The following is a 72,089-nucleotide window of genomic DNA, read 5'->3' as shown; positions in this document are numbered from 1 at the left end:
TGTCTGGGTCCACCATTGGTCAGCCAATTGACAGTACACAGCTGTCAACCCCTTCAATGCACACAGTCATCCTGCCGTTACATCCTTTGTCACCATTGTCCTTAGGTGATGGACAGTATGCATTGGGCATAGATCAGGGTAATGTGGTACCTGTGGTACATGCATCCCCACAAAGCAGCCATGAGCAGGGTCCTCCAATGGCACCATGCAAACAGTCACCCATGGGTTCTCGTGGGGGCATCCGTGGCCGTAATGCCTCTGGCCGACGTGCCCAAGGAGGTATGTCAAACTCCACTATGTTTCGGACTGTTATGCAGGCACAGGCACGTATGGAAAGGTTCACCAGACAGGGTCTGAGGGAGCTGAGAGCATGTCGCACAGCCATGACAGACGGCATGCATGACATTGCGAATGCTATTCGTAACTTCACAGATGTCGTTGACAGACGTTGTGGGGACATACAACAGCTGCTCCACAACCAGATGTCCATGGGCCAGGGCGATGGTGTGCATTTGCGACGTCGACGTGGCCGTATGCCAGCAACAGCACCAGCTGGCAGGGGCCGCGGATGACAAAAGGCCCACTCACGCACCTCAAGTGCCAGCACCAGCCCCAGCAATGCTGGGTCTGTGCTGTCATCAGGACGCTCCAGGAGACCATGTGCACGTGGCTCTGGACAGTCCCAACAGGGAACTGTGTCCAGTCAACACACCCCCACTTCCAATGACAGTACCCAGTCTGGGTTAGTACCGGATACGGTCCGTAGCACCCCTGCCAGGCACAGGTACCATGTCCATGCCCACAGACACTGATCTGGATGACCTGACAGGTGCAGTCTGTGGCTGTCCACAAAACCCTGTACATGGCAGCCATTATGTGGGACTGTGTGCGTGCTTACACACATGCAGAAATGTAACACCTAGAGCAAACACATACACACACACACACACACACACACACACACACTGCACCAACACTGGTCCACCCTGTACTGCTGCCCCTCACAAACAAACATACACACATATGTCAATTGGTGGTACTAGTGGCTGGCTTGGGCATACCTAACCCACACCCTGTGCATATGATGACACTGTGCCACCTCCTGCATACTACAACATCAGCACAGGAAAAGGTAAACACGTTGCTGATGCACAGGGTGACTACATAGATGTGTATAAGTAGTAACATGTTGGTAACTGTTCACTGTTCCACTATGATTGTGTGTATATCCCAGCATTCCTGCTGCAGTAACTGTATGAATGTCCTGAATTGTTATCTGCACCCATACTACTTACCAAAGTATACCAGCTGCACACCATCACATGCTACCATTGACTATGGGAATGTGCATCATGTGCTATGTAGATTCAGCTATATGTATCTGTTCTGTCACACATGCATTTACACACACCCTACTACCCCCACACATGCACACACTCACCTGCCATTCCCATTATATATTACCCTACATGAGTAGCTGTCGATACATGACAGGTACACATTTGAAAAGTGCACTATGTGGATTACTACCGATTTCCTCCTCTCTACCTGTACTCACAGGGTGCAGGCAACCTCATTAGTTTAAAAGTGTAATGTGCATCAGGTACAGTGGTACCCTGATTGCCACATCAAACATGTTTTCCATATGGAAATGCACACACAGAAACATCCCACATCCACACACTTGCCACATTCAGGCTTCAAAACACTATCTAGGTATATCCTGGTACATGTGCGTGTTACAGTAGCATGTAGCACTATACTGAGTACTGCCAGTTGTCTGTTGTCATGTTGTTTGTATAGGGTAAAAGGATTGTTCGTTTATCCTACTTCGTTTTGTGGACATTACTTGAAGAAGTGTTACCTTACATGCGTTATTGATACCAACACCTTCTCTTTTGTTGTTTTGTTTGTATAGGGTGCTGTCAACATCACTGTTTGTTAAGGGAAATGTGCACCCTGCAGTGCATAGCCCCATTTGGCAAAAGCCACATCCCACCCCCAGCATTGTGCACACACACTAACCCCACCCACACTAAAACACATACTTTCCATTTGCAAGATTCAAACCCCTACCTAACTGTGTTATGACACTAGAGACAGACACATTAGCAGAGTGTGCTATTTGCATTAGTAGGAGAAATCCTTTCTAATGCTGTACTTAGAAGGTGCTGACATCATCTGTGTTTAGGAAGAGGGATGTGCACCCTGTAGTGTGTTCTCCCAGTTGGCAAAAGGCACTTTTCTCTCACAGCATTATGCACACACACAAACTCCACTCATACTAACACACATACTTTCCCTTTGCAGGATTCAAACCCCTACCTAACTATATTATGACACTGGAGAAAGACACATTAGCAGAGAGCGCTATACAAATTACTGGAGAGCTTAAATTCAGGTAATATAGTTATAGAGTGCTGACATCATCAGTGTTTCAAAAAGGGAATCTGCATCCTGTAGTGTACTGTCACAGTTGCTAATAGGGGCATTTCCCACACACACATCGATGTGTTTGAGGTTTGCATATGTGGGGGATCCAGTACTCCAGTGTAATTAGTATATGGTTCGATTGCAACAATGAGGGATATACTTCAAGTGGTGAGCATTTGTACTCATGTTTGTGATGATCAGGTCTAGTATATTTGCCCCTCTTGTGGGAATGCTGACTACCTGTTCCATAGCTAAAGAGTTTCTGAACTATGGGAACCCTAGAGCTTGGGTATTGTGGCTTGAGTAATGTTCACAGTCTATGTTTGGGTAGTTGATGTCACCCAGTGTGATGGTGTTTGCAGAGAAATCTATACTCTCCTGTGTCATCATGAAGGCTGTGTGGGATTCCTGAGTTTGAGAGGGTGCTGTAAGAGCTCCTCTGTGTCTCTTTCCATGTGGTCCAGGGAGGTACGTCTCAGGTTGTTCACACCAGCGTGGACAATGACTGCCTCATACTTGTACTTGCTGTGGAGTGACCTGAGTGCTTGTGTTATGTGGCACATTCTATCACCCGACAGGTAGCTAAATGTGACCCTCACCTTGCTCAGTCTGGAGGGCGGGACGTCAGTCAACAGCTCATGTCAAGCATGTTCACACTCCTCATAAATGATGTGGAAACCTTCAAAGCCCCAGGCCTGTTGAAAATATGGACCAGACTGCAGATACCTGTATAAAGGCATGCTATGGACACATTCAGGAATGCATGGATCATGCAATCCCAAATGAAAGCAAGACCCAATCCTCCAAAGGCAGACGTCCTGTGTGCTGGACACCAGCCATAAACAAACTATACAATAGAAGGATGAAGCTACTACATGATACAACAAACTCCCAAAATGTGAAGGCATCACTGATGAGTATTAGAAGACAACTACAGGCACTCATAAGATTGTCTAAGGCCATCTTTGAGAGAAGATTCCACAAGACACTGAGGATAATCACAAGGCTTTCTGTAGTTATGTTAGGAACCTGGGTGGTAATACCCAGATATGCTCAGAGGTAGTCCAAGATGTCACATGAAATACCAAACACACACAGACATTGCCATCATCCTAGTGGACAGGTTCACTGCTACCTTCTCCCCCCCCTTCCACACCAAAAGGGCAAATATTTCTCCCAGCAGAGTGCTGCCCCCCCTGATATCTCAGATGCTCAGGTAAGAGCTGCCCTCTCCAAAGCAATAAACACTGCATCAATGGGACCAGACAGTGTCCCAGGCTGTGTCCTACATGAACCCCAAGAAGAGCTACACCCAGACATAACACTACTGTTCAATCCCAGCCTTACTACACGATATGTGGCCAAAGAGTGGCGTACAGCAACAGTGGTCCCCCTACATTCAGGTGGTGCCTTAATGGATCCTGGACACTATTCGCTCCATACGTCTGAATAGCTTGGTCTGCAAAGCTATGGCAAGGATCATCTTGAACCTCATAAACATAGATATTGGGGACCTACAGACATGTCACCATACACAGTTTGGCTTTGTTAATGGCAGATCCTGCCTCTCAAACCTGTTTGATTCCTTTGAAACAGTCACCAAGGCCACTGTCAAGGGGAAGGTGGTCTACACAGCCTACCTGGACCTTGCATAAGCCTTTGATACAATACCCCACTTGTGCATTCTAGGGAAGCTCACCAGTGTACATATTAACCCCTATGTCACTACAGATATTGCACAGTGGCTCAAGGGCAGAACACACATGGTTAAAATTGCTGGAGCCATGTCAGCCTCAAAACCAGTTACAAGTGGTGTCCCACAAGGCTCAGCCCTGGGATCTGTCATGTTCAGTATATATTTATCAGAGGTGCAGGCCAACATGGAAGTACTGTGGCTGAGCAAGTCGCAGATGACTGCAAACCGGGCGCCATAATCAACTCTCCAGCTAACACACGCATCCTCCAAAAGGGCCTCTTGGAAACACACGACTTGTGCCACAGCCATGGCCTCAAGCTGAATGCCAAAAAGTGTATAGTCATCCCCTTTGTCAAAAACAAAGTGACCACAAAGTACCACATATGTGTTAATCCATTAAGTGCAGACGAAGGAATTATGGACCTTGGGGTATACAGGTTGATAGCATTCTCTCATTTGACAACAACATGGCCAAAGTGGTTAGGAAAACATTTTATATGGGCCACATCATCATGAAGGGATTCACATGTAGATCAGGGGAGGACATTGTGCCTCTTTACTCATCCCTCATCATGCCCATAATTGACTACAATGCCCCTGTCGGCATGCACCTTACCAGACACCTGCAGCAACTGGAAAGACCACATACGTACCTCAACAAGAGGATCAAAGGGCTCAAACAGATGCCCGATGCCACATACTGACTGGTTAAAGAAACAGCAGCTCTACTCAGTGGCATACTGCCTCTTCATAGGCAATCTGTGCCTGACATATAAAGCCATGTCAAACCCTGGCTTAATGGCCATGCTGCACCTCAGAATATCCAGATCCCATCAGGCTACACGCTGGAAAGACTTGAACCTCAGGAGTGATATACATAGGACATGCTGGAGGGACACATTCATAACTCAGAGGCTCCCTTCATTCTGGGATATTATCCCAATAGAGGATAGGCAGAGTCACTCAGTGACTATCTTCCAGAGGGATATTAATGACTGGATGTGACATTGTAGGTTTACCCTGGGTATCACTTATGTGTCACTGTTAGACAGAGGCACAGTATACTAACCTTGGAAAAGGGCATAGCAAGATAGATTTACAATGCATGGTGAAAGCCACACACATTCTGGCTAGGTGTATAAATGCCCTAGGGCAGATATCCTTGTATGAACCTATGGACCTATGTATCTTGTTCACCATTGGCCTTATGTGCTGTTAATCACCAATGCAATCTCAATACTATGGTAGCATGTGCAAAGGTCAGTTGTCAGTCACCTCTATGGTACAGTTGTGGAATATGTGAGTCATGTAGTAATGTCACAGCTGCCACATGTACACAGTCAACCCTATCCCCTACCCATGGATGTACAACACATGTATGAGATGGAAACACATGGACAAACTGTGGACTAAGCACTCTGAACCCAGTATTGGCATAACCTGTCAGGTGGCATGAAATACTACAGTGACTGCAATACCAGTCTGATGTGGACCTACACTGACAGCAATATAAGCACGGAAACACACCGGGCCATTCATGGAGCCTAAGGATAGCATCCTGCCTGAGTGGCAGACACCTCTGCAGCTGGCACACAGGCATACGTTAGGCCTGAACACAGCACGCATAACACATAGCACACAAATCCTGTGTGCCAAACAAGCACAGTCTGTACTACAACACTACTGCTGTGGTTGTGTTAGGTACTTTTATTGTCCAGTACAGTGAGGTCATGCTCACCAGGCTGGACAAGGTGAAGGTCACAGTGATATGCTCATGGGGCACTATGGTCCACCACATAACACAAGCATACAGGTCAGTCAGATGCACGGACACATATGACTCAGTCATTGTCCATGCCACTACAGCTGATGTGTGATGTCCCTCACTGGGATACATGATAGGGAACATGGAAGGGCTCACTGAGCAAGTGACACAGGCTGGTAGAACCCTGACCTTGGTTGGCATCAGACCCTCACCAGGAATGCTGACATATTACTGAATGCTAATGAATTACTGTAGCTACAACACCCTAGCTGAACGGTTCTTAGCATGCGGTCACTGCATTGCTATGGAACAACGTCTTACCACTCCCACAACAGGTGAAAACATGCAGCACCTGTTCATCAACAACATGTAGACTATATGCCCCAGACCAGGTGTGTATCCCTCACTACTAGGTTGATAGCATCTACATCTCACACTGTATATACACATCCCACATGCAGCACCTGCACAGAAGACCACAGTCATAATGTTACCATGTGCAAATACCATGTATTCACATGTGGCAGGCATCACACATGGTAACTATTGAAGGTCACAGGTACATATGTGTATTTGGCACACACATACATCATGTGTGCATTGCCATAACTGGTTTAATCGATGTCATGCATTATTGTGAGAAACAACCCGCACACATGGGCATTCTGTGTGGGCAAAACACACGTGACATGTCTGGAATCAAAAGCCATAAATAATTGTGATATTGTTTAGAAAGGGGTATGTGCATCCTGTAGTGTGTTTTCCCAGTTACCAAAAGGGATGTTTCTTTCATACACACTTACCCCCCTTCACACACACTTGCCGGATTCAAACCCCTACCTAACTATGTTATGACACCAGAGACGGACGCATTAGCAGAGCACGCTATTCGCATTACTGGGAGATTTTTTTTCCCCTGATATACTTATAGGGTGCTGACATCATCGGTGTTTAGAAAGGGGAATGGGCATCCTGTGGTGCGTTTTCACAGTTGCCAAAAGGGATGTTCCTTTCACACACACTTGCTGGATTCAAACCCCTATTTCACTACGTTATGATACCAGAGATGGACGCATTAGCGGAGTGCGCTATTCGCATTACTGGGAGATTTTTTTTCCCCTGATATACTTATAGGGTGCTGACATCATCGGTGTTTAGAAAGGGGAATGGGCATCCTGTGGTGTGTTTTCACAGTTGCCAAAAGGGATGTTCTTTTCATACACACTTGCTGGATTTAAACCCCTACCTAACTATGTTATGACATTAGAGACAGATGCATTAGCAGAGCGCACTATTCGCATTACTGGGAGATTTCTTTTCCCCTGATATACTTATAGGGTGCTGACATCATCAGTGTTTAGAAAGGGGAATGAGCATCCTGTGGTGTGTTTTCACAGTTGCCAAAAGGAATGTTCCTTTCATATATACTTACCCCCCTTCATACACACTTGCTGGATTCAAACCCCTACCTAACTATGTTATGACACTAGAGACAGACGCATTAGCAGAGCACGCTATTCACATTACTGGGAGATTTCTTTTCTCCTGATATACTTATAGGGTGCTGACATCATCAGTGTTTAGAAAGGGGAATGAGCATCCTGTGGTGTGTTTTCACAGTTGCCAAAAGGGATGCTCCTTTCACACACACTTGCCACTTCCTGGATTCAAATCCCTATCTAACTATGTTATGACACTAGTGACAAACACATTAGCAGAGCACGCTATTCGGATTGCTGGAGGAATCTTTTTCTCCTGATATACTTATAGGGTGCTGACATCATCAGTGTTTAGAAAGGGGAATGAGCATCCTGTGGTGTGTTTTCACAGTTGCCAAAAGGGATGTTCCTTTCATACACACTTACCCCCCTTCACACACACTTGCTGGATTCAAACCCCTACCTAACTATGTTATGACACTAAAGACAGACGCATTAGCAGAGCACACTATTCAGATTACTGGGAGATTTATTTTCTCCTGATATACTTATAGGGTGCTGACATCATCAGTGTTTAGAAATGGGAATGAGCATCCTCTGGTGTGTTTTCACAGCTGCTAAGTGGAACATTTGGACTAAGTGTGTGAGTATGCCCAGTTCAGCCTTCCCATGGCATGTTGTGTGAAAGATGTCTCATTTATCAAAGTGTGTGAGCATGCCCAGTGCGAGCTTTCCATATGTTGAACTCTGCAGCCCATCAAATTTGTGGATGAGTGTGACCTTCAGCAAATATCTCCAGTTTATGGTTGTGTGTTCTGTGCCATGTTGTGTAGTTACTGTCCAAATGCTTTTTGTGTGAACACAACAGGGATTATACTGTGCCTGCAGGTTTTGCATGGGATACTTAGCATACAATTGTCAACATCCGTTCATACTGACCTAACACTGTAGTACTGTATAGTGTAGTGGTTCAGTACTTTCACTGTGGTGGACAGTATCCTGGGCTTTAGTCCTATCACTGCTTTACATTTCCATAGTGTGCACAACAGCCTGGTTAGGGTCCAGTTGTGCACATCTGCACAAAGGCGGTGCCTCTACGGACCCTGGTAATTACCACCCCATAAGCTTAACAAGTCTAGTCTGCAAAGCTATGGAGAGGATCATAATGGAGCTCATAAACAAAGATATAGGGGACATGCAGACATTGGACCCGTCCCAATTTGGCTTGGTCAAGGGCAGATCATGCCTTTTGAACTTGGTCGACTTCTTCAAAACAGTCACTAAGGCCATTGATGAGGGAAGGACAGTCCATACAGCCTACCTTGACCTTGCAAAGGCTTTCGACACAATACCCCACTCGGGTATTGTAGAAAAACCTACCAACCTAAATGTAAACCCATATGTCACAAGATGGGTTGCAAACTGGCTTAAGGACAGGACCCACAGGGTTAGAGTTGCTGGCGCTATGTCAGACTCCAAGCCGGTCACAAGTGGTGTCCCACAGGGCTCAGTCCTTGGCCCCCTATTGTTCGTCATCTACTTCTCAGAAGTACAGGCCAACATGGGAGGACTTTGGCTGACAAAGTTTGCAGATGATTGCAAACTGGGCGCCATAGTGGACAGTGCATCAGACACGGATATCCTTCAGAAGGGACTCACGGAAACTGATAGCTGGTGCTAGAGCCATGGCCTGACGTTATATGCCAAAACATGTATAGTCATACCCTTCGGGAAAAGCAAGGTAACCCCAAGCTACCATATAGGTGGCAATCCTCTAAGCACAGAGGAGGTTATCATGGACCTGGGGACCCAGGTTGACAGTGGCCTTTCTTCTGACACTCACGTTGCTAACGTGGCTAGAAAGACCTTCTACATTGCCCACCTGATCAGGAAGGGATTCACATCCAGATCTAGTGAGGTCATTGTTCCCCTGTACTCTTCACTTATCAGACCAATGATCAAGTACAATGCCCCATTCTGGATGTATCTCACCCGACATCTGCAGGAATTGGAGAGACCCCAAAAGTCCCCCACCAAAAGGATAAAGGGACTCCAACATCTGTCATATGCTGCCAGATTGAAGACACTCCAGCTCTATTCAGTCACATACCGTCTGCTCAGAGGTGACATGTGCCTGACATGCAAGGCCATGTCCAACCAGGAAGTAATGGACATGCTCCACCTCAAAACCGCCAAATCCACCAGAACCACTAGGGCAAGTAACTTAAACCTTAGCAGGGATATAAGTAGGACATATTGGAGGGATAGATTTATCACTCAGAGACTCCCTATGCTGTGGAATACAATCCCAGTCCATGTGAGGCAGAGCACCTCGCTGGCTCTGTTCAAGGGGAATCTTGACCTGTGGATGAGAGATCATAGGTTTACCCCGGGGATCGTCTCTGTGTCACTGCTGGACAGAGGCATGACAAACTAATGGGCACAGTATTGTTTCCATATAAGGGGTGGCGTACGCCACAAAACTCTGGGCTAGACTTATAACTGCCTTAGGGCAGATAGCCTAGTATAAACCTATGAACCTATGAACCTATCTGACCATGTTGCATTATGTTCAGATATGAACTACTTACAACAGCCTCATCCAACATCAGTAGTGTATTCCACAACATAGGTGTACATTGGCAAACACTACCGATGTGCTCTAGGCTATTTCTAATGCTAGTCAGAGAGTGTGTTTGTCCTTCGACACATTGTAAGTGTAGTTTGCCATGACATATGTCTTGTTTAGTATACTGAGCCTCTGTCTACCTGTGACATAACATTGATACCCAGGGTAAACCTACCATCTCCCATCCACTCATTAAGATTCCTGTTGAGGAGAATCAACGAGTGACTCTATGGATAACCTGTACTGGTAGTTTACTCATGCGTGGGGTGGCTTCTGTGTTATGGATAATGCAGTACAGCTTGTCCTATGTATGTCAGTGCTGGGGTTCAGGTCCCTCATGTGCATAGCTCACTGCCATTCAGATTGTACAAGGTGCAGCATGTTCATTGATTCCAGCTTGGACATGGCTTTCTACATCAGACACAGCTTGCGTCTGGGTGGCCAGCATGGCAGTGTGTGGAGTTGCACTCTGTTTAATCAGGCAACACATTACATGTGTTCAAGCTCTTTGATACTCCTGGTGAGGTACTGTTGTGGACTTTACAGTTGATGGAGGTGTCTGCTGAGGTACACCCCACAGGGGCTGTTGTGGTCATTTGTAATGCTGATGAAAGATAACTGCAGAACCACAATGACCTCCCCTTATCTAGATGTCATAACCTTCATGATTAGGTTGGTATATGGATTGTTTCTGTTAACACTACAGCCACATGTTTGTCCAATGCAGGATATCTATCACCTTGTGTACCCAGGTCTGTCATTACATGTTAAGTATGTAATGGGTTAACACCTATGTGGTAATTGGTGGTCACTTACTGTATATCCACAGAGGTTGACTATACAGTTTTCTCCATTTAACATGCTGACATGGCTATGGCACCGGTTGTCTGTTTCTATGTGGCCCTTTTGTGGGATGCTTGTGTCAGCTGAAGTGTCAGATATGTTAGGCGGTTTGTAGTCCTCTGCAAACATGTTCAGGCACAGTCCTTACATGTTGGCCTGTACCTATGGGGCATATATACCAGACGGGGAAGGTCCCAGGACCAAACTTTGTGGGATACCTGTTATATGTGGTTTGTAGTCTGACATGGCTGCAGCATGTCTGACCATGCCAGTTCTGTCATTGGTCTGGTTTGCAACCCCACTAGTGACATTGGGGTGTATATATAAGCTGGTGAGCATATCTATATTGAACACGTAGGGTATTGTATGCAAGGCTTTGCAAGGTCCAGCTACACTGTGTGGACCACATTGCCCTCATCAGTGACCTCAATCACTGTTTCAACTGAGTCACACATGTTTAGGGGCGGGGTCTGCACTTCATAAACCCACACTGGGTAGGGTCGGGTGTCAATAGATCCCCATTATCGTTATGTCTGCGGTACATGCTGATCCTTTCCATAGCTGTGCAGACCAAGCTGCTCAGGATTCTGTGGTGGTTGTTTTTAGTATCCATTCAGGCGACACCTTTCTTGAGAACAACCACTGTTGCTGTACACTGCTCTTTGGGTACATATCCTGTGGTAAGGCTGACATAATGTCAGGGAGGCAGCAGTCTGCTGGGAAAGATATTTGGCATTATGGGGGGGGGGGGGGGTTTGCACTGCACCTGTCAGGATGTATGTTGGCAATACGTGTGTGTGTTTGGTATGTTATTTGTAATATTTGTGTGATCCAGAGCATATCCAGGAATTCACAACACGCTTACTACCATCAGTTGCAGCAGCCTTGGGGTTATCCTTAGTGTCCTGTACAATTTGTGTCATAATAGGTTCATAGGTTCATACTAGGCTATCCACCCTAGGGCATTTGTAAGCCTAGCCACAGTGTGTGTGGCTTTTGCCACCCCTTGCTATGTGAATATTATGGCCATTTATGATTTACTTACCTGTGCCTCTGTCTGGACATGACACAGTAAAGACCCCCAGTGTACATCTACAATTATCCATCCATTTTGCTAACTTCCTGTTGAAGAGTGTCAGTGAGGGGCTCTGCCTAACATGTAGTGGTATTCTGTTCCAGGGTGTGGAGAGACTCAGGGTTAGGTATCTGACCCTCCAGCACATCCTATTTGATTAGGTGTTAAGGTTGACATCTCTGACTCACACAGCTCCGATGGCTTTGAGTTTTCTGGGGTGGAGCATGTCCATTACTTCTGTGTTGGACATGGACTTGTACAACAGACATACAATGCCTCTGTGTAGGCAGTATGTGACTGCATTCAGCTGTGGTGTCTACAGCCAGGCAGCATATGAGATATATTTGAGACCCTTTCTGACTCTTGCTGAGGTACCTTTGAGGTCTTTCTAACTGCTGCAGGTGCCAGGTAATGTACATCCCAAATGAGGCATTGTATTACAATATGGTCTGATAGGGGAACAGTATAGGGGCACAATGACCTTTGTTGACGTAGATGTGAATCCTTTCATGATACAGTGTCCAATATAGACAGTCTTCCTAGACAAATTGGCGATGTGACTGTCACAAAACAGATGACTGTCCACTTGTGTCACTAGGTCCCTGATTACTCCTTCCACACATAATGGTTTACCACCTATGTGGTAATTTGTGTGTACCTTGTTTTGTATTTGGTGGTACATTCATACTGTACACTGTCTTCAGGACGGTGGGGTGGGGTTCCTGTGTGTGAGAGTGTGGTCTGTAGCATGCTACAGACTGTACAGCAGTCTTGCCTACAGTTAGTTGCACATGGGTGGACTGCAATGACATAAGCATTGTCAGTTAACTGGACGTATGGCTGTCTGTGCTAAATATGGATACTCACCCTCCTTTTATGTTTTGTTACAGGTTTTGTGGCCATAACACATGATATGTGGTATTACCTGGTAGTGCTGGTGTGCTGTCATGAGGCTTGCAGCAGGTTTCTATCACTGGACAGACATCAATGTTCTCCATACTGGGGAGGGCCTCAGGAGCATGCATATTGAGGTTTACACATCTGGCATTGATCAGCATTACCCTTCTGTTTCTTTCCAGTTTTGTTTTCTATGGTGGTGGGTTGGTCTTTGCGGCCTTGCCTACGGAAGGATCTCTGTAGGTTGCAAAAGCCTTAGGCAATATCCAGATACTCATGGGAAACAGGTGTAAGCCATCCCTGGGACAGCAGCATGTCTCACTATGGAGTCACCTATTACAACTGTATCAGGCATGTTGTTTCTCCTTCTGTCCTGTGACTGTTTGGCACACCAGCTTTGTGTACTATGTGTTACATGTGCTATGTCCGGAGGTTATTTTATTGGGTGTCTGCTTTGGAGGCTTGTGTTGGTGTTGTGTGTTTGTAATTAAGGCCTCTGGGAATGTTTTTGTGTTTATGTGTTTGGTTCACAGTCGTTGTAGGTTATGTGGGACTGGGTTTGTGGTGTATGTGGTTACCTTGTCCTCCTGACTAGTTTTGACAGTACTGATTTGGGGGTGCTCAGGCTCCGGTTTGGCTACCTGGTTGCGTCTATCACATACATTTGTATTTATTGGGGTGAGTTGTTGTTGTGTGTGTACTTGGGACAGGTGTCACATTGCCACTGGATTCACAGATTCTACTTGTTTTGCCTGGCCTTAGTGGATTGTATGTGTGGACACATTTTATTGCCATACTACTGATCACTGATTACTTCACTTTTCATGTTTGATCTATCATGTGGTAGCTTCCTCATTCTCTTCAATGGTTTAGTAATTGCTGGAGTCCAGCATGACAGATGCCTGGGTGTATGGCATTGTGTCTTGTTGTTTGTGATTGCAGACTCCAAGCACTCTTGGCTGTGTTCATGGTATGCCTGTATAACATGTTCTGCAGTGTGTCCCATATTCTGGACCTGCACAGGGCTTTTCATAGATTCCACATTGGTTTGTAGGGGTGCAAGCTATGCTTTATACATGTGTTTCACTGTGGTAATCTGGCCAGGGACTGGGGTCGGGATGTGTAACTACAGTGTGATTACTCTATGGTCTGGTCTTACCAGTGAGGGATACACTTCTCATCTTGACATCCAGTATACATATTTCTGATTATCACATCCAGTATGCTTACCCCTCTTGTGGAAGTGTTACATTTTGCATGTCCATTTTGTTTGATGGATTCTGGGAAATTGTCTACACTTGTGTCAGTGCTAGTATAATACAAAGAGTATAGTGACAAACACCTCAAAAGCTGACTTCACACTTCTTCGGACTGAGATGGTATCCGTTAAGCCCACTGGGCCAGTGGAAACCACAACACACAATGGTGACTCCTTCACAGACGCTTTCTATGGACATCTCCGAGATAGCATAGACCATGCAATCACAAATAAAAACAAGACCCTCTCCACCAAGGGAAAGTGGCCTGTCTGGTGGACTCCAGCCATAAACAAACTGTATAACAGATGAAGGATACTAATGCAAGACAGAGCTACATCTCCTAAAGGGAAGGCAGCTGTGATCAGCACTAGTAAAAAGCTACATTCTCTCATAAAGACATCCAAGGTCAACTTTGTGACATAAATCACCAAAGACAATAAAGATAACCACACTGCCTTCTTCAGATATGTCAGAAACCTGGGTGGGAACCCTCAGATATGCTCTGAGTTGGTACACAACAACATATATTTCAGTGACCTGACAGATATTAGCAACATTCTGGCAGACAGGTTCAGTGCAATTTTCCCCCTCCCTCACCCCCAAAAGAAGATAGTTATCACAGCTGAATGTAACCTCACTGTCATCTCAGATGTCCATGTGAGAGCCGCACTCAGCAAAGACAAGAACACAGCATCAATGGGACCTGATGAGAACACAGCATCAATGGGACCTGATGGTATCCCCAGTTGCGTGCTATGTGAACTCCAGAAGGAGCTAAACCCGTATATACAAATGCTATTTAACCTTAGCTTTGCTACAGGATATGTACCTGAACACTGGTGTACAGCAACAGTGGTCCCACTCCACAAAGGAGATGCCTCCACAGACCCTGGGAACTACCACCACACAAGCTTAACCAGCCTTGTCTGCAAAGCTATGGAAAGAGTCATTATGGAGCTCTTAAACAGAGACATTGGTGGCCTATAGACCCTTGATCCCACCCAGTTCAGCTTTGTACAGGGCAGATCCTGCCTTTTGCACCTAGTTGACTATTTTGAAACTGTCAGTAGGGCCATTGATGAGGGCTACACAGTCCACACAGCCTACCTGCACTTGGCTAAGGCCTGTGACACAATACCCCACTCAGGCATCATAGACAAGCTCAACAGCTGACATATAACACCATATGTCACAGGATAGGTTGCAAAATGGCTAGGAAACAGAACCCATAAAGTCAACATTGCAGGTGCCTTGTCAGATTCAAAGCCAGTCACAAGTGGTGTCCCACAAGGATCTGTCCTGGGACCCCTGTTATTTGGCATTTACTTTTCAGATTAGGAGGGTTGTGGCTGACAAAGTTTGCAGATGACTGCAACCTAGGCACCATAGTGAATACATCAGCCGGCACACACATCCTACAGCATGCCATCACAAAGACAGATAGCTGGTGCCGGAATCATGGCCTGAAACTGAATGCAACTGATGTGTAGTCATCCCCTTTGGGAGGAACAAAGTACCCACAAATCAATACATAGACAGCAACCCACTGAGCACAGAAAACAAATCAGACACCTGGGGACACATGTAGATAGTGACATCTCGTTTGACACCCATGTTGCCAAAGTGGTTATAAAGACTTTCTATCTTGCCCACCTTATCATGAAGGGTTTTCCATCCAGATCAAAGGAGGTCATTGTACCACTATACTTCTCCCTTATCAGGCCCATGATTGAATACAAAGCCCTATTTGGTATGTACCTCACCCAGCACTTGCAACAGCTGGAGAGACCCCAAAAGTACCTTACCAAGAAGATCAGGGGTCTACAACACATGTCATATGCTTCCAGACTAAAGGAAATCCAGCTTTATTCAGTGGCATACCGCATACTTACAGGTGACCTATGCCTGACATACAAGACCATGTCCAATCAGGATTTGGTGGACATGCTCCACTGCAAGCAATCCAAATCCACCAGAACCATGGGAGCTGAAGATTTGAACCTCAGCACATACATGTATAGGACATGCTGGAGGGACAGAGTCATAACTCAGAGGCTTCTCACACTCTAGCAGAGTATCCCAGTTCATGTTAGACAGAGTCCCTCACTGACTCTCTTCAAGAGAAATCTGGACAACTGGATGTGAGATTGTAGGTTTACCCCAGGGTCCTCCCTGTGTCACTACTAGACAGAGGCACAGTCAAGTTATTCAATTACGTAAGGGGTCATAATGTGTCACTACTAAGTGAGAGGCACAATATTCGAATCTATTCTGTACACTTATTACCACTATAAGGGGTGGCAATAGCCACATCACTATGGCTAGGCTTATAAATGCACTAGGGCAGATAGCCTAGTAGTAAACTATGAAACTATGAAACTATGGTGTATGTGTAGGTATTGTCAGTCAAGCAATATAATGTGGTTTGGGGGCTTGATATCTTCCTGTATTCCAACATTTTTTGTCTATTCCTTCTAGCATGTCAAGGGATCAGTTGCTAGTGTCCTCTCCTGCTCAGCTGGTGAACCTGGGAATATTGAGGCAATGTTACAATTGCCCCATGTACACAGACAACCCTCTCCTTCTCCATAAAACACAAATACATGCAAGAGATGCAACTATATAGCCAAACTGGAGGCTGAGCTCTCTCAACATAGGACTGGCAAGACCAGAGAGGAGGAGAAGGTAACCACACACACCACAAACCCAGTCTCACATAGCACTATCACAACTTCAAATCATACACATAAACACACAAAGACATACTCAGAGGCTCTGATCAGAAATCTACCATAACAGCAGAGGCCACCAAAGCAGACACCCAAACAACTGCCTCCACAGGGCACAGCACATGCAACACATAGACCACAGAGTCAGTGTGCCAAACATTCACAGCCCTTAAGGCCAAACACAATGCCAGACACACTCGTCATAGGTGACTCCATAGTCAGACACACTGACATCCCGCTCACCAGATTGAGTAAGGAGAAGGTCACAGTAAGCTGCCTATCGGGCTCTGGAATCCACCACATAATGTAAGCACTCAGGTCACTCAACTGCAAGTACAAGTATGACTCAGTCATTGTCCATGCTGGTGTAAACGACCTGAGATGTACCTCCCTGGACTACATGAAAAGAGACATAGAGGAGCTCTCTGATTATGTAGCCCAGGCAGGTATGACCCTGACCTTGAGCAGTATCCTACCTTCACCAAGAATGATGCCACAATACAGAGACAAGATGATCAGCTGTAATAATTGGCTTAAACTATGGTGTCATTCAAAGGGGATCCAATGTCTGTCTTCCTGGGATGACATGCTGGACAAGCCATGCTGATTCACAAGGGATGGCTTGCACCTGTCACCCCTGGGCTTCCGGATTTTGGCTAAGGCTCTTGCCACCCCCATTGTGCCTTTTTTAGGCAAGGCTCAAATTCTAAATCTACCACCCTAGAACACAAACAAGGAAATAAACTAAGGGTAATGCTGCTCAATGCCAGAAGTCTCAACCTCAAGATGCATGCACTCAAAGCCCTTCTCATTATGGAGAACATCGATGTCTGTGCTGTGACTGAAACCTGGTTCAAGGCTCCTGACAGCACCCCGGCACTATCAGGTGTTACCTCATATCATGCATTCAAGCCCCAAAATCCGGACAACACCAAGAAAGGAGGGTGGGTGTCTATATTCATCAAGGACACCCTCACCTCAAGGTTGGTGGCAACACACAATGCATCGGAGACCATCCAGGTGCAATTAACCGTAGGCAAGACTGCTCTGCAGTTTGTGGCATGTTGCAGGCCACCCTCTCAAACTCAGGAACCTCACACAGCTTTCCTGAAAACACTGGAGGGGATAAATGTATCTCCAAACACCATCATACTGGGTGATTTCAACTATCCAAATATAGACTGGGATCACTACTCAAGCCCCAACACTCTAGCCCAAAGGTTCCTAGAGTTCATAAACTCAAATGCCATGGAACAACTAGTCACCATCCCCACAAGAGGAGACAACATACTAGATCACATCATCACAAACATGGGGTCACAATGTTCAACACCAGAAGTATACCCATCATTGGTGAGATCAGATCATAAACTAATCTCACTGGAAGTCCACATCCCGCCCCACCCCAGATAAAAAAGACCACAGTGAAGAACTTCTCAAAAGCCGACTTCACACTTCTAAAGACTGGTGTGGTCTCTTTCAAGGCCCCCAAGCCAGCGGAAACCATTACCCAAGCCGCTGAATCACTTACAAATGCCTTCTACCAGCACCTCCAGGACTGCATGGATCAGGCAATCCCAAACAAAACAAAGACTCTTTGTACCAAAGGCAAGCGTCCAGTCTGGTGGACCCCAGCCATAAACAAGCTCTACAACAGAAGGAAGGAGCTACTACAAGATAGAGCAAATTCCATAGAAGGGAAGACACCCTGCTCATTATAAGTAAAAAACTGAGATCTCCCATAAAATCATCCAAGGCAAATTTTGAGAGAAAACTCGCTAAGGACTCAAAAGACAATCATAAGGCCTTTTTTAGCTATGTTAGAAACCTGGGAGGAGACTCCCAGATATGCCCAGAATTAGTTCAAAATGATGTAAAAATCACTGAACCTACAGACATTGCCAACATACTGGCTGACAGGTTCAGTGCAGATTTCTCCCCCCCAAAGGGAGAGATATCTATACCAGAGGATTGTAGCCCCCCAAACATCTCAAATGCACAGGTGAGAACTGCTCTATCCAAGGCGAGAAACACAGCATCCATGGGACCAGATGGTGTCCCCGGTTGTGTGCTCCACGAACTCAATGAGGAATTAAACCCGCAGTTAGGGCAGCTGTTTAATCTTAGCCTCACCTCAGGATACGTACACAAGGAGTGGCGTATGGCAACGGTGGTCCCACTTCACAAAGGAGGTGCCTCCACCGACCCCGGAAACTACCGTCCCATCAGCTTGACAAGCCTGGTCTGCAAAGCTATGGAGAGGATCATAATGGAACTCGTAAATGAAGACATAGGGGACTTGCAGACTTTGAATCCAACCCAGTTTGGCTTTGTCAAGTGCAGATCATGCCTTTTAAACTTGGTTGACTTTTTCAAAACAGTCACCAAGGCCATTGATGAGGGCAAGGCAGTCCACACAGCCTACCTTGACCTGGCAAAGGCTTTCGATACAATACCCCACTCAGGTATCATTGACAAACTCACCAGCTTAAATGTAAACCCATACGTCACAAGATGGGTTGCAAACTGGCTAAGTGACAGAACCCACAGGGTCAGAGTTGCTGGCGCCATGTCACACTCCAAGCCTGTCACAAGTGGTGTCCCGCAGGGCTCAGTCCTGGGCCCTCTTTTGTTCGGCATCTACTTTTCAGACGTACAAGCAAACACAGGAGGATTATGGCTGACAAAGTTTGCAGATGACTGCTAACTGGGAACCATAGTTGAAAACCCATCTGACACAGACATCCTTCAGAAGGGTCTCATAGAAATGGATAACTGGTGCCAGAGCCATGGCCTAAAGTTAAACGCTAAACAATGCATAGTCATACCCTTCGGGAAAAACAAGGTTACCCCTAGTTCCCATATAGGTGGCAATCCTCTAAGCACAGAAGAGGTTATCAGGGATCTGGGCACCCAGGTTGACAGTAACCTTTTGTTTGACACTCACATTGCCAAAGTAGTTAGGAAGACCTTCTACATTGCCCACCTGATCATGCAGGGATTCACATCTAGATCAAGGGAGGTCATTGTTCCCCTGTACTCATCTCTCATCAGACCAATGATTGAGTACAATGCCCCATTCGGAATGTATCTGACCTGACACCTGCAGCAATTGGAAAGGCCTCAAACATTCCTCACCAGAAGGATAAAGGGTCTCAAAAATATGTCTTATGCTGCCCGACTGAAGGAACTCCAGCTCTATTCAGTCGCTTACCGTCTGCTCAGAGGTGGCCTGTGCCTCTGTGCCTGCATACAAGGCCATGTCCAACCCGGAATTAATGAACATGCTTCACCTCAAAACCTCTAAATCCATCATAACTACAAGGGCAAGAGACTTAAACCTCAACACGGCTATTAATAGGGCATGCTGGAGGGACAGATTCATCAACCAGAGACTCCCTATGCTGTGGAACAACATCCTGGTACATGTGAGGCTGAGCACCTCGCTGGCTTTGTTCAAGAGGAATCTTGACCAATGGATGGGAGATCGCAGGTATACCCCAGGGATAACCTCAGTGTCACTGCTTGACAGAGGCACAGCAAAATAATGGGCATATTATCCTTCAAACTGAAGGGGTGGCGGAAGCCACAAAACTCTGGGCTAGGCTTATAAATGCCCTAGGGCAGATAGCCTAGTATGAACATATGAACCTATGAACATAGGCCTGGTGCGGTTCCTGCTATTAGGACAGTGGTCTGCAGCAAGCTATATAGTAGTAGGCAGTTTTAGCAATTGGTATTTGACCATGGCTAATCCATGTTGCTTCTTGTTGTGGTACCAACATGGGGGTGTGGTTATCCATGACATTTATTGCTAGTCACCCTCGTTTTGTAGCTTGTTCCATGTTTTTGCACATGTACATCACTGTATGAGGTGTGACCTGGTAGTGTTAGGGTGCTGATGTGGGTTTTGACCCAGTTTTCTATTACAGCACTGATATCTACATTCTCTATACTGTGTGCGTTTACACTGCACGCATCTTGATGTTTATACTTCTGGCATTGGGTAGCATTACATCTAGGTTCCAATCCCTTGTCATACCTATGAAGGTGGGTTTGTGTTTTTGTGGTTTATGATTGGTGAGGGTGGATGTTAGTCAGGGTCCTCAGGTGTGCATATGGTACATGGTGTTACATTACTTAACACATGGCATTCATGCCTCAGGTGGTGCTGCAGGGCTGCCTCTGTCGGATGCACATACTACACTCCCTGTACATGTTTGGAAGCAGGTTGTGTCATGTTAGGCATCCCTGTTACTATATGAGTGAGTTAGAGCGGGTATCAGTCCCAGTGTTCCTACTGACCAAGTGTATGTGCTATGCGTTGCCTCTTTGCCAAGGCCAGGGCATACTGGGCATACCTCCTTCTGCCTACTGGGGCAAGGTCAGGTTGTTCCTCCTCCGAGTCACCCTCTGCCTGTGGTGGCCTTGGCAATGGTGGGGGTATGTTTGGCCCAGCCCTATGCTGGTCCTGCTGCAGCTGTTTCCGCAGGGTCATATTATGTAGCATAGCACATATCATGATCATTTGGGTACATGTAGTTGGTGTGTACTGCAAGGCTTCACCAGATGTGTCCAGACACCGGAACCATGACTTGAGCAGCCCAAACACATGCTCTATGACATTACGTGTTTGTGCGTGTGCCTCATTATGGTGTTCCTGTTCAGGTGTGTGTGCATTTCTGATGGGTGTCATCAGCCACGGCTCAAGTGCATAACCTGCATCCCCCACTAGGTGTCCGTGTGGGAAGTCCCCACTGGCAAATGATTGGTACAGCTGCGTCAGATGCCAGATGTGGGAATCGTGGTAGCTCCCAGGGCAGCCAGCACACACATTCATTATTATGCCCTGGGCATCACACATGACCTGGCAGTTGATGGAGGGGAATCCCTTGCGGTTAATGTAGGCTCTACCCCGCTCAACGGCTGGTGCTTTGATGCATATGTGCGTGCAGTCTAGTGCACCCAGTACCTCAGGGTATCCCGCTATTTGCTGGAAGAGACGCATATTGCTGGCCAATACCTCACAGGCATTGGGGAAATATACATGATCACCGACATGTGCTGACATGGCATCCAGGAACTGGTGCAGTACCCTGGAGGCTGATGCCTGTGATATCCCCATCATATCACCAGTTGGTCTCTGGAAGGTACCTGTTGCTAGTATTCTTAGGCCAACACATACCTTGGTTTCCACTGGGATGGTTCCCCTCTGTTGGTTCTGTGTGTGAGGCATGGCCTGCACAGCTCAACAATTTGCTGCAGAAGGTCTCTGTCCACTCTGTAGCGCTCTACTATCTCCAGCTCATGTAACCCATGGTAGGTGACCCTGGGCCTGTATACTCTTCTCCTTCTCCTCACTCTGGGTTGTCTGTCAGCATCTGCATTGTCACCACCCTCAGCAATTCGCCTATGCCTGATTATAACAGCTATGGCAGCCCCTAGCATTTCTGCTCTGAGTTCAGCTTTTTTCATTTTTCAATTCTGATAGCTTACTTTCTTGCAGTATCTCTTGTGAGAAACACCCTGCACTGCTGTTTGCAGTGTTTTAAGTGCTGGGTTGGGCTTCTAGTCTGCCTGTATAATTGCCTGCTTCCAATTGTTTCCACCAATTAACTCCAGCAGTATCCTCTGGCAGCTTCCTTGTATTCTGGTTGTTTCCTGTTTCCTCTCTGTTTCCTCAGGGGGAGCAATGTGCACACTAGCTTAAGCATGCTCACAGTTACTTAAACACGCGCACACATCTTTACACGTGCGCACATATCCTTACACGGTGTGAACTTGGCTGATTCATGTTAAAACGCGCGCACACAGCCTTACACACATGCACGCCCGCGCAAACCGTTGCAAATGGTTTGCAACGCGCTCCCACATGTTGAACCTGCCTTACACGTGCGCATGCACGTATATCAAGAAAGTTTGAGTGTAGGGATAGTGTGCACCCTCTATTTCTTGACTTTCCTAGTGTTCTGTTGGGACACACCTCTCTCCCTGATGTCTGTCCGTCATCTGTCACCTTACATTGCCCTCCAATCTGATACATTTATTTCTATCATCCCCCCCCGTGATGTCACCTACCTCTTACTCTGTTCCTCCCCCTTCTGTAACTCTTGCACTACTCAGAAAGTGCTCATTACCTATGTGGCAGTGTGATTCAGTATTGTAACCCTCATTTACATAGGATTGCCTAGTAATGCTTAGTTACATGTCTTACACGGAGCTTCCCCCCCTTGACAACCACTACACGGAGGCCATATTGTTTTTGGTCTGCTAGTCCCTCCATTGTCATTCCATGTAATACATAAATCCCACAATTGTGGGCTTATAAGCTTCGGTTTTCAGTTTTAGGCAGCGCACCCGTTTGCGGTGTGCTGCAGTTAAACATCAAAATCCCACGTAAAAAAAAAAGTTATTTAAAATACTTTTGCAACACTTTTTATTGCCAATGGCCACATATTTTGCCATTGGCAGGCTAAATGAAACATATGCACCCTTTATTTGGAGCTGACATAGCTCCGTTGTCAATTTTGCAGAAATGTACTCAGTTGTCAGCTGAGTACATTTCTGCAGCTAACACGTCCATTACACAGACTGGTTTAGGCTTCTTGGATCGCTCAAATACCTCATTTGCATATCTTTGAACTGCAAATGAGGTATTGAGCATTTCCACGCCCAGTCCATGTAAGAGACGTGTTAGCTGTCTCTTACGCGGAGGTTTGGGCTGTTCCTGGATCGGGAGGCTTACACAGAGGCTTACACTACTCTTAAACTCCGTGTAAGCCTTCCTGAATCCTGCCCAATGTCTGAAAGTCAGTTGAAAGATCAACAGATCCAGGTACAAAGATTAAATTGGGTGACTTGGGCACGACCAAGTGTGCACCTCAGGGATGACAAAACAGAAATGGCATGACAAATCTTCCTAACTCGAGGAAGATAGTGCGTTAAGTGCCTTACCTGTAGATTTATGGTCAAAAGGTAAAGGAGATGTAGGATTAATGAAAACAGCAGGTGAAGTTTGTATAACTGCAAAGTCAGGTTTTAGACCTCGTAAGCACCAATATCCACTAAGTAAGCAAGCGAAGGAGGGAATTAAACCAGTTATTGAACAGCTAAAACAGGTAGGAATTCTTGTTGAATGCCCAGATTCACCCTGCAATACTCCGTTGTTTCCTGTAAAGAAACCGGATGGCTCATGGCGGTTGGTTCAGGATTTACAAACAGTTAATTCAGCTGTGATCCCAAGAGCACCAGTGGTCCCTGACCCCTATACATTACTTAATGATTTACTACCTCAGCACAGATATTTTTCTGTCATAGATATAAGCAATGTCTTTTTCTCCATACAACTACACAAGGACAGTAGATTTTGGTTTGCATTCACTTTCCAAGGTAAAAGATACACACACCAGATTGCCACAGGGTTATTGTGAGAGTCTGACAATATTCGCACAAGAAATGGCTGCGAATTTAGCTCAGTTTGTTCCCCCAGAGGGAAGCCAGGTTCTGTTGCATGTAGATGATATTTTATTGGCCTCACCCTAGCAAGGAAAGTTGCAAAAAGGATACCCTAGCCCTTCTTAGTTTTTTAGCTGAGCAAGGACATAAAGTAAATAAAGAAAAGTTACAATTGTGGAAAGCACAAGTAAAGTACTTGGGTTATTTAATCTCACAGGAAGGTAGACAATTGGAAAATAAAAGAAAACAAGCAATTCTTGAAGCACCTATGCCTACGACTAAGCGGGAGATGATGTTGTTTTAGGTGTGACTAATTTTTGTAGAAGTTGGATTCCTAATTATGCTGAAGAAGTAGGGCCATTGACCGCACTGATCTATGACACTCCCATGGCAGCTAAAAGTAATATACAGTGGACAGATAAGGCAATACAAACATTTAACAGAATTAAGCAATTGATAGCAGGATCCTCTGTTTTGGGTTTTCCGAACTATTCTAAGCAGTTTGTACAAATGGTTGATTGTAAGGGAGGATATATGACTTCGGTTCTGGTACAAGTACATGGGGATAAACAGAGACTGACAGCTTTTTATTCCTCCAGATTAGATCCTGTTGCAAGGGCATTGCCGCATTGTGTTCAAGCTGTAGTGGCAGCCGCCATGGCAGTGCAAGCCTTAGCATCATTAGTTTTGTTCCACCCATTAAAATTCCGAGTTCCACATTCAGTAGCTACTATACTTTTGCAAGATAAGATAATCTTTTTATCTCCTAGTCGACATTTGTCATGTATGACAGTGCTGCTGACACAGCCACATATGACCATAGAAAGATGTACTACTCTTAATCCGGCGACACTCTTGCCGACTCCAGAAGAAGGTACTCCACATGTTTGTTTAGAGAGCATTCATAACAAAGTACTTCCCCGACCAGATTTAACGGATATTCCATTGGTAGATTCTGATCTTGTTTTTTTTTGTAGCTGGATCATCAAAGAAGGACACTGTAGGAAAAACACTAGTAGGGTATGCTGTCACCACAGAAACTGAAGTTTTGGAAGCAAAAGGATTGTCAAACATTTATTCTGCCCAAGCAGCTGAGTTAGTGGCTTTGACTCGAGCTTGTACCTTAGGGGAGGGTAAAAAAGTGACAATTTATACAGATAGTCAATATGCTTTCTCCACTGTGCATGTTTTCGCCCAACAATGGAAAAATAGGGGAATGGTTACTGCAACAGGCAAACGAATAAATCACAGAGATTTAATTTTACAGTTGTTAGATGCAGTGCAATTACCACTTCAGACAGCGATATGTAAATGTTCCGCACATACTAACAAAAAAGATCCTGTCTCCAGGGGAAATGCTTTTGCTGATATGGCTGCAAAAAAGGCAGCTCAAGAAAATGATTTGCTTTTACATGACAATGATTTAGAGCCCGGACACCTCTTAGACTTAGAGACACTAAAAGTAATGCAAACATTGACAACACAGAAAGAAAAATGTCGTTGGGTGAAATATGGTATCACTCAACAGGATGGGTTGTATAGGGCATCAGATGGCAAAATGGTATTACCCTCAAACCTTTTTAGGTATGCTGTATTGGTTAGCCATGGACCTGCCCATGTAGGAGTACAGACAATGGTTCAAATAGTGTCTAAGGTGTTTTGGTGTAAAGGATTTTCAACTTATGCAAAGCAATTCTGTTTATCTTGTTTATTATGTGCAAAGTATCATGCTCAGGGGGGGTTAAAAAATCTCAGCAGGCATTCCCCACCCCTCCATATCCATTCCACACACTCTGTATGGACTTTATTGAGTTGACACCTTCAGAGGGAAAAAGGTTCTGTCTAGTTATAATTGATGCTTTTTCTAAGTGGGTAGAAGCTTTTCCAGTAAAGCATCCTGATGCACACACAGTAGCAAAGCTTTTGACAGCAGAAATAATTCCCCGATTTGGCCTTCCAAGGCGGATTTATAGTGATAATGGGTCTCATTTTGTAAACCAGATTGTGCAGAAGTTGGATCAAGTGTTTCAAATTGATCTCAAGTACCATTGTGCTTACCATCCAACCAACCAGATTGTGCAGAAGTTGGATCAAGTGTTTCAAATTGATCTCAAGTACCATTGTGCTTACCATCCGCAGTCAGCTGGACTGGTGGAGAGACACAATGGTGTCCTGAAGAGTAAGCTCCACAAACTGATGGCAGAAACGCATAGATCCTGGACTGCGTGCTTTCCATTGGCACTCCTGTACATGTGAATCTCACCCTCCTACAAAGGACTTACACCATTTGAACTTTTGTTTTGGAGACCATATTACTTCCCGCAGTGGCAAGGACTGTTGCCAGCGGAACGTGAGGAGGGTGAGGATCTGGCAGATTATATGAAGAAGCTGCTAAATGTCAAGTCTCTTGTAACCAATGACTCCTTTGCAGATTCCAGAAGTGAAACCTTGTTAAGCGTGGCACCCGGGGACTGGGTGTGGATCCGAATTGTGAAGAGAAAGAATTGGTCATCCCCCAGGTGGGAAGGCCCATATCAAGTACTTATCTCGACACCTACGGCTGTGAAGATCACAGAGAGGACTTCATGGATTCATATCACCCACTGTAAAAAACTTAAGACTTTTCCTTCTACCATTGATGTTGATCAGACTCCACCGGACCCCTGAACGCAAAGTCTGACTACAAAGGAAGGATGGCCATGTTCAACTGATACTTGAACTATTACGTGATGATGATTTTGGTGGCGAAAGTAAATATGTCCATACGAGAAGGAACAGTTGTGAGAGAAAAAGGAATGGTGGTGCTGCAAGCGCAAACAGGTGTTACTACTATGTTCAAGGTAAAACTTTGTGAAGGAATTTTGGACTGTGCTAAATGGAACAGTAATGATTTCCTGACTCTTGCAAAATACTTGTGCAATAGAGACTGTGCGCCCTGGTCAAATGATTGGTGGTCAACAAATGTGAACGGATGGGAAACAAGTGATGCAGTGATACCGGAGAAAGATAAGAGCAGGCAACAAAGAATAAAAATTGCGCATTTCCAAGGTACTGAAGTGATTACTATAATCATCATGTCACCACAAGAAAGTGATTCAGGAGTTTATGGAATCAGAGTGTCTCTTCCAACTGGAACTGATCCTTTGGGGACCCTCCAACTTAAAGTGCAAAGCCTTAAAAATGCTACAAGTAAAGCAGATTTTGCCTTCACAGAGGACGAACAGTTGTTACTCGAGACAGGATTCGTACACCATAATGAATGGCTATCTTGGGTTAGATATAGTACCCGAGATGCACATCGTGAGAACTGTGTTTCTTGTGCTGAAGGTAAACAGCAACTAGCGACAGTCCCATTGATGCAAGCTGAAGGTAATCTGATGTGTCTGTTAAAGTTATTCTTCAACAAAACTGAAGATAAATGCAAAGATGAAATCCAGCGTTTTCCAGTCATAAGCAAAGCTGAGAAACCGCCTACAGCAATCTCTTATCCAGGTTCGTATATGTGCATTTCCAGAGATGGCACAGGAAAGAATTATGGCAATATGGGACAGAACTATTGCAATGTTACTGTGAATGGCAATGGGAATCCATTTCTGGAGAACCAAACTCATTGTTTGGCAGACGTATGGTGGTTATGTGGAGACAACAAACTCAGATCAAGGCTTACGATTCCCTGGAAGGGAACTTGTGCACTTGCAAAGTTAATTCTACCATTCTACATTTTCCCAGTTCCAGCAAGCAATTTCGTAAGAGAACCTGAAATAAAGCCGAGGTGGTTGAATAAGAGAAAAAGAGAGGCACCGAAGCAATCCTTCGACAGCGGTGTCTACATCAATAGCATTGGCATACCAAGAGGTGTGCCTGATGAATACAAAGCGATAAACCAAATAGCAGCTGGTTTTGCATCCATCTTTGTCTGGATTCAACCCAATAAGAATGTGGACTGGATCAACTACATTTACTATAACCAGCAGCGTTTTGTGAACTATACCAAAGATGCATTGAAAGGTATTGCTGAACAACTGGAGGCCACTTTGCAGGTGGCATGGCAGAATCTAATTGCATTGGATATGCTCCTGGCCAAAGAAGGAGGAGTTTGCAGGATGTTTGGGACTTTCTGTTGTACATATATTCCAAATAACACTGCCCCTGATGGGAGCATCACTCGAGCTTTGAAAGGTTTGGAGATGTTATCCGAAGAATTGGCAGAGAACTCTGGGGTAAGTAATCCCTTTGCAGACTTTCTGCAAGTGTGGTTTGGAAAATGGAGTCATCTCATCAGCAGTTTCCTGGTGTCAGTCAGAGTCGCTGTGGCTATTGTGGTGGTATGTGTTTGCTGTTATATACCCTGTATCAGAGGTCTTCTACAAAGACTGGTTGATACTGCTGTTACGAAGACGATGTACCAGCAGTTGCAACAGACTGGTGAAAGTGAATACATTGAAATGTGACTTTTGCAAATGTTTTGAAGTTTAAAAGTTTGTCTTGCCTATGAAGTAATGTATGCAAAGAAAAGCTTAAGTTTTTACCATATATTGCTGAAATAAAAAGACAAATAAAAGTGTTTTGAGGGGGGAAATGTTAAGAGAAAATTTTTAAAACATACTGTTATTTGTCTCTTTCTCCCATCTAGCAAGATGAATATGCTATTTGCTGAAGTGTTGGTAAGAAAAGGTCATTGAACCATGTTTATTAAAGATGGGCTTTATCCATGATAGATGTAGTTTGCTTATTAACTTGAATAACACCTGTTTTCTATACTTCTGAATAAGAGTTAATTTACTGAGGCAGGCTCTGGAAAATTCCAGCTACCACTGTGGTTTTGAGGTAAACGTTCTACACTAACTGTGGTTTTGAGGTAAACATTCTACACTAGCTGTGGTTTTGAGGTAAAACATTCTTTTCTGAGGTAAATTGTGATCCTAGATGTTTTTCATAGCCAACTGTCAACTGTTAGAAATGTAACAAAAGCTATTTTGGCTAGTAACAGGAAAGTATAAAAGTTGATGTCAGTAACCAAGCTGATCAGATTGAGATCAACTTGGCCAACATGTTGCTGTAATCTGGTTAGCAGTTAATAAAGGAAATTTTCATCACCTGAGGCAGATGTGACTCGCTTGAATTTTTCTTCTGACAAAAACTAAACCCAAAACTTACTTTTTTTGCTTTCCACAGAAGGCTGCTTCCAATACTCTGCTCCCTCTTCATGACAGAAGGCTCACCTGCTCTGCTTGCCTTCCTCAGACCACTCAGTCCCTTTGAAGTTGCCCTAAAAAGGACAGTTTGTCAGACCTTTTCAGAAGTTGCCCTTAAAAGAACAGTTTAAAAAGAGTATAATCCAAAAACCACGACTACTGCAAAGGCTTGATCCACCGCTGATTCGTTCCTGCTGTCCGTCCTCACACTGGTCCAAACCCCGCTCAATCACTCTGCTGCTGCTAAGGAACACTCCTCTGTTGAAAAACAAGAGAAGTGATCCTTATTAGCTGCAGGTGCCTTTTTAAAGGCAGCTTGTGCAGGAAGTGATTTGCAAGGACCAATCAATTCCTTGCTTCATCACTTCCTACTGAAAAAAAAAAAAACAAGGACTTAGTTCGCAGGCTGCTGCAGCCAATCAGATCCCTTGTTTCAGCGAGTGGACCTGATTGAGTGCAAGTTGCCAGCAAATCAAAAAAAAAAAAAAACGGAAACGCAGTTTGAATTTTCGCGATGACGTAGCAGCTAGACGTCCACGAGGAGCCAAGCCGAAGCAAAGTAAACGCCGGTAGGACCATCGGAGTAACCTGCAGATGCTGAATGGGGGCCCTTATTTGCGGGTAAGTAATCGGGGGCTCCCTGCGGCCGCGGGTTTTGCCGGTGCCTAACGCCGGCTATGATGACAACAATCCTCTGACATACATCCAGACTACTGCAAAGCTAGATGCTACTGGCCACAGATGAATGGCAGCTCTATGCAACTATAATTTCAGTTTGAAAGATCGCCCAAGACAATACCTCTCAACCTGGAAACATCAAAAATCTGGAAAAGGCCCATGAAAAATAGGTACAAATCTGTACGCTGATTAATGTAAAATGTGCATACATAATTAAACAACCCCGCCCACTCCAATGGGATTGTGGGATACCAACTTTGAAACACAAACTGAAGAACAGAACCAAAATATAGCACCAGAGCCCCCTTGCAGCCATTCCAATAGGTTCATAGGTTGGTTCTAGGCTATCGGCCCTAAGGCCTATGCAAGCCTAGCCATAACAATTCCCTGGAAATTTCTTCCTACAATATTTACTTCTCCTGGCCCCTGTCTTGCAGGTAATGTCCCATTACCTTGCTATTTCACCCCATTTACCATAAACACTAATGTGTGCATACTGCTTTACTTCTACAATGATTATTTGGATTTTAGCTTTTTACATTTTATAGCACAATGCGCAAATACTAATAAATATCTGCTAAACAAAGCAATACTGTCTAACAATGAAAATAAACTTGGCATTAAAACTGCTCTGCCATTGAAACTCACATTAATTGAAACAGCATTGAAACCCACACCACATCCAAAGAAAGTGCATCTGGCCAGTGGTGGATAAAGATTACCTTTGGGATGTTTTCAAATCAGAGGCCCCTTACACACAAAACAGGAAACATACATATGTTCTTTGATACACCTTCCTGACTTTATTAAAGTATATTCCTTGTATAATACAGCACACTTGTTAGACTTAAGTTAGAGAGCATTTTAAATTTATTGTTTAAACATTTTTTCAGTACGCAATGAAACAAAAATGCATGAAACAATGACAAAACTGCCCTATTCAGAACATCTCTATGATAACAGTCTACTTCCACACACAACTGCATTTAAAATTTATTGTTTGAACATTTTTCCAGTAGGCAATGAAGCAAAACGCATGCACCAATAATGACAAAACTGCCCTATTCAGAACATTTCCATATAAGTCTACTTCTACACACAATATATATTATATATATATATATATATATATATATATATATATATATATATATATATATATATATATATATATATATATATATATATATATATATATATATATATATATATATATATATATATATATATATATATATATATATATATATATATATATACATATATATATATATATATATATATATATATATATATATATATATATATATATATATATATATATATATATATATATATATATATATATATATATATATATATATATATATATATATATATATATATATATATATATATATACATATATATATATATATATATATATATATATATATATACATATATATACATATATATATATATAAATATACATATAAATATATATATATATACATATACATATATATATATATATATATACATAAACATATATATATATATATATATATATATATATATATATATATATATATATATATATATATATATATATATATATATATATATATATATATATATATATATATATATATATACATATATATATATATATATATATATATATATATATACATATATATATATACATATACATATATATACATATATATATATATATATACATATACATATATATATATATATATATATATATATATATATATATATATATATATATGTACATATATATATATATATATATATATATATACATATATATATATATATATATATATATACATATATATATATATATATATATATATATATACATATATATATATATATATATATATATATATATATATATATATATATATATACATATATATATATATATATATATATATATATATATACATGTATATATATATATATACATATATATATACATATATATATATATATATATATATATACATATATATATATATATATATATATATATATATACATATATATATATATATATATATACATATATATATATATATATATATATATATATATACATATATATATATATATATATATATATATATATATATATATATATATATATATATATATATATATATATATATATATATATATATACATATATATATATATATATATATATATATATATATATATATATATATATATATATATATATATATATATATATATATATATATATATATATATATATATATATATATATATATATATATATATATATATATATATATATATATATATATATATATATATATATATGTATATGTATATATATATATATATATATATATATATATATATATATATATATATATATAAATACAGATTCACAGTAGTGTAAGCCATAGGCGTGTTGCACAGCTTCTTGCACTTATTTTCAATTGGGGGAGGGGGCAAAAGGCCAAAAACCAGGGACACATTTTAAACATTGCTTTTATAAGTTTAGAAAGTTGCTTCCATAAAATGTTATGTTACCACCATGGATTTCACTGCCAAGTCTTGAACCCAGAACCTTATACACTCCAGTCATAGTAACATACCACTAAGCAAAATCAACAGTTGCCTGAAAGACAGGAAGACAAACTTAAATGGCTATCATTTAGTGAATTCAGCTCTCACTTCTCACCATAGTTCTCAACCTCTTAGCACAAAAATACAGAACAAAGTCAATAATGGGGGAATACAGCCTCAAACTAGGGACACATTTCAAATACTGATCTTATAAACTTAGAAAATTGCTAGAATAAAACGTTTTGTTTTACTACTCATGAAAACCAGAGATTTAATGAGGAACAGAACAAAAATGTGAGGCATAAATTCAGAAGTGACTGTGGCTAGGGAGTAGGCTCTTTCTACTTGTAACCAAGGTACAATTACACACACACACACACACACACACACACACACACACACACACACACCGGCTAAAGTGCATTTGCTATGCCCGAACGGCAGAAAGAAAGTAAAACTCCTGTGCTGTATGCCTGAACGGCAGAAAGAAAGTAAAACTCCTGTGTTGTGCTGCCCGAATGGCAGAAATGTTCTGGTAAAGTGCATTTGGTTCTGCAGTAAATACAAAGTAAACACACACCCTACCTAAATGTTCTGCTAAAGTGCATTTGGCTCTGCAGTAAATATGACACAAACACACACCCTACCCGAAAAGAAATATTCAAGTGCATTTGGCTCGGTAGTAAATACGAAGGAAACACACATCCTACCTAAATGTCCTGCTAAAGTGCATTTGACTGGCTCTGCAGTAAATACAAAGTAAAACACACACCCTACCTTAAAAGACTGGCAGAAAGTAAAAATCATCCTGTGTTCTGCCTTACCTTAAAATGCTGACGAATGGAAAGTAAAGTGTTCAAAAGTATCGCGTTTGGCTCTGCAGTAAATACGAAGTAAATACACACTCTACCTGAAAAGAAATGTTCTGCTAAAGTGCATTTGGCTCTGCAGAAAATACGAAGGAAACACACACCCTACCTAAATGTTCTGCTAAAGTGCATTTGAACGGCTCTGCAGTAAATACGAAGTAAAACACACACCCTACCTTAAAAGACCGGCAGAAAGTAAAAATCATCCTGTGCTCTGCCTTACCTTACCCTAAAATGCTGACAACTGGAAAGTAGTGTGTTCAAAAGTAAATCCAGTAAATCTTAGACAAGACGCGCAGAAAGAAACAGAAACGGCCTCAAGTTCAAACAGAAGCGGCATCCTATTCAAACTGCTGATGGGGCTGACTTCATCGCGCCCGTGATGACATCACCTCCGAAAGCGTGAAAATTTTAAAAATAGATCCAAAAAATCAGAAATAATGGGGTGCCACTCAGGAATCGTGGAACCCCATTATTGGGACACCAAAACTCTGTAAAAAACAAATTATTCAGGATGGTTGAGAGGTCTGTCCAGGACACAAAAATGGAGATGCTGATGGTCTGTCCAGAAGACCTCAGGGAGATTTACACCCCAACGATGAATGGGTGGAAATTCCAGCACCGGGGTGAGAGCCATGTGTCAGATTGCAACTTGCTATCAACACACTGAATGTTGGGCCCTGAAGTTGTGTCTGTCGGCAGCAAGCGTACCCAAAGCTTACTGTAATCTGGTAACTTTACAGGCTTCATTGCTATCAGCTTTGAGTAACAGTGACCTCAGGAGAGATCAAAGAGAAGACTCCTTAGGTCAACTGGTGGTAGCTGCTTTAGAAAAGAAACAAGTTAATATGCTTCACAAGGATATTCATCCCCTGGCAAGACTTTTGGCCAGTGAATGGGACAGACTCCAGATACAAAATGGACTAGTGTATAGGAGATCTCCTAGTGCACTCGGCAGTGAAAAATGGCAATTGTTGCTTCCTCAGAAGTATAGAGAAGTAGTGCACCCGTCATTGCATGTTGAACATGGTCATCTTGGCTATGACAGAACTATGGGTCTGGTACGAGACAGGTACTACTGGCCATGCATGAAGCAAGATGTTGAGGATTATTGTCGTACTTGCCTTCGTTGCATTCAGAGAAAGACTCTGCCGACCAGAGCTGCCTCATTGGGTCAAATCGAAAGTAGTGGACCCATGGAACTGGTCTGTATAGATTTTCTGTGCATTGAACCGGATGAAGGTGGGATCAGTAATGTGCCTGTGGTGACAGACCACTATACCAGGTACGCTCAAGCATTTCCCACTCGCAATCAGAAACTTATTACAGTGGTGAAACTACTAGTTGAGAAGTTATTTGTACATTATTGGCCTGCCAAAAAGGATACACTCTGATCAAGGATGTGATTTTGAGAGCAAGCTCATCCATAAATTATTTACTCTGTTGGGAGTCCAAAAAAGCCGCACTACTCCTTATCATTGTCAAGGGGATCCTCAGCCTGAGCGTTTCACCACAACTTTGTTAGATATGTTGCGGACACTATCTGCTGAGAAGAAGAGTCAATGGAGTAGACATGTAGCCACAGTGGTGCATGCTTAAAACTGTACTAAAAATGATGCTACAGGATTCTCGCCTTACTTCCTAATGTTTGGAAGAGAAGCTCGTCTTCCTGTTGATGTCACCTTTGGAGTCACCGCTCATGATACACCAGTGCAATCTCATTGCAGTTATGGTGAGAGACTCAAGAAGAACCTCAGACCGGCTTATGAGCTTGCTAAAAAATCAACAGGACAAAGACATCAGCAAAACAAGGCTCAGTATGACAAAAAAGTAAAGATGCATGATTTGCAGCCAGGGGACAGAGTTCTTTTGAGAAATTTGGGACTCGAAGGAAAGCATAAACTAGCTGACCGCTGGGGATCTGAGATGTACATAATTTGTTCTCAGCTACCTAATATCCCTGTCTACCAAGTTTGCCCTGAATGCTTTGGATTACAAATAACTGCGATCCACATGAGCTCCAACTTGAGCCCCATAATGCCAGCAGCAAGATTGTAAGTAGTCAATGGCCAGTGAACAGGTTATAATAGTGTGTTTCATAAATGGTCTGTTTAGAATTGATCAAGGGGGTTGAGGGTGTTAGTACTGCTCAATGACAGTGGATTTTCTCATATTTGTATTGTTGCATTATAAATCTTCATTGTTCAATGACATTGCATTTTGCTCGTGTTAGGACTGCTGTCTTCAAGAATTTTGCTGCTCAATGACATTGCATTTTCTCATATCTGTATTGTTGTATTATGACTCTTTTATTGTTTAATGACATTGCATTTTTTCCTGTGTTTGTATTGCTGCATTATAAAGCTTTACTGCTCATTGATGTTGCCTTCTTTGTGCATGTTTGAATGTCAAGACTTTCTTTTGTTGAGTTCTGGGGAAGAGGGTGAATGCATGTTTCCATTGCATGCATATCTCACCTTGCCTTATTGCTAACTGGTGCACTGTTGAAATAATTTGTTTGTGATTGTGCTATTGCCTTTTAAACTAGATGTGTCACTTAGAATAAAATCTGTCATCCTTGCCACCTTGGTGTGTTGGGCCTATAGGGGTGTCACTTGAGTCAGGTAGGAAGGAACCCATATCTTCAGCTACACCTGTGGGTGCACTACACTTCCAACATATTTTAAGGGTGTTGTCTTGAAATGGAGTAACACAAGTCACAGGAAAATATCAGAAATGGGTGGTTCTGTGTTCTAACAACTGGATATCCAAACATTAGTGTTAAGTCTACTGAGCTGTGACCGCTCCTTTATATTTAAGCACTCCAGTGGAGTAAACCAAATGCTAGCCTGCCTTTGAATCTCTAGTCAATTTTTGTTGGAGAAAACAAATCACTGTGGTAGCTGAACAAGGTGTGGTTAAGTGAAATGAACTTCTGTGACAAAAGTCTGCAGTTCATTGAGTTCATGTCTTGGGTTGCCTCATATCAAACCCAGCCTCTCCTTTCTCTTCTTGGTGCAGGAGGGGGTCATGTGAGTTTGAGAGGCAGCATTGTACTCAGAAAGGGGAATGCTGAGTACTTTCTGTTTGAGACAGAAGAGAGCTCTGATTTTACCTGAACTCCATGACACACAAAGAACTGAGAAGGCTATGTCACTGCTGTGAAATTCTAATAACAGCCGTGGCAGCTTCAAAATATATGGAAGTCTAGCAGATTAATTAAGACGTATACTACAAGTTTTATGCTAACACCAGTACATGAATTAGTGGACCTTAACTCAAAAAAACAAAAGCAAAAATACACTTTTTGTTTTATTATTTATTTATATATTTGTTAACTAAGTAACTGGACTGGTTCAAGGATTTCATTCAGCCATGATCTAGGCCAGAGACCATATATCACGAAGAGCAATAATTAGCACCAGGCAAAGGCACCACTTCAATAAAGAGAATCATTACATTGCTATGCTGTGATGAACAGATCTGTAGTGATGAATTCAACACACTAACAATGTGAAATCCAAAAGTAAAAAAAAAACACCCAGCAGGCGAATAGCAAGTTTTGATAATAAAGTTTAAAAGTTTTCAGAATTAGCTGATGATAAGAAAAAAAATGATAACCTAGTTCTAAATTGATTTGCCATGAAGTAATAAAAGAAAAAATTCAGAAATAGATGAGGTAACTTTATTACAAAAATAACATTTTCATCTCTAAATTACAGGAAACAAAAGCCCTTTGTAATAGTTATCGTATGCATTTCTTTACCTTTATTTATTCCATGCTTGTACCACCACAGCCTGTTTTGTAATTTTGATTAACAAAGTACAAATGCAGAACAGGGTTGTTAACACAGGCTGGGACTCATACTTAAAGCCAGAACTACACAACTAATTCTGCACAGATAATGCAAGTTGTTCTGCTCAGCTATTAAATAATTTATAGTCATGAACATTCTGTGTAACTACTGACACACAAAAGAAAATTTGGATAACTGTGAAATGCTCCACTGGGCACAGTTTGCTTTATTCCCCCCGCCATCTGGACGTGGTCTGATGGCTCCTCTGCCTGCAGGCAGTTGGCCCATTTTGACACAGTTCCAGGAGTTGGGAATCCAGAGGTGCAGAGAGAGCTTTATGGCCATTTTTTTCTTGCTTCTGAATCTCCAATCAGCTCATCTAATTGACTGCAACATTCAAAGGATAGAGAGTAGGGCAGTCTGCTTGTTGTGGTTGGAGGCTTACCCTCTCCGCTGAAAAGCAGCACCCCTTTCCCCTTTGGTGGCTCTTCTGAGATCTGCTATAGGCTGCCCTGTGCACTCTGATTTCCTTTTGGCTTACTGTGTGACTTGCATGTAGCAGCATAAGCTCACAAGGCTTGAACTCCACTGGTTGAACACATAGTGTTACTGCTACTTGTGGCACATGTGGCAAGCTAGAGTCACCTCACTCTCCTCAGGATGGGTCAGCTGGTAATGGCTGCTCACTCCCATCCTCCCCCATCATAGGATCGTAGGAGATTACCCGGAGGTCATTTTAAGCTTAGCCATTTCATCCCAATGTAATACCATAGAAATGTTAGTCAGTACTCAAGATTGCATTTAGTGATGACTGCCCATGTCCCGGAGGGTTGTGGGCAGTAAGAATTTATGATGACCCATGCACTCATCCAGGTTCCACTTGAACAGTATCATAAGGTGTTCTGTTTCACATGAATTGGTAGCCTATTCCAAACACATGTCAGTTGCTGGGAGATAAATCTGTCCCTCCAACATGTCCTATTTAAGTCACAGGCCATATTTAGGTCCCTGGAATGGGTAGTCCTAGTCCCGTTTGATTCACAGATATGCAGCAAGTTCATTAGGTTTAGGTCTTGGATTGTTCTGTAGGCCAGGCATAAGTATCCCCTAACAAGTCTATATGATACAGAGTATAGTGACAGGGACTTTCGTCAGTCTGTGTAAGGCACATGCTAGAGCCCATTGATCTTCTTTGTTAGAAACCTCTGAGGTCTCTCTAATTGCTGCAGGTGCTTAGTACGGTGCATGCCAAATTGGCGTTATACTCAATTATGGGCCATATAAGTGCGGAGTGTACGAGGGATTATAACTTCTTTTGCTCTTGAGGTTATGCCTTTACTAATCAAGTGTGCTATGCAGAAAGTTTTCCTTACTACAGTAGACACATGGTGGTCGAAGTTAAGGTCACAGTCAACTTGTGATCCCAAGTCTCTTACCATTTCATGGGTACTTAGGGGATTGTTGTTGATTTGATAGTGTGAAGGGACATTGTTTGTGATGAAGGGAATGATAATGCATTTTTTTGCATTCACTTTGACACCATGACTAATACACCAGCCAATGGTCTGCATGAGACCCCCCTGGAGTATACTGACATCATTTGGAAATTCAATGATTGCACCTAGATTGCAGTTGTCTGCAAACTTCGTCAGCCGGAACCCCTTCATCTTGACCTGAACTTCTGACAAGTATATACCAAACATATGGGGGCCCAGCACTGACCCTTCTGGCACCCCACTGGTAACAGGTCTGCTGCTTGATGTGGAGTTACTTACTTTGATAGTGTGTCCAGTTTGTGAGCTAGTTGGCAATCCATCTTACAACGAAGGGGTTTACATTCAGTTTGCTAAGTTTATCAATAATGCCTGAATGTGGGATTGTGTCAAAACCCTTTGCCAGGTCTAGGCATGCTGTGTGCACAGATTTGCTCTCATCAATGGCCTTGGTCACATTTTCAAAGAAATCCACCACATTTGACAGGCAGGATCTTCCCTTCAGGAAGCCAAATTGGGTAGGATCCAGGGTATGGAGGTCACCTACAGTAGATATAAAAAGTGTACACACCACTGTTAAAATGCTAGGTTTTTCTGATATAAAAAAATTAGACCACAATAAATCATTTCAAAACTTTTCCCACCTTTAATGTGACCTATAATCTGTACAATTCAATTGAAAAAGCAAACAAATCTGTTAGGGGAAAAATATAAAAAATAAAAAAGTACAATAATCTGGTTGCATAACTGTACACTCCCTTAAACTAATACTTTGTTGAAGCAACTTTTGATTTAATTACAACATTCAGTCTTCATCATGGCACATCTTGACTTGGCAATATTTTCCCAGTCTTCCTTGCAAAATCGCACCAAATCTGTCAGATTGTGAGGGCATCTCTTGTGCACAGCCCTCTTCAGGTCACACCACAGAGTTTCTACTGGATTTAGGTCTAGGCTCTGGCTGGGCCATTCCAAAACTTTAATTTTCTTCTGGTGAAGCCATTCTTATGTTGATTTAGATGTATGCTTGGGGTCATTGTCGTGTTGAAAGGTGAACTTTCTCTTCATCTTCAGCTTTCTAGCAGACACCTGAAGGCTTTGGGCCAAAAGTGACTGGTATTTGGAACTGCTCATAATTCTCTCCACCTTGACTAAAGCCCCAGTTCCAGTTGAAGAAAAGTAACCCCAAAGCATGATACTGCCACCACCATGCTTCACTGTGGGGATGGTGCTCTTTTAGTGATACCAAGTGTTGTTTTTGCACCAAACGTACCTTGTGGAATTGTGGCCAAAATGTTCAACCTTTTTCCACATGCTTTTGGGAGACTTGTATTGTTTTGCAAATTTTAGCCAGGCCTGGATGTTTTTCTGTGTAAGAAAAGACTTCTGTCTTGCAACCCTATGCCATAGCCTAGATATATGGAGAATACTGGAGGTTGTTCTCACATGTAGTAGACAACCAGTATTTGCCAGAAATTCCTGCAGCTTCTTCAGTGTTGCTGTAGGTCTCTTGGCAGCCTCCCTGACTCCCTGATCAGTTTTCATCTTGTCTTTTCATCAGTTTTGGAGGGATGTCCATGTCTTTGCAATGTCACTGTTGACCCATATTTTCTCCACTTTTTGATGACTGTCTTCACTGTGTTCCATGGTATATCCAATGCTGTGGAACTTTTTTGGACCCTTCTCCTGACTGGTACCTTTCAACAATGAGATCCATTTAATGCTTTGTAACCTCTCTGTGAACCATGGCTTTTGCTGTAGCAGGCAACTGAGTAAATGCCAGGAAAATCCTACTAGTACGGCTGAACTTTATATGGGGTTAATCAGAGTCTCTTTAATTGATGGCAGGTGTGTACCCAAGAAGGCTGCATGCTGTAATTAAATCAATAGGTGATTCAACAAAGTATTAGTTTAAGGATGTGCATACTTATGCAACCAGCTTATTGCATGTTTTTTATTTTTTATATTTTCCCTAACAGATTTGTTTGTTTTTCTATTGAATTGTACAGGTTATAGATCACATTAAAGGTGGGAAAAGTTTTGAAATTATTTATTGTGGTCTTATTTTTTTATATCACAAAAACCTGGCATTTTAACGGGTGAGCACACTTTTTATATCCACTGTATGTCTTTATTTATGTGGTCCATAATGATACATTCCTTGTTCTTACAGATGAGGCTGGTCACCTTTGCAGAGGGGAATAACTGTTGCTGTTCTCCATTCCTCAGGAACAAAGCCTGTGGTTAGGCTGTGATTGAAAAGGGTACTTCATGGTGACACTAGTTCATGTTTTAGCCTGTTTAGAAGACAGCCTGGGATGTTGTCTGGTCCCATAGAGGCTGTTTTTTTTTAACTTGGACAAGGCTTTGAGGACCTGCTCTTCAGATATGTAAGTCGGGGGGGGGGGGAGTTTGGAGGAAAGCTTGTTGCAAGTTAGGAGGGGATAGGGGAGTAAAATTTTCACCAAGCCTATCCACTAGCAGGTTTGCTATTTCTGTGGGGTCAGTGTGTGTGATACCGTTGGCCACTAGTTCTGCACATGCTTGGGTCCTACCCTTTAGGTTATGTATGTAGCTGTAAAAGGCCTTATGGTTATTCTTGGCTGTACTTGCTAAGTTTCTCTTAAAGGAGTCCTTGGAGGATATGACAAATTGTCTTATTTGTCTGTTGAGGCTGAGGGGGGTGCTTTTCCAGTGTTGGGGCATTGCCTTTGTTTTCTTGGACAGCAACTTTTTGTATTTATTGCAAAGTTTGTTGATGCTGGATGTCCACCGTGGCAGTTTGTTTTTACTTGGGGCTCTGGTTTGATTCTTTCTAGTACAACCAGTTTATAAACTTAGACGAGTGATTGTACAGGGATTTAGTGTAAGATTCGGAGTAGTTACCACTTCCCACTTGGAATGCATTTACACCTTAACCTAGGATGGTATAGTTTGCCTAGCTGAAGTTGTTTGGTCTGATTTCACCCTTTGTGAGTTCTGGTGTTGGTGCTAGCTCGAAGGTGAGTAATTTGTGGTCAGTTTTAACTAATAAGGGTCCTACAGCTGTGGCAGTGCATCTGTTTGACATGTTGGTGAGGACCTGATCCAGAATGTTTGTTCCCCTTGTCAGGGTATGGACAATTAGTTCCAGAGCATTTGAATAACAAAGTCAAGGAACTTTTGGGCTAGTGAGTTAGGGCTAGTGTAGTTTTCACTGTTGATGGTGGGATAACTGAAATCCCCCATAACAAGTGTGTTTGGTAAAATTTGGATTGTCTCCAATTTGATCAAGTAGGCTTCATGGGCATTGTGTCCCATGGAACGAGATCTATAACTGGCTATGACTTGAATGGGGGTCTAACCCACTGTAAACTGGACCAGGAGTAACTCCATGGAGTTGTCCACTCTAACTAGACAGGAGGTGAATTTATTTCTAATGTAGATTGAAACACTGCCTCCTTTGGTTTTCACATGTTCATTTTGAGGTCTAAAGGTGTGGCAGGCATTGTAGCCTTGCAAGGCCGGGGTACTGTCTGAGGCCTTGAACCAGGTTTCTGTGACTGCACAGGCATCTAGATTTATTAGTGAATGAAGTGCTTCCAGGGTGTGCAGGTTTTGGTTTAAGCTCCTAGCATTTAACATCATGACCCTTATTTTGTTCTGATTGGTTAGTTTCACTTCGGTAATGTTGTTTTCAAGACCTTGCCTAAAAAGGGCACTAGGGGGAGTGATGAGCTTTTGCCAGCAGCCGAGAGCCTAGAGTTGCCAGGTGCAAACTGTCTCTGTCGATCAGTGGAGTTGGTCGACCATGGCTTCCCAGGCTGACAGAAACTGGATCCCCTTTGAATGACACCAAAAACTGAGACAATTATTGAAATCAATCATTTTTTATTTAGACTGTGGCATCATTCTAGGTGATGGTAGTATGCTGCTCAAGGCTAGGGACATACCTGCCTGGGACACATACTCAGACAGCTCAACCATGTCTGTCTTCATGTAGTTCAGTGAGGTATGTCTCAGGTGATTCACACCAACATGAACTATGACAGAGCCATAATGGTACTTGCTGCTGAGAGAGTGCATGTGTGATCTGCCAAATCCTGGCACTGGACAGGCAGCTGACCGTGACTTTCTCCTTGTCCAACCTGGTGAGTGGGACAATTGTGATAAGAAAATTTGTTTTTTGAGTGTTATGCCTTACTGGCTTGATGGGCGAGACACTGGTATTGCTATGTGTCATGGGTGCTGTGGGGACTCTGTTAGTTGTAGCAGTCTTGTGTTTTGGAGGGCTGTGGTGTTTCAGTAAGTTTTTCAAGAGAACTTCTGTGTATGTGGCTTTACATGTTTGATGCGTATTATGTGTACTATGTGTATGAGTAGTGGTATCTATATGAGTAGTGGTACTATGAGCATATGTAGTGGTGGGTGAGTTGATAACCTTCTCTGTGTTACTGTTTTGCATGAGAGATAGCATGGACTCTAGATTCTTGGTGTAAATACATCTGTCGCACTCTGTACTAGAGTGTGTTATTACTAGAGGGTTGTCTGTGTACATGAGGCAATTGCTACACTGCCTCAAGAGATCCTTGAGGCACCTGACTTGCAGTTCAAACATGAGTCACCTGCAATGTACTCCAGGCTTTATCCTTCATTGTCAAAGAGCTGGCTTGAATAAGTAAACAGTTAAGTGCTTCATCTACAGTACTTGCGCTAGTAAGCACCTAGCAGACCACACAGAGGCACACACCACCCAGTGTACAAGCATGCGCGGACAGACCCACATACACCCACACACACTCACACACACACACACACACACAGACACACACACACACACACACACACACACACAGACACACAAAACCATACACCCTGCACAGACTCTCACATGTATACATGAACACACAAAGGAACATACACATAGACAGATGACAGACAGACACACAAAAATCCATTGCCCGCACAATCTGCATTCATGATCTCCCATCCATAGCAGCCACATCACATTAGACAGCATTCATCTAACACACACACTCATACACGTAAAAAAGATATTCAGGTACATACACACACATACACATTCATGTAACATCTCATACACTCACACATCACTGTATTGCACTAGTCACCACCTGGATCAGCAATCTGGGAAGGGTGGAGCTGCTCTGCTTTACGGTACACAAATTCTCCCCATTGAAATGCAAAGGTATAAAGCTGTATGCACTTACATATTTTGTGCACTGCTCTGCACAGATAATGCCTAGTATGTACAGCTATGAATTTCTGTAGTACACAATCTACCCTCCAGAGCAATGCATTGGACTGCTAACAGCCTAACAGCCCCCTACCCCACTAGCATAGTTTTATGAGAAGATGAACCACATATTACTCAGTAAAGCTGCTAAACTGAGGAGCAATGGAAACCATGAATCAGGACAGACTTGCCTAGTATGCAGAGCAGTTTGTGATAACACAAGTTGTCTATCACTGTCTCCAGCAGATGCAGTCATAGTAAGGACCAGTACCTTACACATTATGTACAATTTGCATACATTACTACACTATTTACAGGAGCTGAACTCTTTTAGGTAGCAGAGGGTGGCTCATTACTAAGAAAAGAAAATAGTACTTGGTGTAGGATAACATAATTACAGTTAAGTCATTGTAGCAGTAGAAGTGGCATTCATAGGCGTTTTTGAAATGGGAGAGAAGTTTCAATATAAAGGAGTGATAGTTATTGTTGCACAAGGTAGCAAGCAGTTGGTTCCAAGTGGGTGGAGCAAAGTTTCTAAAGCTTTTCTCAGCTACTGAGTTAAAACTAGGTCCATCTAAGTTAAGAGCACTACAGCTAATGGACCTGAGACTGTATTAAGATGTTTTTAAAGAATAATCTGTGGGCCAGATAAGGGCAAAAATCTTGATGTAGGAGCTTAGATATGAGCTGAGGGTGAGGAAGAACCTCTAACAGTGAAGGTAAATTAGAATCGCTGTGCATGCCTCTCAACTGTACAGATTTTCAAAAGAATGCCCAGATATTTGCCTCATATTTTTGGTCCATTTTTCATAAAAAAAAGAAGTTATGTCTTTACCAAAACATTCCATCTGTATTGTCGATCTTCATTCATTCTTGGCGAATGGGACTCGGTTCCGACTCCTCGGAACTGGCTCAGCCGTTATACCGCTCACTCCAGCCAAAAACTCTCGACCTAAGATTCTACCCACAATGCCCCTGTCTGCATTACCTCAAATTGAGTTTGCAGCCAACGTATAGGATAACAGAAGTTCTGTCTAAGACGAACCCTAAAAACCTCCCAGAACAAATGTCCAAACCTCCAGAAGTCCTTTGGAGAGGGCAGGAGGGTGGGATGCCAAGAATGAATGAAGATCGACAACACAGATGGAACTTTATGGTAAGGACATAACTTCTTTATCTGATGTTGTCAATCTTCATTCATTCCTGATGAATGGGACAGAATCCCCAGCTACTTTAGATCCTGGATGGCCTTAAGGAAGGATATTCCTGAGCACCATAGAGCTAAAAGATGCTCTTCCCCTGGAGACCATATCCAATTTGTAATGAGTGATAAAGGTTTGGAGAGTGGTTCATGTTGTGGCTGCACATATTTTTTCCATAGAGACCTTGAAATGGAAAACAGCTGAAGTGGATACAGATCTGGTGGAATGAGCTCTAACTGGCGCAGGCAGCTTGAGTTTGTTATGATTGTAGATAAAGGTAACACGATCAGTAAGCCATCTTGATAAGGTAACTTTGGAAACCAGTTTACCCAAATTGGGACCTGAAAAGGATATGAATAATTGATTTGATTTTCTTGATTATTTGGTTCTGTCCAGGTAGAAACGCAGCTGTCTGTGAACATCTAACACATACAAGTAGTATTCATCTTTATTTGAAAAATTTGGAAAAAACAGGCAAATCTATAGTCTGGTTAATATTAGATTCTGAGACCACTTTAGGAAGAAAGGATGGATTGGTTCTTAATGACACCCTGTCCTTGTGAAAAATCACATAAAAGTGTTTTACACATAAAGCCTGCAATTCAGAAACTCTCTTGGCAGAAGTGATGGCTACCAGAAAAAGAGTTTTTCATGACGGGAATATGAGATCGCAAGTAGCTGCTGGCTGATAGGGCTGTAGGACTAAATATTGCAGTACTAAGGTCAAATCCCATGGAGCTATAGGATCCTTGAATGGGGACTTTAGACGTAAAGCACCTTTAAGAAAGGTTTTGCATAAAAGATGGGAAATCAAACCCATTGTGAAAATTGGAAATGGCTGCTAACTAGACTTTGATGGTGGAAGTAGAAGCTCCTAGTTAAAAAAGTGAAGCCAGAAATTCCAAGACCTTGTCAACCGGTGCTGAAAAGGGATCTATTATATTCCTATGGGCCCAGACTGAGAATCTCTTCCATTTGCTAAGATAGAGTTTCCTGGTGGACGGTTTATGAGAAGCCAGAAGGATTTTCTGAACTGAAAAAGATCATTTGTTTTGCCTAGCAATTAATGGAATTGGAGATACCAAGCTATCAGCTTGAGACTGTGGAGACTGGGATGCACCAGTCCCTGTGGGTGAGACAGCAAGTCTGGAACTGAGTCCAGAATCCATGGACAGTGAACCAGGTGAGGCCAAACGAAGGGGAACCAGACTTGACTGGGCCAATATGGTGCAATGATGATCACTTTGCTTCTCACCCTTTGGGCTTTCCTCATGAATAGGGGGATCAGCAAAATAGAAGGAAAGGCGTAATGTAGTCCCGGGGGCCAATTGAGGAGGAGTGCATCTCTAGGGGATTCTTCTTGTAGAGGAACTAGGGAAAAATAGCTGCTGCATTTGTTGTTCATTGGGGAGGTGAAAAGATCGCAGCAAGGCTGGCCCCAGTGACGAAAGATTCTCATCGCTGTATTATGATTGAGAGATCACTCGTAAGGTAGAAGGATGCATCTGCTCCATTTGTCTGCAATCATGTTGGAGCTTCCCAGTATATGCGTTGCTATTAGGAAGCAGTTGGAAGCGATAGCCCATTACCAAATCCTGAGGGCTTCCTGACACAGAGGGTAGGATCTGGTTCCACCCTGCTTGTTGATGTACCGGACTACTGGCATGCTGTCCTATGGGATTACAACTGTGCCCAAAGGAAGTACAAAGTGAAAGGCTTGCAACACTAGAAGCACTGCCCTCTATTCTAGGACATTAATGTGGAAAATGACCTCTTGCTGGGACCAAGTGCCTTAGACTGTCCTTCCCAGATAATGACCCCCCAGTCAATCTGGGAAGCATCCATGGTCACTATGGCTGTGGGCAGAGAGGGAATGAAAGCATGGCCCCATAAATTTTCTTCTGACTTCATCCATCAGGACAGATCTTTCTTGCAATGATTTGTTATTAGAATAGGGCGAGACATTGCCTGTGACAGAACTGACCATTGCACCACCAAGAGCCATTGGAGTAACCTCATATGATACTTTGTGAAAGGCACTAAGATTATGGTCACTGTCATAGTTCCCAAAGCTTGAAGGACTAGAAGAGCAGGAACCTTGTTTTCAGAAATGATTATTTGTACCTGCAACCTTACTTTCTGTAGCTTGTGAAGAGGAAGAGAGGCTATACAAGAAAGTGTATTGAAGCATGCTCCTATAAATTCTAGATCTTGTGTAGGAGATAACTGGGATTTTTCTCTGTTGATCAAAATGCCCAAAGATTCGGAAAGGGTAACACAAAGTCTGTGGCATGAAGCAGTAGATGGCTGGGGGGGTGGGGTGGGGGGTGAGGAGCCAGTCATCTAGGTATGGAAACACTCGGAATCTGCGTAGTCTCAAGTGATATGTTACAGCTGCCATGCATTTGGTGATCACCCTGGGGGCTGTGGTGAGACCAAATGCCAGCATCTGAATTGGAAATAACTGGCTCCCAGCCTGAAGTGGAGGAACCTTCTGGAGTGTTTGTCCATCATTATGTGGAAATACACATCCTGAAGATCTATAGAGAGTGCAGCCAATCATTCTTCTCCAGAAAGGGAAGGATAAACTGAACCATGACCATCTGGAATGTTTTTTGCTGAACAAACTTGTTTAGAAAGCTGAGAGCTAATACTGCTCTCCAGTCCCTTGTCCATTTTGGCACTAAAAAGAACCTTGAGTAAAATCCGGATCCTTTTTGGTCTGGTGAGACTTCTTGGATGACTCTATTTTCGAGCAGTTTTTGAATCTCTATGGCTGCTAGATCCCTCTGATTGGATGGAACATCAGGGATTTGTTTTTGGAACTTTGTGAAGAGATTGAAGAGAATTTTGTAATCTCTGGTGATAATTCTCTGCACCCACTTATCCGAATTTATCATTAGCCAGCCTGTTTGGTGCAGTGAAAACCTTCCCCTGACTGCTTCCAGAGGTAAGAAATCAGGCCTCTGTTCAGGAGCACTGGTAGGGCTGTATGGAGAAGGAATCTCTGGATCCCTGATTATCCAGACCTCCTCTGCCACGGGGAGGGTATTTTCCATTAGAACTCCCACCTCTGCCCTGAGGGGGATTATTCACCACGTGTCCTGAAAAGGCCCTTGGGATATTTTGAACTACATTTTTCCACTCCTCTGATTCCTTGAGTAGTATCATTGAGAAAATCAGATGCCCACAGCAGAAAGGGTCTTTCCATCTTTCTCACACTGGTTTAGTGTGCCTCCGACTTCGGGGCCAAACAAGGAAGGTCCATCAATAGGAGCACTGATGAAGGAAGACTTGAAAGGTTCCACAAAGTCACGTAGCGCACCAGGCATGGCTCCTAATGGCAATGCCTGTACCCGCTACCCTAGTCATTCCTTGAGCTACATGAGGGATGAGACTCCAGGGTAGCAAGCTGAGAGGCAATCTTATCGCTTACATTGTCAGACACAGTTCCAGCTAGGGTATCTGATAGCTTCTTGATCAGATCCCTTTAGAGTCTAGTAAAGTGTGCCATGAAATTCAAGGACCTAAGAGCGAAGATCAATGATGCAAAGACCTGCTTCCCAAACCTGTCCATCATCCAAGACCCTCGGTTAGGAGGGTAGACAGTGGAGCTCTCCTCAGCAAGTTCCTTCTTGGTGCCCACCACCACCACCATGCTATCTACTGCTAAACCCTTTCCCTAGTGTGGTTGATCTTCAGGAGCTGTCAACATTTTCTCTGGTCTCCAGGGAATTGGCTGTATGGAATCAGGAGCCTTCTATGCCCACTGTGCAATAAGTTTAATAAGGTTGTCAGCGAGAGGGGTCACCCAGGAAGGAGATGTGTGAGCATGAAAGCCTGCAAGAACACAGATTCCTCACAGGACAGGTTGGTGGACTTCCAATCACCTCTCTGTTTCAGGATTTCTAGGATGTCTCCAAAAGAGACATTTTCAGGGGGTGAAAAGGGGGAGTCCTCCCCTTCATCATAATCAGTGTTTTTCATAACAGATTCTTCTGCTGAATCCAGATGCTTCCAGTTGCAAGTCTTCTTATGGGGTGGCTCCTCAGTGGGAATCTCTGAGGAGGACCCCAAAGAAGAGGGGTCCTGAATGGAAACATCTTGCTGCTTTGGTGCCCATTGTCCCAACATGAGAGGTGGTGGAAGCTGCAGTTCGTATGGTACAAATATGTGAACTCTGCTGAAGATGGGGTCAGCTGAGATGCTGCAGAGGCTAATGCTCTCTCCATGATCTGGAAGGCAGGTCCACCCAAAGAGGGATGGGAGCCCAGAACAGAGAAATACAACCTTGGAACTGGGGTCACACCCTGGTCTGAAGGACCACCCTCCAGAACAGGAGCTAGGAGAGGGTCCAAAATCATCAGGGCTTTGAGAGCTAAGGATGGTGCCATGCAAACAATAGGTACTATACTGTAGCCCCCTGAACTGATAGCAAAACCACGGTCCCGGTTGTCTATCAGATCCAATGGAGCCGAAGACATCACAGCCGACCCTGGTAGTGATGAAGGAGCTTTTGTCAGCACCGAGACAGATGGAAACAGAATAGTCAAAGTGGTGAGCTCCAAACCTGAAAAGGAGGATGGAGGAGGATAATCCGGAGTAGTCCTGGGAGAATATGCCTCGGTTTGAGAAAGGCAGGAGGTCTGCGTCGGTGCATGAAGACCCCTGGCCACCAACAGCTGATCCACCAATCTCACTACGTCCACTTCGAAAAGACTTCTGGTTGACTGGACCGATATCCCCAAGGGAGACTTTGGCCTATGCATGAAAGGACTGAGGAGCTGAGCCAAAAATGAGCCTACAGAAGGAGAAAACCTTGTTCTGGGAGGTACAAATGCTTCCAACTTCAGCACCATATTCTACGGCACAGAAGGAGAAATCTGAACCGAGTGGGAAGTCAATGAGTTTGTTGGTGCCGAGACTGTCAAGGTCGGCACCAAGGTGACTGTCGGTGCTGAGGTAGCCAAGATCAGTGCAGAAACCATCGGTACTGATGGGGACCTAACTGTTGATGCCAAGCTTGTTTTTCAATTAGTTTAGGAATTTTAATCCTCAGTTCTGAAGACATAAATGGAACTGGCGACTTATGAGATTTTGAGTCTGGTGCTGATGGTGAGGTTGGCAGTGAATGGCTTCTCTTTTTTTTTTATTTTGACTTAGACAACTCTGGCTTAGATAGGGCTTCTTCAAATGAGGATTTCAGCAATCCTTTTAAAATCAGCTTATTTAGCCATTCTACCAAAATTCTGGCACTGAAACCTTGGCAGATCTTATGCCCAGTTTATAAGTGCACCCAAGCAATACACACACTAAAGATGCCCATCTGAACTGAGCATATTTTTTCCACAATCCTGACAATGTCTGAAGCCTGATGTGCCCTTCTGCTTTTCTGCCATATTTAAGTAACCACACACACACACACACACACACACACACACACACACACATACACACACACACACACACACACACACACACACACACACACACACACACACACACACACACACACACACACTCTGACGGAATGAAAGCAAGAAAACCTACCAACAATGGTAGGAAGAAATGCCTATAATAGGTAAAGAAAAAAGAAAGATACCAGCAATAGTATCAAAGAGATTACCTAAGAGGTAAAGGGAGAAAAGCAGAAAAAGTTACCAATGATGGTAACGTAGAATAACATTAGGTGAAAGGGTAGAGAAAGATTAAATACACACACTCAAAGGGTACAATAGGGAGAAAAATCTACTAAATAAAAAGATAGATTAAGTTTTGACAGAATATAAGGGTCTAAAGATATTATAAAGGCACTTAGCTGGAGAGTATCGACTGACACATCTTGTTTTCAGAGCGGCAAATGAGATCTGAGGTAATAGACAGGAGGGCATTGTGGAAAGAGTCTTAGCTTGAGAGTGTTTGCCTGGCGTGAGCTGTATAATGGCTGAGCCAGTTCCGAGGAGTCGGAATCAAGTCCCATTCATCAAGAATGAATGAAGATTGACAACTTCAGATTTGTGGTTTTCTGGTGAATTAGTGGTAAATTATTAAAGATTTAAGTTAGAACATAATGACAGACATTTGCATTTCAGACATCATATCCTTCAGAAAATTTATGCTAATGCAAAACCTTTTATCCTTTCAACTTTCTAAGTTTTTAGACTAATATTTAAAAAAAGTCCCTATTTTTGGGCCTTTGTCTCACTTATATGTATGGCTTTGTCTAGATTTCTTGCTCTAAGAGGTTGAGAGGTATGATATGCACACATGCTGCACTTTCCCAGCTGCTATACAACATGACTGGGATTCTCTGACTTTATCTGCTTTATTGGTTTTATTGTGTTCTCCATATGCCAGTCACAAGTAAAAACAAACTCCTTATACTTTCATCACAGCTTCTATTTTGAGAATTTTCTAAATGTATCCACTATCTTATCTGTTAAGAAAAAACTCTCTAGTTATCAAGAGACATGTGCACTTCTCTGGCCTCACCCACTATTATGTAAGTTTTTGTGGCTGGAAGAAGGACCTACTGTGGGACCAGTAGTTTGTTCCATGGTGAAGCCAAAAATGATGTTTCTTTCCTTGGGAAGACAAATGCCAGTAAAAACTACAAGTCTTTAAAAGTCACATTATTTCACTGAAAACCCTAGTAAAAAAGCTCTTTAAAACACTTTACTAGCCCCCAAAAGTAAAATCATTTCTCCACAGGAAAAATGGTTTTCAGATACTTTTTACAACGTTCAAGCTGACAGGGAAAAAAGCTCTCCTGTTTAAAAGTATGATACAGTCTCGTAACAGTCCATTAAAATACAAAACTCTTAGCTTTAAAATACTTTCCTGAAAATGAAAGTTATAAAACACAAACAATATTAAGAAAATGGAAGGTTTTCCCAAAAGGGAACTTAGCTGCCCAGCAAAGGAACAGCACCAGGTTGGCCATCGATCCTCAAAAGGCTTAGAGGAGGGTACTCTTCAGTGGCAGTAAAGATCTGAAGGGCTCGGTGCCCAAACCTGTCTTTTAGCCAACACAGCTCGAGCTGACAGTTTGTGCAATTGGAAAGTGCCCTTAAGCTTTGGAAGCTGTTCGGCAGTTATATCCTTGGCAGGATATATATAACCCATATAGCTAAGGCTACTGCAGGAGTGACCAATATGCTGAACATCACTTAGACTGCCACACTGTTGTTTTTTTTTTTTAATAGTAACATATGGGGGCAATTAAACCTCCCCATATATGTCAAAGAATTCTTATTAGGTCTTAAGCCTTTATTATGTGCTTTTATCCTTCCATTACCTGTCTGCATCATCATTTTGCAGTCTACCTGCATTCTAGAATTACTATTAACATAGTACAACCCCAGTCACAGAAATTCACACCGGCCCTACCACCATATAAGTGTCCATTGTACTGGTTACACTAGTGACTAAAGAAAAGGAGGGACTCTAAGAATGTAGAAGACATAAAGTGGTAATAACCACTGGGTACTAACTGTGTTCTTGCAAGTTTTACTAGTTGTCAAATTATTGTGACTGACAAAAATCTATGTGATGGCAAACATATATACCAGGAAAAGCCAAAGAAAGTACTGACTGAATTAAAATTACATTTTTTGTGAGTATCTCCCTAAGGTAGTACACTTAACACATCTATCTGGGCAAAGTTGTATGGCCAGGATCATTCTGTGTCCCTTCATGGCAATACATGCTTCCTTTAATCATTACCTGTGGTATAACACCCTGCTGCCAGAAATTAAAGTTTTAACCCATCAGCTGGCAGCATAAACTAGAGGTTTCTTCTGTAGCTCCCACTATATTTCATTGTAGAAGTAGTAGACTGTAGTTTTTCATTACACCACAAGGTGGAGCTCTTTTCAGGAATATAAAAGACAATTTTGAAAGTGAAAGAGGGGGACTGAGAGACTAGCTGGAGGAGGGAAGACTGAAACAGGTAGCTGAAGGGATAAAGGGCCTAGCAGCATGATTGGATTTTCTTTTCTAGTGCTTTGGGACAGGGAAGTGAAGTAGCAGATTGTGTCTGCCTTTTGTTGAAATCCTGGATGATGGTATTTTGTAGAATTAGGAGAGAAGTCTGAAGCCAGTAGTTCCATGCCTGCATATGATTCAGCAAGAAAAGGAGATCCTTTGGGCCTAGTACAGAGAAGCCATAGATGATTACCAGAGTTCTGGCAGGTGATTTTTCTACTTTTCTCATCAGAGGAACCATGGTGCCTGGTCACTAGGATATTTCCTGACTGAGTGGTGAGAGGCTCTGGACGTCATTTTTATGTTTTTATAAGATTGTGGATTCCCCCTCCTAAATGCTGTGGATTACAAATAACTGGGATCCATATGAGCTCCAACCTGGGCCCCATCATGCCGACAGCAAGACTGTAAGTAGTCACTGGCCAGTGAACAGGGTATAATAGAGTGTTTCATAGTTGGTCTGTTTAGAATTGATCAAGGGGGTTGAGGGTGTTAGTACTGCTCAATGAATGTGCATTTTCTCATATTTGTATTGTTGCGTTATAAATATTCATTGTTTAATGACATTCCATTTTGCTCATGTTAGGACTGCTGCCTTCAAGAATTATGCTGCTCAATGACAGTGCATTTTCTCATATTTGTATTGTTGCATTATAAATCTTCATTGTTCAATGACATTGCATTTTGCTCATGTTAGTACTGCTGCCTTCAAGAATTTTGCTGCTCAATGACATTGCATTTTCTCATATCTGTATTGTTATATTATGACCCTTTTATTGCTTAATGACATTGCATTTTTCCCGTGTTTGTACTGCTGCATTATAAATCTTTACTTCTCATTGATGTTGCCTTCTTTGTGCATGTTTGAAAGTCAAGACCTTTTTTTCTGTTGGGGAAGAGGGTAAATGTAAGTTTTCATTGCATGCATATCTCACTTTGCCTTATTGCTAACTGGGGCACTGTTGAATAATTTGTTTATGGTTGTGCTATTGCCTTTTAAACTAGATGTGTCACCTAGAATAAAATCTGTCATCCTTGCCACCTTGGTGTATTGGGCCTATAGAGGTGTCTTCAGCTACATCTGCGGGTGCGCTACATTTGGGGACTTGTCCGGGATTTCCTGTACTACCTTGGACTCCACCCTATTCCCCTGTATGTGTGGAAAAGTCCTTTAGTGTATGAGTACATACCTACGAGTATACAAATTTCAGGTGAGAGTGCACTCCGTGTAGTAAACCCTGAGAAGTGTACTACCTCAGCATCAGAGAAAATACTTGTGAAAGCTATCCAAGTAAGTCAGAACCTTACACCAGAAGCTGCAGCTTCACTGCCCATAAATACTATAGGGCCTGAAGCTTTAAATGCTTTGGGAAGTATTGTAGAAAAATGCTTAAAACCTACACAGCCATTCACTGGGTTTGGCTACCACAAATTCTATTTCTTTTCTGCCAAACAACCCACACCTCAGGGAGAGGAAGATTTTGAATCCTGGATGGATCAGGCTTCACAACCCCTAGAGAAGTGGGATATTCCAGAATCTCAGAAGAAGCAGCGGATAGCTGAAAGTCTAAAAGGATTAGCTGCAGATACCATATGCAACCTAAAGATGGGTAAGCAAGATTGCATGACCAAGGACTATTTAGGAGTACTGCAGGATGTGTTTGGAAGGACCGAGAGGGCTGCTGACCTACTGTATCACTTTGAACATACATACCAAAAAGTCTGATTACATTAAGTGATTAGATAAAATGTTCCACCAGATCATCCTAAAAAAGGGGGTGTATCTGAAAGTAGCTGACCAAGTACGGATCGGACAAATTTACAGGGAGCCCCAGCTATGGACCCCATTGTTTGGAAAATGAGGATGAGAAATAGGGAAGAGACTCTAACTTATTCTCAGTTGGTTAAAGATGTGAGGGAAGAGGAAGCCCTGTTGGAAGCCAAATCTCAATGTTCAACAGCAACTAAAACAGTAAGTGAACACCAGCAGGAGCCTATTGCCGTGCTCACTACTCAAACAGCAGTCGTGGTCCAAAGTGTCCGCAATCTAGAGGTGTCACAATTGCAGATGCAGGTGTCTTCTCTGACCGACACCATAGCTCAAGTCACCAAGACAGTTGCAGAAAGCCATGGTAACTTTAGCTGAAGGGAGGAATACATCAGCTAGAACCTCCACGAAAGGACTCAGGGAAGAACCAAATCAGCCAGTGTTCAGAGTTCCTACTGGATTTTGTTTTTGCTGTGGGGATGCAGGGCATATAAAGCGACAGTGTCCTAATGTAGAGAACTTGAAAAAAGTGAACTATTATTGGCTAGTGCCATGCAGGGAAACTTCAAAGGGCCTCAGTGAAGAAGCCAGCTGAGTGCCCAGTTACAAAAAGCTCCATAAAATCTAACATCAAGAGACAGCATCCTGGATCTCCTTTCCACACAAACTCTTGTAATAGGGGAAAGAAACTACCTATTATGCATACTTCTAGCTTATCTCAAGTGAACAACTGAATTGGAAAGCCATCTCAGCCAAAATCTCAGCATCTGAGACCTCAAAGCATTACCAAGCAAGAGTCTTATCCGTTAAAATGGCGAGGTCAACAGGTGGTACCTCAATCACATGCTGACTGCCATACAGCTGAACAGCACCGGAAACAGAAACTCCCTGATGGCCTACTAGGACCGTCCCTTGTCATGTCAGTAAAAATAGAAGGAGTGTATAGTAAAGCACTGTTGGATACTGGTGCACAAATCACCATTCTGTACAGAGATTTCTACCAAAAATACTTAAAGCATTTGCCACTTGAAAAGTTAGAAGATTTGGAGATCCAGGGGCTAAGTGACATGGAGTTCCCTTATGATGGTTATGTTTCACTCAAGTTAGAATTTTTAACTTCAGTTGTTGGGTCAACAAAAGTTTTTGAAACACTCACTCTTGTGTGCCCCAGGCCAAAAGCAAAGGATTCAGCATCTATTTTAGTGGGGACAAATACTGATCTCGTAAGAAGAATGCTAATGCCTCAATTGACCCAGGAACACACAACACTACATCCACTCCTGAGAACAGTTTTCTGTGCCCTTCAAAGGAAGAAGGGTAGTAAGAACGATGAAACTGGTCATGTGTGGACCCTGTCTGAGAAGGAGCATACAATTCATCCTGGTCAGGTCACCTGCTTGAAAGCCAAAGTGGGGATGTGTGGACAAACAGTTTCCTCTCATCTCATGATGGAAATGATTCCAGAAAGTGATTTGCCACCGGGGCTGAAACTAGTCCCAGAAGTTTGGCCTACGGACAAGTTAAAGCATTCTTATGACACATTGCCTGTGGGGTTAAGGAATAAAGGAAGTACTCCCATTGTCCTGCATTTGGGAAATGTTTATGCTGCCTCTCCCTTACCTGCATCTGTGTTGACAAGGAATGAGAGCAGAGCCAATGAGTTGAAGCTGGAAGATATTGATATAGAAGGTGGTCTCTTGCCCCCTGAGTGGCTAACCAGAGTTAAAGAGCTACTAATAAAAAAGAAAAATTGTTTTTCTACTAGTGAACTAGATGTGGGCTGTGCAAAAAGTGCAGAACACTGAATAAGAGTAAAAGAGGACCGGCCTTTCAGGGAACATTCTAGAAGAGTAGCTCTAGGAGACCTGGAGGACTTAAGAAAACATTTGGAAGAACTAAAAGCCGCAGGGATAATTCGAGAGTCAAGAAGTCCATATGCCTCTCCCATTGTTGTTGTCAGGAAAAAGAATGGGTCAATTCGCATGTGCATTGACTATCGTACTCTGAATCAGCAAACCATTCCAGACCAGTACACAACTCCCCGGATTGAAGATGCTCTAAATTGCCTGGTGGGCAGTAAGTGGGTCAGTGTGCTAGACTTAAGGAGTGGATACTATCAAATCCCTATGCACCCAGAAGATAAAGAAAAGACTGCCTTCATCACCCCTTTGGGATTTTTTGAGTTTGATCACCTACCTCAAGGTTTATCAAATGCATCGGCAACTTTCCAGAGAATCATGGAAAGAACAGTTGGGGACATGCATCTCCTGGAAGTCTTAGTCTACCTGGACGACATCATTGTTTTTGGAAGGACCCTAGAGGAGCACGAAGAAAGACTGATGAAGGTATTGGACAGGACTGAGAAGGAAGGCCTGAAGTTGCCATTGGAGAAATGCAAGTTCTTCCAACCTTCAGTGACCTATGCGGGACATGTAGTGTCTGCAAATGGAATATCCACAGATCCCAGTAAAGTTGAAGCAGTGACATCTTGGCCCAGTCCCAAAACTATCACAGAGCTGTGATCTTTTCTGGGGTTCTGCAGTTACTATAGGTTTTTGGAAGGATTTTCAAAGATAGCAAGACCTCTCAACCATTTGCTCCAAAATGATGAGAAAGCAGATGAAGCAGATGAAGATATCCTTGTGAAAAAACATAAGGGACCGAGAGGTTCTAAAGAACTCATCGAGAGTCATTGGGCTCCTGAGTGCAAAGAGTCATTTGAACAGTTTTAGTATTGCCTTACACATGCCCCTGTGCTGGCATATGCTGACTCAATAAAGGCATACACTTTAAATGTCAATGCTAGCAGGGATGGCTTAGGAGGAGTCCTTTACCAGGAGTATGACAAGAAGCTGAGACCTGTGGCTTTTATCAGTCGGAGTTTATCCCCCACAGAAAGAAACTACCCTGCACACAAGTTGGAATTCCTTGCCTTAACGTGGGCGGTAGTGGACAAGCTACATGAATATCTCTATGGGGCTGAATTTGAAGTGCAGAATTACAACAATCCTCTAACATACATCCAGACCACTGCAAAGCTAGATGCTACTGGCCACAGATGGATGGCAGCTCTATGCAACTATAATTTCAGTTTGAAATATCACCCAGGACACGAAAATGGAGATGCTGATGATCCGTCCAGAAGATCTGAGGGGGATTTACACCCCGACGATGAATGGGTGGAAATTCCAGTGCCAGGAGTGAGAGCTATGTGTCAGATTGCAACCTACCATCAACACACTGAATGTTGGGCTCAGAAGTTGTGTCTGTCTGCAGCAAGCATATCCCAAGCTTACTGTAATCTGATCACTTTGCAGGCTTTATCGCTACCAGCTTTGAGTAACAGTGACCTCAGGAGAGATCAAAGAGAAGACCCCTTAGTTCAGCTGGAGGTAGCTGCTTTAGAGAAGAAACAAGTTAATATGCTTCACACGGATATTCATCCCCTGGCAAGACATTTGGCCAAAGAATGGGACAGACTCCAGATACAGAATGGACTAGTGTATAGGAGATCTCCTAGTGCACTCAGCAGTGAAAAATGGCAATTGTTGCTTCCACAGAAGTATAGAGAAGTAGTACTCCGGTCATTGCATGATGAACATGGTTATCTTGGTTATGACGGAACTATGGGTCTGGTATGAGACAGGTTCTACTGGCCATGCATGAAGCAAGATGTTGAGGACTATTGTCGTAACTGTCTTTGTTGCATTCAGAGAAAGACTTTGCCGACCAGAGCTGCCTCATTTGGGTCAAATGGAAAGTAGTGGGCCCATGGAACTGGTCTGTATAGATTTTCTGTGCATTGAAGCGGATGAAGGCAGAATTCGTAATGTACTGGTGGTGACAGACCTCTATACCAGATATGCTCAAGCATTTCCCTCTTGCGATCAGAAAGCTATTACAGTGGCAAAACTACTAGTTGAGAAGTTCTTTGTACATTATGCCCTGCCAAAAAGGATACACTCTGATCAAGGACATGATTTTGAGAGCAAGCTTGTCCATGAACTACTCACTCTGTTGGGAGTCCAAAAAAGCCACACTACTCCTTATCATCCTCAAGGGGATCCTCAGCCTGAGCGTTTCAACAGAACTTTACTAGACATATTGAGGACACTATCTGCTGAGAAGAAGAGTCAGTGGAGTAGACGTAGCCACAGTGGTGCATGCTTACAACAGTACTAAAAATGATGCTACAGGATTCTCGCCTTACTTCCTAATGTTTGGAAGAGAAGCTTGTCTTCCTGTTGATGTCACCTTTGGAGTCACAGCTGATGATACACCAGTGTGATCTCATGGCAGTTATGTTGAGAGACTCAAGAAGAACCTCAGATAGACTTATGAGCTTGCTGAAAAATCAACAGGACAAAGACATCAGTGAAATAAGGCTCACTATGACAAAAAAGTAAAGATGCATGATTTGCAGCCAGGGGACAGAGTTCTTTTGAGAAATGTGGGACTACAAGGAAAGCATAAACTAGCTGACCGCTGGGGATGTGAGATGTACACAATTTGTTCTCAGCTACCTAATATCCCTGTCTACCAAGATTACCCTGAGGTTTAAAAAGGACCCATTAAAACCTGGCACCGCAACGACTTAATGCCTTTGGCAAAACCAGTGAGACTCATAAATCCAGAGCCCAGAATGGCTCAGCGGAAGCAATCCAGAAGGCTAAGGTGGAGAGGAACTATCCTCTCCAATGTTCAAGAGCCTATGCTTACTCCTGCTGAAGGAGAGGACAGTGATGATGACTGGGGTTTTAGTGGGGTTTTTATAAGAGGATGTTCAAGACCCCTTGGGCTGTAATCTCACTGTAAATGCACCGGAATTCATTCCTTTTCATTTGAGCAGCCCAGATCTAACACTAGACTAAGTAATGTTTCTGTGCCTCTTACAGAACCTGATACTGATGGAGACCCTGCTATGCAAACTTCAGAAAATAGTGCTGAGGACAGTCATAAAGTTATGGAAAATGAAAGGGAAGTTATATAAGAGGAGATCTTAGAAGTAGACAATATGCCTACTGAAGCACTGGACTTTGAATGTGATGTGAGTGACAAACCTTCCGAGCAAAATTCCTTAGCTATCTCTTCCGAATCAAAACTGCAGAGACTGATTCAGCCCCCACAGAGACTTACATATAACAGTTTGGGACATAGTGCACAGGAACCTGTGACCACAGCTCATCGGAGAGTCTGAGCCCATAAACCCTATGCCTCCTACTCCAATGGTGACATCCCTTCCCAAGTTACGCATAAGGCTGATTACCCTTGGTGGAATGTACCCTTTGAATGCAAAAATACTGTTCAGTTGATGTTGCATTACTGCGTGTAAAATTTTTGCTGCTAATCTACCTTTGACTTGCGGGGACCAAAGATTTCAAGTGGGGGCAGAGTGTAGCTCCCACTGTATTTCATTGTAGAAGTAATAGACTGTAGTTTTTCATTACACCACAAGGTGGAGCTCTTTTCAGGAATATAAAAAACAATTTTGAATGTGAAAGAGGGGGACTGAGAGACTAGCTAGAGAAGGGAAGACTGAAACAGGTAGCGGAAGGGAAAAAGGGCCTTGCAGCATGACTGGATTTTCTTTTCTAGTGCTTTAGGATAGGGAAGTAAAGTAGCAGATTGTGTCTGCCTTTTGCTGAAATCCTGGAAGATTGTATTTTGTGGAATCAGGAGAGAAGTCTGAAACCAGTAGTTCCACGCCTGTTATGATTCAGCAAGAAAAAGAGTTCCCTTGGGCCTAGTACAGAGAAGTCATAGATGATTACCATAGTTCTGGTAGGTGATTTTTTCTACTTTTCTCATCAGAGGAACCACGGTGCCTGGTCACTAGGATATTTCTCGACGGAGTGGTGAGAGGCTCTGGCCATCATTTTTAGATTTTTATAAGATTGTGGATCCTCCCACCCCAAATGCTGTGGATTACAAATAACTGATCCACATGAGCTCCAACATGGGCTCCAGCATGCTGGCAGCAATATTGTAAGTAGTCACTGGCCAGTGAACAGGGTAATGACATTGTATTTTGCTCAAGTTAGGACTGCTGCCTTCAAGAATTTTGCTGCTCAATGACATTCAAAGGCAAGCGTCCAGTCTGGTGGACCCCAGCCATAAACAAGCTCTACAACAAAAGGAGGAAGCTACTACAAGATAGAGCAAAATCCTTAAAAGGTAAGACACCTTTGATCACTATAAGTAAAAAACTAAGAGCTCTCATAAAATCATCCAAGGCAAATTTTGAGAGAAAAATTGCTAAGGACTCAAAAGACAATCATAAGGCCTTCTTTAGCTATGTTAGAAACCTGGGAGGAAACTCCCAGATATGCTCAGAATTAGTTCAAAATGATGTGAAAATTACTGAACCTACAGACATTGCCAATATACTGGCTGACAGGTTCAGTGCAAACTCCCCCCCCCCAAAAGGAGAGATATCTATACCAGAGGATTGTAGCCCCCCAAACATCTCTAACGCCCAGGTGAGAACTGCTCTCTCTAAGGCGAAAAACACAGCATCCATGGGACCGGATGGTGTCCCCGGCTGTGTGCTCCACGAACTCAATGAGGAATTAAACCCGCAGTTAGGACAGTTGTTTAATCTTAGCCTCACCTCAGGATACGTACCCAAGGAGTGGCGCACGGCAACTGTGGTCCCACTTCACAAAGGCGGTGCCTCCACCGACCCTGGAAATTACCGTCCCATCAGCTTGATAAGCCTGATCTGCAAAGCCATGGAGAGGATCATAATGGAACTCATAAATAAAGACATAGGGAGCTTGCAGACTTTGGATCCAACCCAGTTTGGCTTTGTCAAAGGCAGATCATGCCTTTTAAACTTGGTCGACTTTTTCAAAACAGTCACCAAGGCCATTGATGAGGGAAAGGCAGTCCATACAGCCTACCTCGACCTGGCAAAGGCTTTTGACACAATACCCCACTCAGGTATCGTCGAAAAACTCATCAGTTTAAATGTAAACCCATACATCACAAGATGGGTTGCAAACTGGCTAAGTGACAGAACCCACAGGGTCAGAGTGGCTGGCGCCATGTCAGACTCAAAGCCTGTCACAAGTGGGGTCCCACAGGGCTCAGTCCTGGGCCCACTCTTGTTCGGCATCTACTTTTCTGAAGTACAAGCAAACACAGGAGGGTTATGGCTGACAAAGTTTGCAGATGACTGCAAACTGGGCGCCATAGTCGAAAACACATCTGACACAGATATCCTTCAGAAGGGTCTCACAGAAACGGATAACTGGTGCCAGAGCCATGGCCTAAAGTTAAATGCCAAGAAATGCATAGTCATACCCTTCGGGAAAAACAAGGTTACCCCTAGCTACCATATAGGTGGCAATCCACTGAGCACAGAAGAAGTTATCAGAGATCTGGGGACTCAGGTTGACAGTAACCTATCGTTTGACACTCATGTTGCTAAAGTAGTTAGGAAGACCTTCTACATTGCCCACCTGATCATGAAGGGATTCACCTCTAGATCAAAGGAGGTCATCGTCCCCCTGTACTCATCACTCATCAGACCAATGATTGAGTACAATGCTCCATTCGGAATGTATCTGACCCGACACCTGCAGCAGCTGGAAAGGCCCCAAAAGTTCCTCACCAAAAGGATAAAGGGTCTCAAAAATATGTCTTATGCTGCCCGACTGAAAGAACTTCAGCTCTATTCAGTCGCTTACCGCCTGCTCAGAGGTGACCTGTGCCTGACATACAAGGCCATGTCAAACCCAGATTTGATGAACATGCTTCACCTCAAAAAATCCAGATCCCTCAGAACTACAAGGGCGGGAGACTTAAACCTTGACACGGTCATTAATAGGACATGCTGGAGGGACAGATTCATCACCCAAAGACTCCCTATGCTGTGGAACAAAATCCCGGTACATGTGAGGCAGAGCACCTCACTGGCCATGTTCAAGAGAAATCTTGACCAATGGATGGGAGATCGCAGATATACCCCAGGGATTACCTCAGTGTCTCTGCTTGACAGAGGCACAGCAAAACAATGGGCATAGTTTTCTTCAAACTAAAGGGGTGGCGAAAGCCACAAAAACTCTGGGCTAGGCTTATAAATGCCCTTGGGCAGATAGCCTAGTACGAACCTATGAACCTATGAACCTATTGCATTTTCTCATATCTGTATTGTTGTATTATAACTCTTTTATTGCTTAATGACATTGCATTTTTCCTGTGTTTGTATTACTGCATTATAAAGCTTTACTGCTCATTGATATTGCCTTCTTTGTGCATGTTTGAATATCAAGACCCTTTTTTTTTTTTGTTGAGTTCTGAGAAGAATGTAAGTGTATGTTTTCATTGCATGCATATCTCACTTTGTCTTATTGCTAAGTGGTGCACTGTTGAAATAATTTGTTTGTGGTTGTGCTATTGCCTTTTAAACTAGATGTGTCACCTAGAATAAAATCTGTCATCCTTGCCACCTTGGTCTGTTGGGCCTATAGGGGTGTCACCAGTCAGGTAGGAAGGAACCCATATCTTCAGCTACACCTGCGAGTGTGCTACACTTCCAACATATTTTAAGGGTGTTGTCTTGAAACGGAGTAACACAAGTCACAGGAAAATATCAGAAATGGGTGGTTCTGTGTTCTGACAACTGGACATCTAAACATTAGGGTTAAGTCTACTGAACTGTGAATGGTCCTTTATATGTAAGCACTCCAGTGGAGTAAACCAAAGAGACACAAATGCTAGCCTGCCTTTGAATCTCTGGTCAATTTTTGTTGGAGAAAGCAAATCACTGTGGTAGCTGAATAAGGTGTGGTTAAGTGAAATGAACTTCTATGACAAAAGACTGCAGTTCGTTGAGTTCATGTCTTGGGTTGCCTCATATTAAACTCAGCCGCTCCTTTCTCTTCTTGGTGCAGGAGGGGGTCATGTGAGTTTGAGAGGCAGCATTGCACTCAGAAAGGGGAATGCTGAGTACTTTCTGTTTGAGACAGAAGAGAGCTCTGAGTTTGCCTGAACTCCATGACACACAAAGAACTGAGAAGGCTATATCACTGCTGTGAAATTCTAATAACAGCCGTGGCAGCTTCAAAATATATGGAAGTCTAGCAGATTAATTAAGACGTATACTACAAGTTTTATGCTAACACCAGTACATGAATTAGTGGACCTTAACTCAAAAAACAAAAGCAAAAATACACTTTTTGTTTTATTATTTATTTATTTATATATTTGTTAACTAGGTAACTGGACTGGTTCAAGGATTTCTTTCAGCCATGATCTAGGCGAGAGACAATACATGACGAAGAGCAATAATTAGCACCAGGCAAAGGCACCACTTCAATAAAGAGAATCATTACATTGCTATACTGTGATGAACAGATCTGTAGTGATGAATTCAACACATTAACAATGTGAAATCCAAAATTAAAAAAAAAAAACACCCAGCAGGCGAATAGCAAGTTTTGATCCTGAAGTTTAAAAGTTTTCAGAATTAGCTGATAAGAAAAAAATGATAACCTAGTTCTAAATTGATTTGCCATGAAGTAATAAAAGAAAAATTCAGAAATAGATGAGGTAACTTTAATTCCAAAGATAACATTTTCATCTCCAAATTTCATGAAACAAAAGCCCTTTGTAATAGTTATCGTATGCATTTCTTTACCTTTTTATTTATTCCATGCTTGCATCACCACAGCCTGTTTTGTAATTTTGATTAACAAAGTACAAATGCAGAACAGGGTTGTTAACACAGGCTGGGACTCATACTTAAAGGCAGAACTACACAACTAATTCTGCACAGATAATCCAAGTTATTCTGCTCAGCTATTAAATAAGTTATAGTCATAAACATTCTGTGTAACTCTACTGACACCTAAAAGAAAATTTGGATAACTGTGAAATGCTCCACTGGGCACAGTTTGCTTTATCCCCCCTGCCGTCTGGACGTGGTCTGATGGCTCCTCTGCCTGCAGACAGTTAGCCCATTTTCACACAGTTCCAGGAGCTGGGAATCCAGAGGTGCAGAGAGAGCCTTATGGCCATTTTTTTCTTGCTTCTGAATCTCCAATCAGCTCATCTAATTGACTGCAACATTCAAAGGATAGAGAGTAGGGCAGTCTGCTTGTTGTGCTTGGAGGCTTACCCTCACCGCTGAAAAGCAGCACCCCTTTCCCCTTTGGTGGCTTTTCTGAGATCTGCTATAGGCTGCCCTGTGCACTCTGATTTCCTTTTGGCTTACTGTGGGACTTGCATGTAGCAGCATAAGCTCACAAGGCTTGAACTCCACTGGTTGAACACATAGTGTTACTGCTACTTGTGGCACATGTGGCAAGCTAGAATCACTTCCTTCTCCTCAGGATCGGTGAGCTGGTAATGGCTGCTCACTCCCATCCTCCCCCATTATAGGATCATAGGAGAGTACCTGGAGGTCATTTTAAGCCTAGCCATTTCATCCCAATGTAATACCATAGAAATGCTAGTTAATACTCAAGATTGCATTTAGTGATGACTGCCCATGTCCAGGAGTGTTGTAGGCAGTAAGAATTTACAGTGACTCATCCACTCGTCCAGGTTCCTCTTGAACAGTATCATGGAGGTGTTCTGTTTCACATGAATTGGTAGCCTGTTCCAAAGACATGGCAGTCGCTGGGAGATAAATCTGTCCCTCCAACATCCTATTTAAGTCACAGGCCCTGGAATGGGTAGCCCTAGTCCTGTTTGAGTTACGGATATGCAGCAAGTTCATTATGTTTAGGTCTTGGATTGCTCTATAGGCCAGGCATAAGTATCCCCTAACAAGTCTATATGATACGGTCTATCTAATGAATTTGGGCATCTTGGGGCAATGTAGAAATTGCTTCATGTACACAGACAACCCTCTCCTCCTATCACCCAACACTACAACCTGTGAGAGATGCACTTATCTAGCCAAACTGGAGGTAAAGCTCTCTCCAATCAAGATTGAACTTGACAGTCAAGAGGAGAAGATAAACACTTGCACCACACCACACTCATCACATAGTTTCACATAGTCTCACTAAATCTACACCACCAAAATCCACACATAGAAACACAAAAACATTCGCGGAGGCTCTCAATAATACTCTGCTCAAGTAACAGAGACCTCCAAAGCAGAAATGCAAGCAACCTCCACCCCCAGTACAACCCAAATGACACATAGCCCGCAGACTCAGTGTGCCATTCAACCACAGCCAATAAGGCAAAACAACGTACCCAACACACTAGTCATAGGTGACTCTATAGTCAAGCACACTGATGTCCCACTCACCAGGCTAAACAAAGAGAAGGTTACTGTCAGCTGCCTGTCAGGTGCCAGGAATCGCCACATAACCCATGCACTCAGGTCACTCCACAACAAGTACAAATATGACTCTGTCATTGTCCATGTTGGTGTGAACGACCTGAGACGTACCTCCCTGGACTACATGAAAAGATACATGGAAGAGCTCTCCGATCTTGTAGCTCAGGCAGGTATGACCCTAGCCCTGAGTAGCATTCTGCCATCACCCAGAATGATGCCGCAGTACAAGGACAAAATGATTGACTTCAACAACTGGCTAAGCTTCTGGTGCCATTCTAAAGGGATCCAGTATCTGTCTGCCTGGGATGACATGGTTGACAGACAACGATGCTTTGCCTGAGATGGCCTGCACCTGTCACCCCTGGGATTCCAGATACTGGCTAAGGTTCTTGCCACCCCTATAGTGCCTTTTATAGGCAAGGTTCAAATGACAAATTCACCACCGTAACAGGAACAGGCAAGCAAAAACTGAGGGTGATGCTACTCAATGCTAGAAGTCTAAATCTCAAAATGCACTCGCTCGAGGCACTCCTTAAAATGGAGAACATCAATATCTGTGCAGTGACTGAGGCCTGGTTCAAGGCTCCAGAGAGCACCCCTGCACTACCAGGCTATAACTCATACCACACTTTTCGACCATGTAACCTGGACTGGAACACCAAAGGCGGAGGTGTGTCCATATTCATTAAGGATATCCACACCTCCAGGCTAGTCGCTCAGCATAATGCAGCCGAGGTTATCCAAGTGCAACTAACTCTGGGCAAAACTGCAATCCAAATTGTAGCTTGCTACAGATCACCCACCATGTCCTAGGATTCCCACTCCTCTTTTCTTGATGTACTGGAAAATATTAAGGTTCAACCAAACACCCGAATAATGGGCGATGTTAACTACCCCACCATTAACTGGGAAAACTAGTCATGTAACAACTCCTTCGCTCAACGCTTTCTGGAATTCATAAACTCCAATGTCCTGGATCAACGTATCCACACCCCCACCAGGGGCAACAATATCCTAGATCTAGTTATTACCAACATGAGGGACCGGTATTCCACACCTGAAGTCAACGCCTCATTGGTCCGATCCGACCATAAGTTAATTACCCTAGACATCCACATCCTGCCCCCACCCCCATTTAGGAAATCATGGTAAAAAATTTCTCCAAAGCCAACTTCATGCTTCTTAAGACAGAAGTGGTGAACTTCATGACACCCATGCAGATGAACAACAGAGTTACGACTACTGAATCCTACACAATTGCACTTTATAAGCACTTACATGAGTGCATGGATCGTGCTATCCCAAACAGAACTAAGACGCTATCCTCCAAAAAAAGGAAGCCAATCTGGTGGTCCCCTGCCATAAACAAACTGTAGAACAGAAGGAAGAAACTGTTGCAAAAGAGAGTAAAATCCCATGAGTGGAGGAGCTCCCTGGTCAGCCCCAGTAAGAAGCTGTGATCCCTGATAAAATCCTCCAAAGCTAGTTATGAAAACAAAACCACCACTGATTCTAAAGACAACCACAAAGCATTCTATAGCTATGTCAAGAATCTCAATGGCAACACTCAGATCTTCTCTGAGTTACAGCACAATGGCACTAAATATACAGACCCAACTGATATTGCCAACATCCTGGCAGATAGGTTCAGTGCTAACTTTACCCCCCTCTCAACCCCTAAAGAGCCCATCTCTATACCGGAAGAATGCAAAGTTCCTGTAATCACGACTGCACAGGTAAAAAACACACTCTCCAAAGCCAAGAACACAGCATCCATGGGACCAGACAACATCCCAGGCTGTGTTCTACACGAACTACAGAATGAACTGGCACCCCACCTAAGTACCATGTTCAATCATAGCCTCTCCTCAGGCTTTGTGCCTCCTGAATGGCGCACAGCAATGGTTATCCCACTCCACAAGGGAGGAGCCACCATGGACCCCGGGAACTACTGCCCCATTAGCCTGATGAGCCCAGTCTGCAAGGCCATGGAAAGCATCATCATGGAACTTATAAACAAAGACATTGGTAATCTCCAAACTCTGGACCCCACCCAGTTCGGGTTTGTAAAAGGCAGATCATGTCTCCTAAACCTGATAGACTTCTTTGAAGCAGTCACTAAGGCCATAGACAAGGGTAAGGTGGTTCACACAGCCTATCTAGATCTTGCAAAGGGTTTCAACACCATCCCCCACTCTGGAATTATAGATAAACTCACTAAACTAGGTATAAACCCCTATGTCACAAGATGGGTTGCCAAATGGCTCACTGATAGAACCCACACTGTGAAAGTAGCAGATTCCAAATCTGACTTCAGACCAGTGACAAGTGGAGTACCACAGGGTTCAGTCCTGGGTCCTCTCCTGTTTGGTATCTACTTCTCTGAAGTACAGGCGAACACAGAAGGTCTTTGGTTAACGAAGTTCGCAGATGACTGAAAACTAGGAGCCATAATCGAAACTCCTAACGATGTGGACATCCTACAAAAGGGCCTCACTGAGACAGATGCCTGGTATCAAAGCCATGGCCTCAAGCTCAATGCCAAAAAGTGCATTGTCATCCCCTTTGGTAAAAACTCTGTACCTATGAACTACAACATAGGCGGTAGTATACTTAACACCGAAAGTGTGATAAGAGATCTTGGGACACAGGTGGACAGTAGTCTCTCCTTTGATAATCACATCACCACAGTAGTCAGGAAATCCTTCTACATGGCACACCTCATTACAAAAGGTTTATCATCCAGAAAAACGAGGTCATTGTTCCCCTCTACTCATCAACATGCCGGAGGGATAGATTCCTGTCCCAGTGACTTCCCATACTCTGGAATAAACTACCTATCTATATCAAACAAAGCTCCTCATTAGCACTCTTCAAGAAAAATCTTGATGATTAGATGGGAAATAGGAAATTCACCCCGGGGATCACCTCTGTGGCTCTGCTTGACAGTGGCACAGGAAAATAATTTTCTTGGGTGGCAAAAGCCAGGGTACCTTTTTGGCTGGGCTTGTATAGGCCCTAGGGCCAATAGCCTAGTACTATGAACCTATGAACTATAGTGAAAGGAACTTTAGTCGGTCTGTGAAAGGCACATGCTAGAGCCCCTTGATTTTCTTTGTTAGAAACCTTTGAGAGCTCTCTAATTGCTGCAGGTGCTTAGTACGGTGCGTGCCAAATGGGGCGTTATACTCAATTATGGGGCCATATAAGTGCTGAGTATAGGGGGGATTATAACTTCTTTTGCTCTTGAGGTTATGCCTTTACTAATCAAGTGTGCTATGTAGAAAGCTTTCTTTACTACAGTAGACACATGGTGGTCGAAGTTAAGGTCACAGTCAACTTGTGATCCCAGGTCCCTTACCACTTCATGGGTACTTAGGGGATTGTTGTTGATTTGATAGTGTGAGGGGACATTGTGCTGAAAGGAATGATGATACATTTTTTTGCACTCACTTTGACACCGTGACTAATACACCAGTCAGTGGTCTGCATGAGACCCTCCTGGAATATACTGACATCATTTGGAGATTCAATGATTGCACCTAGTTTGCAGTCGTCTGCAAACTTGGTCAGCCACAACCCTTTTATCTTGACCTGAATGTCTGACAAGTATATACCAAACATTTGGGAGCCCAGCACTGACCCTTGTGGCACCCCACTGGTAACATGTCTGCTGGTTGATGTGGAGTAACTCACTTTGATAGTGTGACACTTATAAAGGGTAGTGGCTTTACCCATCTACATTGTTCAGGCTCCTAGTTTCACGCAGCTTTAGCTGCCCTGAAGTAAAATACTAATTCTCAAAATGGTGCAGTTTTCTACGTTGTTGTATGTTAGCCTCATTACGTCAGTAGCAGTCGAATAAAGGAATTGCCTTTTTATCGAATTATTGTCTTCATTTGACGGTCTTGGAGTCTCTTCCTGGTTTTGTGTGACTTACATTTGGTTTTCCGTCACTTTGATAGTGTGTCCAGTTTGTGAGCCAGTTGGCAATCCATCTTACAACAAAGGGGTTTACATTCAGTTTGCTAAGTTTATCAGTAAAGCCTGAATGTGAGATTGTGTCGAAACCATTTGCCAGGTCTAGGTATACTGTGTGCATAGATTTGCCCTCATCAATGGCCTTGGTCACATTTTCAAAGAAATCCACCAGATGTAACAGGCAGGATCTGCCCTACATGAAGCCAAATTGGGTAGGATCCAGGGTTTGGAGGTCACCTGCAGTGGATATAAAAAGTGTACACATCCCTGTTAAAATGCCAGGTTTTTGTGATATAAAAAAAATAGACCACAATAAATAATTTCAAAACTTTTCCCACCTTTAATGTGACCTATAATTTGTACAATTCAATTGAAAAAACAAACAAATCTGATAGGGGAAAAATATAAAAAATAAAAAATTACAATAAGCTGGTTGCATAACTGTGCACACCCTTAAACTAATACTTTCTTGTAGCACCTTTTGATTTAACTAGAGCATTCAATCTTCAGCATGGCACATCTTGACTTGGCAATATTTTCCCAGTCTTCCTTGCAAAAGCGCTCCAAATCTGTCAGACTGTTATGGCATCTCTTGTGCACAGCCTTCTTCAGGTCACTCCAAAGATTTTCTACTGGATTTAGGTCTGGGCTCTGGCTGCGCCATTCCAAAACTTTAATTTTCTTCTGGTGAAGCCATTCTTATGTTTATTTGGATGTATGCTTGGGGTCATTATCATGTTGAAAGGTGAAATTCCTTTTCATCTTCAGCTTTCTAGCAGACACCTGAAGGCTTTGGGCCAAAATTGACTGGTATTTGGAACTGCTCATAATTCCCTCCATCTTGACTAAAGCCCTAGTTCCAGCTGAAGAAAAGCAACCCCAAAGCATGATACATCCACCACCATGCTTCACAGTGGGGATAGTGCTCCTTTAGTGATATGAAGTGTTGTTCTTGCGCCAAACGTACCTTTTGAAATTGTGACCAAAAAGTTCAACATTGATCTCATCTGACCATAACACATTTCCCCACATGCTTTTGGGAGACTTGCTGTATTGTTTTGCAAATTTTAGCTGGGCCTGGATGTTTTTCTGTGGAAGCAAAGGCTTCTGTCTTGCAACCCTACCCCATAGCCTAGACATATGGAGAATACTTGAGGTTGTCACATGTAGTACACAACCAGTATTTGCCAGAAATTCTTGCAGCTCCTTCAGTATTGCTGTAGGTCTCTTGGCAGCCTCCCTGATCAGTTTTCATCTTGTCTTTTCATCAATTTTGGAGGGATGTCCATGTCTTTGCAACGTCACTGTTGTCCCATATTTTCTCCACTTTTTGATGACTGTCTTCACTGTGTTCCATGGCATATCCAATGCTGTGGAAATTTTTTTGTACCCTTCTCCTCGTGAACAAACCACACCAACCGTAGGTAAATCCAGCATTACCCACACCCAGGCTTGGGTTATTGCTATATTATAAGTCATCTTGTTCCTGACCAGTCAGTATTTTTCAAGAAATGATCTTAGGGCATTTTGTTTTATAGGGAGTTCAATCATAAGTTTGTAACATTAAAGTGGCATGCATTTGTAATATTATTTCCAGGGTTATCTGTAATGTACTCATGGGTGGTGATAATAATGAGACTTGATTATGTTTTTGGGACTCTTCCATTTTGGTATTGAAATGTATTATTACTACTTCCATACTATCAACGCTAGTGTGCCTATATGACTACAGTGAAAGAGAAGGTA

This window comes from Protopterus annectens, chromosome 6.part0 (assembly GCF_019279795.1).
Source record: "Protopterus annectens isolate FY-2018-M chromosome 6.part0, PAN1.0, whole genome shotgun sequence".
In the NCBI taxonomy this organism is placed as follows: Eukaryota; Metazoa; Chordata; order Ceratodontiformes; family Protopteridae; genus Protopterus; species Protopterus annectens.
This window is presented reverse-complemented; position numbering follows the sequence as displayed.